Genomic DNA, 71,820 nt, shown 5'->3' with positions numbered 1-71,820 from the left:
AATAGGCTCCCTGCCTCAAAGAGAGCGGAGGTCACCGCCACGGTCAAGCGGCTGAAAGGGGAGATTTGGGCCCTGGAGGACCGGCGAAGTACCATCATGGCCAGCAGCGGCCCCTTCCAGGAAAAGCTTCAAAACGAGGACCGGTTCAGGGCCATGGCCGGTGGGTCTCCTGGGGGGTCAGGAGTCCCCATCCAGGTGGAGGAAAGCGAGGAGGAGGAAGAGCAAGATGGCGCCCACACCACATCCGGGCCACCTCCACCTGAAGACCTGGCGGACACCAGCGTGAGTCAGGTAACATGCAGCGGGATAGCCCCCGAGCAGGTGGCCCTCCCGCTGGACTCCAGTAACGCGGAGGAAAGCGGGAGCGAGGGGGAGGATGGAGGGAGCGGGAGTAGTTCTGAGGGGGGCTGCCTCATCCTTAAACAAGTACGGCAGACTGAATCCCCAGCACGGTTTGGCACGCTGTTGTTTGGGTATGAAGTCTGCCCGGAGGATGAGGCAACCGGGAAGAGGAGAAACAGGAGGCGCAGGCGTAAGGCCTCTGAAGGCGTGGAGGAACAACTGGTTTTTGCTCCTCTTCCCGGGGCCCCTCTGTCCCGCTGTGTGGAACCCGCTACCCACCCCGCTCGGGCCCTGTGGTGGGTCCGCAGCGAGAGAGCGGGGAGAGAGATGACTGTTGTGACCTGACTGTCGCATCTGGTGACAGTTCAGACCAGGGCAGCGACATGGAGGTCGGTGCTGGTTGTGGTGTTGGTGGTGGTGTCCAGGCTCAGCCCTCGGTGGCAGGGGAGGCTGGCCTGGCACCAGGTAAAGTTGGTACAGCCAGGGCCGCACCTCCGGCGGCGAGTGCTGGGGCTTCTGGACCCCCCACGTACGGATCCGCTAAGTCTGGATCGCTAGTGGGGGTCCAGAAGCCTAGGAAGGGCGAACAGAACATCAAGCAGCAGCTGAGGCGGTGCAAAGTGCTGGTCGCTCCCATGTCGGCGCCTGTGGTGAGAGCGGGGTCTCCGGCACGTCGACCCAAAAAGGGGTCCGTGCAGGGGGCTCCGCCGCCGCTGGGCGACGAGGGGGAGTGGCCGGCCTTGCCTGTCTCAAGTGGTGGGCATGGGGTGGCAGCGGTGGTCCGTGAGGGGGGCGTGGCCTCCCCGAGTGTTGCCCGGCCTGCAAAGGCTGTGGCGTGCGGGGGGGGCATGTCCTCCTCGGCCGTCGTCCCACCCGCTGCGTCTGCGTCGCCCGGGGGGGCATGGCCTCGCAAGGGGTCGCTGCTCTGCCCGTGGTGGCTGTGACTGGTGGGGGGGGCGTGGCCTCAGCGGTCGCGACTCCGCCCGCTGTGCTCGCGTCACCCGGGGGGGCCGTGGCCTCGCAGGGGGCCGCGGCTCTGCCTGGTGTGGCTGCGACCGGCGGGGGGGCGTGGCTGCTGCGGGCCCGCTGCCCTCTGTCCCACCCACCCTTCCAAGTAATGCTGTACTGCCCCCAAAAGCTGGCGGGGAGTTATCGGGGTCCCCGGCCCACCTACCTTCATCTGAGGGTGCGGGGACTCTGGCGCTCCCTGGCAAGCCGGCGGCGGGGGTGAAGAAAAGTGCAGAGCAGGGAGCGGTGCCAGTGGCCGTCCCTGCCCAGAGTAAACAAAACTCAGCAAAAGAAAAAAAAATGGAGCTGAAACCAGGAGCTGCTGTTGCTCCTAGGCCCAGCCAGGGCAGAGTGCATGATGTCATCAGCACTGAGGCATTTAAAGGGGCAGCGGCGCTCCTGGACAGGAGCTGGAGTAGCTCCCAGCAAGAGAGCTCAGGGCCCCCAGCAGGCAAAGAGAGGAACTACACTGGTTTGGGAAATGTTAAAAATGTAAAAAATGTAAATAATGTTGCTATGTTCACCAATTGTGCGAGTGAGAGTGAGTACGAAAGCGGAGTGGATATATTTGAGGAGATGTTTGCTGAAGTGAATGGTGATATGAGTGACATGGATGAGGGAGTGAGTGCTACTGTGAATGTGGGTGAGTGTGCTGGAGTGAATGCAAATAATAAAAGAGTGAATGGGAGAGTGAGTGGGAGGACGAATGAGGGTGCTGGCACAAGTGGTGGTAGTGGTGGGAGGGCTGGCCCGTCTGCCCCCCTGGCCGCAAGACCCCAACATAGTTATGCGGGGGCCGCGGCTGGGGGTCGGGGTGGTCCTGGGGGGGTCTCCTCGCCTCCGGGCTCCAGGGACGGTGCTTTGCACCACCGTTTCCTGGAGGCCCTCAAAAAAGGAGAAAGGTCGATAGTGGTAGAGGGGAGGACAGTGGACTTGTCTTTCTGGATAGAGAGACACGGCCTTGCTGCCTTCCAAAACCAAAGGGAGGGAGGGACTGTTTGGTCTCTCCCCACAGCCGGGCAGGGGCCGCAAAGGAGGAATGTGGTCCGTCTTAGGTGGGGGGGCAGTGAAGCTTGTCCACCTAGGAGCAAGGTGGTGGAGCTCCTCCTTAAGATGGGCTTCGGGGCGAATGACATCTTTGCCCTGATACATCCTTCGGCGTCCCGCTTCTTCGACGTCAGCTTTGTGCAGCCAGAGGGGCTTGAGCTCTTCTGGTCTAACTATGAGCTGGTGCGGGAAGAGCCCGGATGGCGAGACTTTGTTGCGCAAGCGGTGTCTCGCCAAAATTCCGTCAAGCGAGTGACCGTGGTCACTTGTAACGAGTCACTTGCCGGCGTGGACATTATGACGTGGCTTTCCCATTACGGGGAAGTCACCGAGGTCCCCAAAAAGAACAGGGACGAATTCGGCATCTGGTCGGGGGGCTGGACCTTCATGGTTAAACTGAAGGTTTCCGGCGGCACGGTCACCCACATCCCTTCCTCGGCGTTCCTGGGAAGGGACAGGAGCCTGGTCTTCTACCGGGGGCAACCGAAGGTCTGCCACAAGTGCGGTGACCCCACTCACTTCAGCGCTAGCTGCAAGGTACAGAAATGTGCCTTGTGTGGTGGGGTAGGTCATCTGGCCGCCTCGTGTAAAGACATTCGGTGTCACTTGTGTGGTGACCTAGGTCACCCTCTCAGCCGCTGCCCTCGCTCCTTTTCTAATGCCGCTGCAGGCCCAGCGGGAGGAGTCCGTGAGGGAGAAACCTCTGGCGGCGCTCCTGCAGCTGTGGCAGGTGGTGGCGGAGGGGAAGGGGCTGAGGGACCGGTGAGGAAGGGCAATGCCAAGGTGAGGGGCCCCGCGTATGTGCGGAGGCAAGAAAAACGCCATGGGGGTGGGGGGCAGGTGAAGTCTCGGGCAACCGGGTCGATGCCTGCTCCTCCCTCCAGGCCCGTGGCAAAAGCCTCTGAGGTCCTGAGGGAGAGTGTGGTGAGAGAGGAGATCAGGAGGATGGAGAGGGAGGATAAAGCGGCTGACTCGGACGGGTCCTCACAGTATGAAAGTGTTGATGAGGAGGTCCAGGAGCAGCCTACAGCAGCGGGTGGCAAAAGTAAACGTGCCAATCGTAACAAATCGGGGGGGAAGAAGGCTGGCAAGCCTTCAAAATCTCCCCCGACCACCAGGGTGCGCACGGAAGGGCCCGCTGACCCCCCTCTGATTGATCTCTCCAACCGGTTCAGCGTCCTCGGAGGCTCGGATGATGGGCCGCAAGACGAGGATGCTGGGCCGGGGGTACCACCGGAGGGTCCTTCGGGGGATGGTGGGGTCCGTCCCTCAGGGGGCAGTGTTCCTCCTGGGGGGGGGACAGACCTGGAACCCGGGGGCGAGGACACCGGGGGGGGGTGGGATGGACACAACGGGAGCTTCCCTGAAAAGGAAGGTGTCCGACCCCTCCCCAGGTGGAGGTGATAGCAGTGGTAAGAAGTTGGCCATCCAACTTGATCACCCATGATGGCGGAACTCGCCCCGTTGACGCTGGCATCTATTAATGTTGCCAGCATAAAGTCAGATGCGGCTCGCTTCACGGCCTTTGATTTTTTCTCCCGGATTGAGGCAGAAATTTTATTCTTGCAAGAGACCAGACTAACAGACATGGGGGCCATCTATAAAGCACGGAGGGAGTGGAGGTGCGGGCCCTCATACTGGTCTCTTGCGGCCGAGCCGTATAGCGGGGTGGCAGTCCTTTTTAAGACTGCAGCTGTTGAATGCCGACGGGTTACTGAGTTGGAAATGGGGAGGTGCCTGATCCTAGATGTCTTCATGAGGGGACAAGAGCTCCGGCTCATCAACATCTACGGCCCGCAGTCCTAGTGGGACCGCAAATGTCTCTTCCTGAGGATCAAGCCCTTTCTTTTTACGAGCCGGCAGGTGGTCTTCGGTGGGGACTTCAACACCATTACGAGGTCCCGTGACCGGGGGGGTCCCGGAGATCGCCTGGCTTATGATAGCGTCGCGTTGAATAGCATAGCCAGCGAAGCTCGCCTGGTGGATGTCCACATCCGGCACACCCCAGGTCACGGAGGTTTCACCTACCATAGGGGTAGCTGTAGGTCTAGAATAGACAGGTTTTTTTTGAAGGAGGACGCCATCTTTTCTGCTGTGTCCGCCGTTGAGGTGGAGTTCTCCGATCACTGTCTAATTTTCTTTTCTCTGAATGTTGCAGAGACTCATCGGATGGGAAGAGGGCTGTGGAAGCTCAATTCGTCCCTGCTGGAAGAAGCGGAGGTGAGACAATCCTTCGAGGACTTTCTTCAGAGCCAGGTACCGCTGTTGGATCTCTGTAGTAGTAAGTCAGAGTGGTGGGAGAGCTTCAAAAAGCGGGTGGCGGGGTTCTTCCGTCAGCTCTCGAGCCTCAGGAGTCTGAACAGGCACCGCTTGTACCAGGCCCTGGGGAGGAAACTCGAGCAGCTTGTCTCGACTGGAGGTGACCATGAGGAAATCTCCAGAGTGAAATCTTTGCTCAAGAGGTGTCAGTATGATAGACACACATCTTTAGTTTTTGAGAGGGACTTCGGGAAGTACCGCTCACCCGACCCTTACAGAAACTGTAAGATGTCAGTGAATTGTAAGATGGTGACAGGACTGATCGACAGTACGGGGTCCCTGAACAGATCCAAATCAGGGATCCTGGAGGTGGTCAGATCCTTCTACTCACACCTCTTGGAAAAGAAGGATCTGGATCGGGACAGGATGTCGGCTTTCATGGCTGAAACCGTCCCTGAGCCAGGGGGTGATCCCTCTCTTGGTGTTTTGGCAGAGGAAATCAGGGAAGAGGAAGTGAGACTGGCCATTGATGGGCTTCGGCCCAAGAAATCGCCAGGTCCGGATGGCTTAACATCCGAGTTCTATAAGACTTTTAGGGATTCCTTGGTCCCCCTCTTGACAGGGGTATTTAATGAGTGTCTCTCCTCGGGCACTCTTCCCGACTCAATGAGGAAGTCAGCCCTCATTATTCTGTCAAAGGGTAAGGATCCGTCCCGTATCGAGAATTGGCGTCCCATAGCGCTTCTCGATACGGACCGGAAGGTTCTGGCCAAGGTGCTGTTTAATCGGCTGGTGAAGTTTGCACCCCGGCTCCTTTCAAGGGCCCAGCATTGCTCTGTTCCGGGCCGCAGTACTTTTAGTGCTGTGCTCGGTGTCCGAGAGGCAGTGGAGCAGGGTAGGGCAGGTCACTGGAAGGGGTACTTGCTGTCATTAGATCAAGCGAAAGCCTTTGACCGGGTCAACCACGAGTACCTCTGGTCCGTCCTTTTGAGGTATGGTCTGCCTGGGAGGTTTGTAAAATGGTTAGAGATCTTGTACCAAGGGGCTGAGACTTTTCCGCTGGTGAACGGTTGGTCAGGTCGCCCTTTTGAGGTGGGTTCTGGGGTCCGTCAGGGCTGTCCGCTGAGCCCGCTTTTATACGTGTTCGCGATCGATCCCTTCCTAAGGAGGGTAGATCGTGGACCGTTGGCGGGAGTCGGGGTGGACCAGGCGGGCTCTGGGTCCTCTCTGAGGGTGGTGGCGTATGCCGATGATGTTTCCCTTTTCGTGTCCTCGAGAAGGGAGGCGGATTGGGTCATGTCGGAGGTAGTGCGCTACTCGGAGGCATCCGGGTCCATGATCAACCGGGATAAGTGTGAAAGTCTCTGGCTGGGAGGGGGAGATCCCAGGTTTGATCTCCTGGACACCCTTCCAGGGCCCCAGGCCACCGCCAAAATTCTAGGCATCGAATTTGGCCCCGGGGATTACCCCCAGCAAAATTGGGAGGGCAGACTTAAGATCGCCGCCCAAAAGGTGGACCAATGGAAGGGTTGGTCTTTAACCCTGAGGGAAAGGGTTGCCCTGGCTAAAGGCTTTCTGCTACCTTTATTAATATACCTGGGCAGTGTGTGCATCTTGCCGGAACCTCTCTGGACACGGGTCTATAGCCTGTTCTTCCAATTGTTATGGGGGAATAGGCTTAACCTAATCAAGAGGGAGGTTACATACCGTACGAGGAGACTAGGTGGGTTGGGTATGGTCAACCCGGTGGTGTTTCTAGTAAACACCTTTCTTAAGACTAACATCTCCAACCTCTGGCTAGAGAGGGCTCCTCCGTGGGTAGTCTCCTGCAAGGGTTGGCTTTGGCCTTTCTTCCAGGAATGGGAGACAGGAGGGCAGGTGAAGGACCTACGCACACCTCATGGGCATCTCCCGGCTTACGCTACCCCGGTTCTGAAGGTGATCCGCCGGTGGGGTCTGGGAATGTGGGAAATCAGGACCATGTCGAGGCAATGCCTTGACAGGAGGGTCCTGTTGACACATTTCCAGAAGCCCCTGGCCCTTAAGGATTGCCCAGGCCGGGATCTGGAGGTCGGGCTGGGGCTTTTAAATTCTAAGCGGATCCCCATGAAGTTTTGGGACTTGACCTGGCGCTGCTTCCACGGGAGGCTGTATGTAAAGGATAACTTGAAGTGCAGGAAATCCGATGATCGGGGTTGTCCCCGTGAGGAGTGTGGCGATGTGCTGGAAAGCATGGAGCACTTCCTGCTTCATTGTCCCTTTAATGCAGAGGTTTACAACAGGGTGGGTGCTTCCATACGTTGGCCGCGGCTGGCGTCCCTCTCCTACGCTGAGTGGGCCTATGGAGCGTTCAGATCCCTGGGTGGCCGGGACCCGTGCACTTTATTCCTAGTCAGTGTAGTGGTTAGGTTCTACACTTGGAATGCACGGTGCCTAGTTTCGACGCGGAAAAAAACCCTTCCGAGGGATGAGGTGGTAGGAAACATCTTGGGTGACCTGGTGAAGGTCCGTTCTTTGGAGTTCGAAAGGTTGGGTGTGAGGAAGGCCTCTTGGCTTTGGAGGGGCCTCTCCTTTTAGAAACGCACTCAAGGGAGAGCTAGCTCCGTGTGAATGAGGGTAGGGATAGCATAAGTTTCACTGGGTGTTAGGGACAGAATTAGGGGCAGATAGGGACAGGGAGGGACAGGCACTGAGGGACAGATAGAGAGTTAGTTATGATAAGTTAGGTAGAGTAGGGGCAGGTAGGGACAGATAGGGACAGTTTTTTTTAGGGACAGAAGTAGGGACAGTCTTAGTTGTTGAGGGACAGGGTGAATGTGTTAGTGAGGGATGGGGCCTCCAGAACTCCTTTCCTGGTGTTGGGCTGGTGCATGTCACTTTAGCTTTTTGTTTTGGAAGCATGAAATTTAATGGATATTGGGCTTGCAGGCACCAAACTTGGGCCTGTGGCAAGGTTTTTGGAAATGTGGTTAATACTTATTGTTTGGGTAATATTATCAATGGTTATAGCAGGTCGTATCTTAGGTGTATAACAAGTGTAGTATGTGCTTTTTGTGTATCTGTACATGTATGCAGTATTGTATGTATGTCGCTAGGATGGTGCTTTTAAAAAAAAAATGTATATATTATAGTTAGGAAAGGGGGAAGGGGTACAGTCAGGTTGGGTGGGGGTTTCTTGCGGGAGGGAGGGGGAAGTTTGGACCCTGGAATGGACCCTGAGAAATCAAGGGCCGAAGATCAGAAGGAGATGGCCTGGGAACTACACCAAGGACCATGGGAAATATATAAGGAAATGTAGATACGGGCCATAAACTTTCCTGGACCCTGAGGTGCTGTTTTTTTTTCTGAGGCCATAAACTTTCATGGACCTAGGTGTGGAAAAGGCTACGAACTTGTGGACCTGTGGTGTGGGTGGTGGGAAAAAAAAAAAAAAAAAATAAAATATATATATAAAAAAAAAAAAAAAAAAGGGAAAAAGGGGGGTGGTTTCTTGCTGTGTTGAGGGGAAGTAGTTGAGGGTCTGCCAAGATGGCTGTTTTTTCTGTTTAAGGCAGTGGGCCAGAAAAAGTGTTTACTTTCCTGTTTTAAATCCAGTATATAGGAATGAATGGGAGCATGAGTGAAGGTGTGAATGGGGTTGAATGTGAAGGAATGGATTTTTGTTTGTTTGTTTGTTTTCTTTGTTTTTTTTTTGGAGGTTCCTGCTGGGGGTCCCTCAGGCTGCAAAGCCTGGAGACACTGCACTATGTTCTTCAGAGATGGACTGTCGTAAACTAGCATATTTGCACAAGTTTTTTTTTTGTATGTCGGTGTGGTTTATTTTAGTTCATGTATCGTGGTTTTTGATTTCTGGAATGTTGTTTTTGTCTGTCTTATGTATTGTGTTTTTGATATTTTTATAATAAAAGAGATACAGGATGTAACTCAGGATCAGTAATGTAATGTATGTACACAGTGACTGCGCCAGCAGAATAGTGAGTGCAGCTCTGGAGTATGATACAGGATGTAACTCAGGATCAGTAATGTAATGTATGTACATAGTGACTGCACCCGCAGAATAGTGAGTGCAGCTCTGGACACACCCCAGAAGAGGAGGAGCGTCGCAGCTGAGCCTCTGCAGGCTGGGGTTTTGCTAAGCTCCTGGGAAGGGAGGTTTTTTTTTCCCTGCAAGGACTTTCCATCTGCCCCCTTCCCAGGAAAGAGGACTCTCCCTGGGACTGAGCGCCGGGGCTGTGCCCCTGGCTCCCACCCTCCGGCAAGCCAGCTGGGGGTGGGGGGCCTCATCCACCACCAGGAGGCCCAAGGCACAGCCAGCTAGTCCCAGGGATGGGGAAAAAGCGGACCCCAGGGGGCCGCAAGGCTCCAGGGTCCGGGACCCCCGAAGTGAAGGCTGTGGCGGGCCCTTCCCCCGGAGGTGCAGCAGCCGGCAGAGGTGAGGCAGGGCCCCCCCTTAACATCTGGGGCTCCAAGGTTGCGGGAGAGCCAGCTACCACCTACGCCTCCCGCATTCATGCCCACCTCTCCGAGTACGAGGAGGCCGGCAAGCAGCTCAGGAGACTCCGGGGGGAGTTGGAGGGAGCCCGGGTCATCAGTAAAAACAGGCTCCCTGCCTCAAAGAGAGCGGAGGTCACCGCCACGGTCAAGCGGCTGAAAGGGGAGATTCGGGCCCTGGAGGACCGGCGAAGTACCATCATGGCCGGCAGCGGCCCCTTCCAGGAAAAGCTTCAAAACGAGGACCGGTTCAGGGCCATGGCCGGTGGGTCTCCTGGGGGGTCAGGAGTCCCCATCCAGGTGGAGGAAAGCGAGGAGGAGGAAGAGCAAGATGGCGCCCACACCACATCCGGGCCACCTCCACCTGAAGACCTGGCGGACACCAGCGTGAGTCAGGTAACATGCAGCGGGATAGCCCCCGAGCAGGTGGCCCTCCCGCTGGACTCCAGTAACGCGGAGGAAAGCGGGAGCGAGGGGGAGGATGGAGGGAGCGGGAGTAGTTCTGAGGGGGGCTGCCTCATCCTTAAACAAGTACGGCAGACTGAATCCCCAGCACGGTTTGGCACGCTGTTGTTTGGGTATGAGGTCTGCCCGGAGGATGAGGCAACCGGGAAGAGGAGAAACAGGAGGCGCAGGCGTAAGGCCTCTGAAGGCGTGGAGGAACAACTGGTATTTGCTCCTCTTCCCGGGGCCCCTCTGTCCCGCTGTGTGGAACCCGCTACCCACCCCGGCTCGGGCCCTGTGGTGGGTCCGCAGCGAGGGAGCGGGGAGAGAGATGACTGTTGTGACCTGACTGTCGCATCTGGTGACAGTTCAGACCAGGGCAGCGACATGGAGGTCGGTGCTGGTTGTGGTGTTGGTGGTGGTGTGCAGGCTCAGCCGTCGGTGGCAGGGGAGGCTGGCCTGGCACCAGGTAAAGTTGGTACAGCCAGGGCCGCACCTCCGGCGGCGAGTGCTGGGGCTTCTGAACCCCCCACGTACGGATCCGCTAAGTCTGGATCGCTAGTGGGGGTCCAGAAGCCTAGGAAGGGCGAACAGAACATCAAGCAGCAGCTGAGGCAGTGCAAAGTGCTGGTCGCTCCCATGTCGGTGCCTGTGGTGAGAGCGGGGTCTCCGGCACGTCGACCCAAAAAGGGGTCCGTGCAGGGGGCTCCGCCGCCGCTGGGCGACGAGGGGGAGTGGCCGGCCTTGCCTGTCTCAAGTGGTGGGCATGGGGTGGCAGCGGGGGTCCGTGAGGGGGGCGTGGCCTCCCCGAGTGTTGCCCGGCCTGCAAAGGCTGTGGCGTGCGGGGGGGGCATGTCCTCCTCGGCCGTTGTCCCACCCGCTGCGTCTGCGTCCCCCAGGGGGGGCATGGCCTCGCAAGGGGTCGCTGCTCTGCCCGTGGTGGCTGTGACTGGTGGGGGGGCGTGGCCTCAGCGGTCGCGACTCCGCCCGCTGTGCTCGCGTCACCCGGGGGGGCCGTGGCCTCGCAGGGGGCCGCGGCTCTGCCTGGGGTGGCTGCGGCCGGCGGGGGGGCGTGGCCGCTGCGGGCCCGCTGCCCTCTGTCCCACCCACCCTTCCAAGTAATGCTGTGCTGCCCCCAAAAGCTGGCGGGGAGTTGTCGGGGTCCCCGGCCCACCTACCTTCATCTGAGGGTGCGGGGACTCTGGCGCTCCCTGGCAAGCCGGCGGCGGGGGTGAAGAAAAGTGCAGGGCAGGGAGCGGTGCCAGTGGCCGTCCCTGCCCAGAGTAAACAAAACTCAGCAAAAGAAAAAAAAATGGAGCTGAAACCAGGAGCTGCTGTTGCTCCTAGGCCCAGCCAGGGCAGAGTGCATGATGTCATCAGCACTGAGGCATTTAAAGGGGCAGCGGCGCTCCTGGACAGGAGCTGGAGTAGCTCCCAGCAAGAGAGCTCAGGGCCCCCAGCAGGCAGAGAGGAACTACACTGGTTTGGGAAATGTTAAAAATGTAAAAAATTTAAATAATGTTGCTATGTTCACCAATTGTGCGAGTGAGAGTGAGTACGAAAGCGGAGTGGATATATTTGAGGAGATGTTTGCTGAAGTGAATGGTGATATGAGTGACATGGATGAGGGAGTGAGTGCTACTGTGAATGTGGGTGAGTGTGCTGGAGTGAATGCAAATAATAAAAGAGTGAATGGGAGAGTGAGTGGGAGGACGAATGAGGGTGCTGGCACAAGTGGTGGTAGTGGTGGGAGGGCTGGCCCGTCTGCCCCCCTGGCCGCAAGACCCCAACATAGTTATGCGGGGGCCGCGGCTGGGGGTCGGGGTGGTCCTCGGGGTGGTCCTGGGGGGGTCTCCTCGCCTCCGGGCTCCAGGGACGGTGCTTTGCACCACCGTTTCCTGGAGGCCCTCAAAAAAGGAGAAAGGTCGATAGTGGTAGAGGGGAGGACAGTGGACTTGTCTTTCTGGATAGAGAGACACGGCCTTGCTGCCTTCCAAAACCAAAGGGAGGGAGGGACTGTTTGGTCTCTCCCCACAGCCGGGCAGGGGCCGCAAAGGAGGAATGTGGTCCGTCTTAGGTGGGGGGGCAGTGAAGCTTGTCCACCTAGGAGCAAGGTGGTGGAGCTCCTCCTTAAGATGGGCTTCGGGGCGAATGACATCTTTGCCCTGATACATCCTTCGGCGTCCCGCTTCTTCAACGTCAGCTTTGTGCGGCCAGAGGGGCTTGAGCTCTTCTGCTCTAACTATGAGCTGGTGCAGGAAGAGCCCGGATGGCGAGACTTCGTTGCGCAAGCGGTGTCTCGCCAAAATTCCGTCAAGCGAGTGACTGTGGTCACTTGTAACGAGTCACTTGCCGGCGTGGACATTATGATGTGGCTTTCCCGATACGGGGAAGTCACCGAGGTCCCCAAAAAGAACAGGGACGAATTCGGCATCTGGTCGGGGGGCTGGACCTTCATGGTTAAACTGAAGGTTTCCGGCGGCACGGTCACCCACATCCCTTCCTCGGCGTTCCTGGGAAGGGACAGGATCCTGGTCTACCAGGGGCAACCGAAGGTCTGCCACAAGTGCGGCGACCCCACTCACTTCAGCGCTAGCTGCAAGGTACAGAAATGTGCCTTGTGTGGTGGGGTAGGTCATCTGGCCGCCTCGTGTAAAGACATTCGGTGTCACTTGTGTGGTGACCTAGGTCACCCTCTCAGCCGCTGCCCTCGCTCCTTTTTTAATGCCGCTGCAGGCCCGGCGGGAGGAGTCCGTGAGGGAGAAACCTCTGGCGGCGCTCCTGCAGCTGTGGCAGGTGGTGGCGGAGGGGAAGGGGCTGAGGGACCGGTGAGGAAGGGCAATGCCAAGGTGAGGGGCCCCGCGTATGTGCGGAGGCAAGAAAAACGCCATGGGGGTGGGGGGCAGGTGAAGTCTCGGGCAACCGGGTCGATGCCTGCTCCTCCCTCCAGGCCCGTGGCAAAAGCCTCTGAGGTCCTGAGGGAGAGTGTGGTGAGAGAGGAGATCAGGAGGATGGAGAGGGAGGATAAAGCGGCTGACTCGGACGGGTCCTCACAGTATGAAAGTGTTGATGAGGAGGTCCAGGAGCAGCCTACAGCAGCGGGTGGCAAAAGTAAACGTGCCAATCGTAACAAATCGGGGGGGAAGAAGGCTGGCAAGCCTTCAAAATCTCCCCCGCCCCCGACCACCAGGGTGCGCACGGAAGGGCCCGCTGACCCCCCTCTGATTGATCTCTCCAACCGGTTCAGCGTCCTCGGAGGCTCGGATGATGGGCCGCAAGACGAGGATGCTGGGCCGGGGGTACCACCGGAGGGTCCTTCGGGGGATGGTGGGGTCCGTCCCTCAGGGGGCAGTGTTCCTCCTGGGGGGGGGACAGACCTGGAACCCGGGGGCGAGGACACCGGGGGGGGTGGGATGGACACAACGGGAGCTTCCCTGAAAAGGAAGGTGTCCGACCCCTCCCCAGGTGGAGGTGATAGCAGTGGTAAGAAGTTGGCCATCCAACTTGATCACCCATGATGGCGGAACTCGCCCCGTTGACGCTGGCATCTATTAATGTTGCCAGCATAAAGTCAGATGCGGCTCGCTTCAAGGCCTTTGATTTTTTCTCCCGGATTGAGGCAGAAATGTTATTCTTGCAAGAGACCAGACTAACAGACATGGGGGCCATCTATAAAGCATGGAGGGAGTGGAGGTGCGGGCCCTCATACTGGTCTCTTGCAGCCGAGCCGTATAGCGGGGTGGCAGTCCTTTTTAAGACTGCAGCTGTTGAATGCCGACGGGTTACTGAGTTGGAAATGGGGAGGTGCCTGATCCTAGATGTCTTCATGAGGGGACAAGAGCTCCGGCTCATCAACATCTACGGCCCGCAGTCCAAGTGGGACCGCAAATGTCTCTTCCTGAGGATCAAGCCCTTTCTTTTTACGAGCCGGCAGGTGGTCTTCGGTGGGGACTTCAACACCATTACGAGGTCCCGTGACCGGGGGGGTCCCGGAGATCGCCTGGCTTATGATAGCGTCACGTTGAATAGCATAGCCAGTGAAGCTCGCCTGGTGGATGTCCACATCCGGCACACCCCAGGTCACGGAGGTTTCACCTACCATAGGGGTAGCTGTAGGTCTAGAATAGACAGGTTTTTTTTGAAGGAGGACGCCATCTTTTCTGCTGTGTCCGCCGTTGAGGTGGAGTTCTCCGATCACTGTCTAATTTTCTTTTCTCTGAATGTTGCAGAGACTCATCGGATGGGAAGAGGGCTGTGGAAGCTCAATTCGTCCCTGCTGGAAGAAGCGGAGGTGAGACAATCCTTCGAGGATTTTCTTCAGAGCCAGGTACCGCTGTTGGATCTCTGTAGTAGTAAGTCAGAGTGGTGGGAGATCTTCAAAAAGCGGGTGGCGGGGTTCTTCCGTCAGCTCTCGAGCCTCAGGAGTCTGAACAGGCACCGCTTGTACCAGGCCCTGGGGAGGAAACTCGAGAAGCTTGTCTCGACTGGAGGTGACCGTGAGGAAATCTCCAGAGTGAAATCTTTGCTCAAGAGGTGTCAGTATGATAGACACACATCTTTAGTTTTTGAGAGGGACTTCGGGAAGTACCGCTCACCCGACCCTTACAGAAACTGTAAGATGTCAGTGAATTGTAAGATGGTGACAGGACTGATCGACAGTACGGGGTCCCTGAACAGATCCAAATCAGGGATCCTGGAGGTGGTCAGATCCTTCTACTCACACCTCTTGGAAAAGAAGGATCTGGATCGGGACAGGATGTCGGCTTTCCTGGCTGAAACCGTCCCTGAGCCAGGGGGTGATCCCTCTCTTGGTGTTTTGGCAGAGGAAATCAGGGAAGAGGAAGTGAGACTGGCCATTGATGGGCTTCGGCCCAAGAAATCGCCAGGTCCGGATGGCTTAACATCCGAGTTCTATAAGACTTTTAGGGACTCCTTGGTCCCCCTCTTGACAGGGGTATTTAATGAGTGTCTCTCCTCGGGCACTCTTCCCGACTCAATGAGGAAGTCAGCCCTCATTATTCTGTCAAAGGGTAAGGATCTGTCCCGTATCGAGAATTGGCGTCCCATAGCGCTTCTCGATACGGACCGGAAGGTTCTGGCCAAGGTGCTGTTTAATCGGCTGGTGAAGTTTGCACCCCGGCTCCTTTCAGGGGCCCAGCATTGCTCTGTTCCGGGCTGCAGTACTTTTAGTGCTGTGCTCGGTGTCCGAGAGGCAGTGGAGCAGGGTAGGGCAGGTCACTGGAGGGGGTACTTGCTGTCATTAGATCAAGCGAAAGCCTTTGACCGGGTCAACCACGAGTACCTCTGGTCCGTCCTTTTGAGGTATGGTCTGCCTGGGAGGTTTGTAAAATGGTTAGAGATCTTGTACCAAGGGGCTGAGACTTTTCCGCTGGTGAACGGTTGGTCAGGCCGCCCTTTTGAGGTGGGTTCTGGGGTCCGTCAGGGCTGTCCGCTGAGCCCGCTTTTATACGTGTTCGCGATCGATCCCTTCCTAAGGAGGGTAGATCGTGGACCGTTGGCGGGAGTCGGGATGGACCAGGCGGGCTCTGGGTCCTCTCTGAGGGTGGTGGCGTATGCCGATGATGTTTCCCTTTTCGTGTCCTCGAGAAGGGAGGCGGATTGGGTCATGTCGGAGGTAGTGCGCTACTCGGAGGCATCCGGGTCCATGATCAACCGGGATAAGTGTGAAAGTCTCTGGCTGGGAGGGGGAGATCCCAGGTTTGATCTCCCGGACACCCTTCCAGGGCCCCAGGCCACCGCCAAAATTCTAGGCATCGAATTTGGCCCCGGGGATTACCCCCAGCAAAATTGGGAGGGCAGACTTAAGATCGCCGCCCAAAAGGTGGACCAATGGAAGGGTTGGTCTTTAACCCTGAGGGAAAGGGTTGCCCTGGCTAAAGGCTTTCTGCTACCTTTATTAATATACCTGGGCAGTGTGTGCATCTTGCCGGAACCTCTCTGGACACGGGTCTATTGCCTGTTCTTCCAATTGTTATGGGGGAATAGGCTTAACCTCATCAAGAGGGAGGTTACATACCGTACGAGGAGACTAGGCGGGTTGGGTATGGTCAACCCGGTGGTGTTTCTAGTAAACACCTTTCTTAAGACTAACATCTCCAACCTCTGGCTAGAGAGGGCTCCTCCGTGGGTAGTCTCCTGCAAGGGTTGGCTTTGGCCTTTCTTCCAGGAATGGGAGACAGGAGGGCAGGTGAAGGACCTACGCACACCTCATGGGCATCTCCCGGCTTACGCTACCCCGGTTCTGAAGGTGATCCGCCGGTGGGGTCTGGGAATGTGGGAAATCAGGACCATGTCGAGGCAGTGCCTTGAGAGGAGGGTCCTGTTGACCCATTTCCAGAAGCCCCTGGCCCTTAAGGATTGCCCAGGCCGGGATCTGGAAGTCGGGCTGGGGCTTTTAAATTCTAAGCGGATCCCCATGAAGTTTTGGGACTTGACCTGGCGCTGCTTCCACGGGAGGCTGTATGTAAAGGATAACTTGAAGTGCAGGAAATCCGATGATCGGGGTTGTCCCCGTGAGGAGTGTGGCGACGTGCTGGAAAGCATGGAGCACTTCCTGCTTCATTGTCCCTTTAATGCAGAGGTTTACAACAGGGTGGGTGCTTCCATACGTTGGCCGCGGCTGGCGTCCCTCTCCTACGCTGAGTGGGCCTATGGAGCGTTCAGATCCCTGGGTGGCCGGGACCCGTGCACTTTATTCCTAGTCAGTGTAGTGGTTAGGTTCTACACTTGGAATGCACGGTGCCTAGTTTCGACGCGGAAAAAAACCCTCCCGAGGGATGAGGTGGTAGGAAACATCTTGGGTGACCTGGTGAAGGTCCGTTCTTTGGAGTTCGAAAGGTTGGGTGTGAGGAAGGCTTTGGAGGGGCCTCTCCTTTTAGAAACGCACTCAAGGGAGAGCTAGCTCCGTGTGAATGAGGGTAGGGATAGCATAAGTTTCACTGGGTGTTAGGGACAGAATTAGGGGCAGATAGGGACAGGGAGGGACAGGCACTGAGGGACAGATAGAGAGTTAGTTATGATAAGTTAGGTAGAGTAGGGGCAGGTAGGGACAGATAGGGACAGTTTCTTTAGGGACAGAAGTAGGGACAGTCTTAGTTGTTGAGGGACAGGGTGAATGTGTTAGTGAGGGATGGGGCCTCCAGAACTCCTTTCCTGGTGTTGGGCTGGTGCATGTCACTTTAGCTTTTTGTTTTGGAAGCATGAAATTTAATGGATATTGGGCTTGCAGGCACCAAACTTGGGCCTGTGGCAAGGTTTTTGGAAATGTGGTTAATACTTATTGTTTGGGTAATATCACTGGTTATAGCAGGTCGTATCTTAGGTGTATAACAAGTGTAGTATGTGCTTTTTGTGTATCTGTACATGTATGCAGTATTGTATGTATGTCGTTAGGATGGTGCTTTTAAAAAAATGTATATATTATAGTTAGGAAAGGGGGAAGGGGTACAGTCAGGTTGGGTGGGGGTTTCTTGCGGGAGGGAGGGGGAAGTTTGGACCCTGGAATGGACCCTGAGAAATCAAGGGCCGAAGATCAGAAGGAAGATGGCCTGGGAACTACACCAAGGACCATGTGAAATATATAAGGAAATGTAGAGGCGGGCCATAAACTTTCCTGGACCCTGAGGTGCTGTTTTTTTTTTTCTGAGGCCATAAACTTTCATGGACCTAGGTGTGGAAAAGGCTACGAACTTGTGGACCTGTGGTGTGGGTGGTGGGAAAAAATAAATAAATAAAAAAAAAAATTAAAAAAATAAAATTAAAAAAAAAAAAAGGGAAAAAGGGGGGTGGTTTCTTGCTGTGTTGAGGGGAAGTAGTTGAGGGTCTGCCAAGATGGCTGTTTTTTCTGTTTAAGGCAGTGGGCCAGAAAAAGTGTTTACTTTCCTGTTTTAAATCCAGTATATAGGAATGAATGGGAGCATGAATGAAGGTGTGAATGGGGTTGAATGTGAAGGAATGGATTTTTGTTTGTTTTCTTTGTGTTTTTTTTTGGAGGTTCCTGCTGGGGGTCCCTCAGGCTGCAAAGCCTGGAGACACTGCACTATGTCCTTCAGAGATGGACTGTCGTAAGCTAGCATATTTGCACAAGTTTTTTTTTTTGTATGTCGGTGTGGTTTATTTTAGTTCATGTATCGTGGTTTTTGAGTTCTGGAATGTTGTTTTTGTCTGTCTTATGTATTGTGTTTTTGATATTTTTATAATAAAAGAGATACAGGATGTAACTCAGGATCAGTAATGTAATGTATGTACACAGTGACTGCACCAGCAGAATAGTGAGTGCAGCTCTGGAGTATAATACAGGATGTAACTCAGGATCAGTAATGTAATGTATGTACACAGTGACTGCACCAGCAGAATAGTGAGTGCAGCTCTGGAGTATAATACAGGATGTAACTCAGGATCAGTAATGTATGTACACAGTGACTGCACCCGCAGAATAGTGAGTGCAGCTCTGGAGTATAATACACGATGTAGCTCAGGATCAGTAATGTAATGTATGTACACAGTGACTGCACCAGCAGAATAGTGAGTGCAACTCTGGAGGATAATACAGGATGTAGCTCAGGATCAGTAATGTAATGTATGTACACAGTGACTGCACCAGCAGAATAGTGAGTGCAGCTCTGGAGTATAATACGGGATGTAACTCAGGATCAGTAATGTAATGTATGTACACAGTGACTCCACCAGCAGAATAGTGAGTGCAGCTCTGGAGGATAATACAGGATGTAACTCAGGATCAGTAATGTAATGTATGTACACAGTGACTGCGCCAGCAGAATAGTGAGTGCAGCTCTGGAGTATGATACAGGATGTAACTCAGGATCAGTAATGTAATGTATGTACACAGTGACTGCACCCGCAGAATAGTGAGTGCAGCTCTGGAGTATAATACAGGATGTAACTCAGGATCAGTAATGTAATGTATGTACACAGTGACTGCACCCGCAGAATAGTGAGTGCAGCTCTGGAGTATAATACAGGATGTAACTCAGGATCAGTAATGTAATGTATGTACACAGTGACTGCACCAGCAGAATAGTGAGTGCAGCTCTGGAGTATAATACAGGATGTAACTCAGGATCAGTAATGTAATGTATGTACACATTGACTGCACCAACAGAATAGTGAGTGCAGCTCTGGAGTATAATACGGGATGTAACTCAGGATCAGTAATGTAATGTATGTACACAGTGACTCCACCAGTAGAATAGTGAGTGCAGCTCTGGAGGATAATACAGGATGTAACTCAGGATCAGTAATGTAATGTATGTACACAGTGACTGCGCCAGCAGAATAGTGAGTGCAGCTCTGGAGTATGATACAGGATGTAACTCAGGATCAGTAATGTAATGTATGTACATAGTGACTGCACCCGCAGAATAGTGAGTGTAGCTCTGGACACGCCCAGGAAGAGGAGGAGCGTCGCAGCTGAGCGTCTGCAGGCTGGGATTTTGCTAAGCTCCTGGGAAGGGAGGTTTTTTTTTTTTCCTGCAAGGACTTTCCATCTGCCCCCTTCCCAGGAAAGAGGACTCTACCTGGGACTGAGCACGGGGGCTGTGCCCCTGCCTCCCACCCCCCGGCAAGTCAGCTGGGGGTGGGGGGCCTCATCCACCACCAGGAGGCCCAAGGCACAGCCAGCCAGTCCCAGGGATGGGGAAAAAGCGGACATCAGGGGGCCGCAAGGCTCCAGGGTCCGGGACCCCTGAAGTGAAGGCTTTGGCGGGCCCTTCCCCCAGAGGTGCAGCAGCCGGCAGAGGTGAGGCGGTGTCCCCCCTTAACATCTGGGGCTCCAAGGCTGCGGGAGAGTTGGCTACCACCTACGCCTCCCGCATCCATGCCCACCTCTCCGAATATGAGGAGGCCGGGAAGCAGCTGAGGAGACTTCGGGGGGAGTTGGAGGGAGCCAGGATAATATCTAAAAACAGGCTCCGTACCTCAAAGAAAGCGGAGGTCGCCGCCACAGTCCAGCGGCTGGAAGAGGAGATTCAGGCCCTGGAGGGCCGGCGAAGTGTCATCATGGCTGGCAGCAGCCCCTTCCAGGAGAAGCTGCGGAACGAGGATCGGTTCAGGGCCATGGCCGGTGGGTCTCCTGGGGGGTCAGGAGGCCCCACCCAGGTGGAAGAAAGTGAGGAGAAGGAAGAGCAAGATGGCGCCCACGCTACACCCGGGCCGCCTCCACCTGAAGACCTGACGGACACCAGCAGGAGTCAGGTAACATGCAGCGGGATAGCCCCTGAGCAATTGGCCCTCCCGCTGGACTCCAGTAACGCGGAGGAAAGCAGGAGCGAGGGGGAGGATGGAGGGAGTGGGAGTAATACCGAGGGGGGCTGCCTCATCCTCAGGCAAGTGCAGCAGATGGAATCCCCATCACGGTTTGGCACGCTGTTGTTTGGGGATGAAGTCTGCCCGGAGGATGAGGCAACCGGGAGCAGGAGAAACAGGAGGCGCAGGCGTAAGGCCTCTGAAGGCGTGGAGGAACAACTGGTTTTTGCTCCTCTTCCCGGGGCCCCTCTGTCCCGCTGTGTGGAACCCGCTACCCACCCCGGCTCGGGCCCTGTGGTGGGTCCGCAGCGAGGGAGCAGGGAGAGAGATGACTGTTGTGACCTGACTGTCGCATCTGGTGACAGTTCAGACCAGGGCAGCGACATGGAGGTCGGTGCTGGTTGTGGTGTTGGTGGTGGTGTCCAGGCTCAGGCCTCGGTGGCAGGGGGGGCTGGCCTGGCACCAGGTAAAGTTGGTACAGCCAGGGCCGCACCTCCGGCGGCGAGTGCTGGGGCTTCTGGGCCCCCCACGTACGGATCCGCTAAGTCTGGATCACTAGTGGGGGTCCAGAAGTCTAGGAAGGGCGAGCAAAAAATCAAACAACAACTGAAGCGGCGCAGGGAGCTGGTCGCTCCCATGGCGGCGCCCGTGGTAAAAGCGGGGTCTCCGGCACGTCGACCCAATAGGGGGTCCGTGCGGGGGGCTCCGCCGCCACTGGGCGACGAGGGGGAGTGGCCGGCCCTGCCCGTGGCAAGTGGTGGGCACAGAGTGGCAGCGGTGGTCTGCGAGGGGGGCGGGGCCTCCCCGAGTGTTGCCCGGCCTGCAAAGGCTGTGGCATGCGGGGGGGCGTGTCCTCCTCGGCCGCTGTCCCGCTCGCTACGTCCGCGTCACCTGGGGGGGCGTGGCCTCGCAAGGAGTCACTTCTCTGCCCATGGTGGCCGTGATTGGCGGGGGGGCGTGGCCACGGCAGGCCCGCTGCCCTCTGTCCCACCCACCCTCCCAAGCAGTGCAAGCAAGCTGCCCCCAAAAGCTGGCGGGGGGTTGTCGGGGTCCCCAGCCCACCTACCTTCATCTGAGGGTGCGGGGACTCTGGCACCCCCTGGCAAGCCGGCAGAGGGAGTGAAGAAGGATGCAGGGCAGGGAGCTGTGCCAGAGGCCGTCCCTGCCCAGAGCAAGGAAAACAAAAGAAACTCTGAAAAAGAAAAAAAAATGGTGCTGGAAAAACCAAGAGCTGCTCCCAGGCACAGCCAGGGAAATGTGCAGTATGTTATCAGCGCTGAGGCATTTAAAGGGGCAGCAGCACTCTTGGCCAGTAAGGGCAATCATGGAGCACCTGGCCAGCTAGGGCCCCCAGCAGGTGGGAGGGAAAATTGCGGCAAAGGAACTGCTAATGCTGATGTAAATAAAAATGTAAATATAAATAAAATTGGTGCTGAGGAGTATGAGGAGTGCGTGAGTGAATGTGAGAGCGGGGTGACTGATATTTTTGAGGAGTTGTTTGTGGACGTGAATGGGGATGTGAGTGACATGGATGAGGGAGTGAATGTGGCTGAAAGTGCTGGAGTGAATGCTGGGAATAATAGAGTGAATGGGAGAGTGAGTGGGAGGACGAAGGAGGGTGCAGGCACAAGTGGTGGTAGGAGGGCTGGCCCATCTGCCCCCCCGGCCGTGAGACCCCAATGTAACTATGCGGGGGCCGCGGCTGGGGGGTCAGGGTGGTCCTGGGGGGTCTCCTCGCCTCCGGGCTCCAGGGACGGCGCTTTGCACCACCGTTTCCTGGAGGCCCTTAAAAGGGGAGAAAGGTCGGTAACAGTAGAGGGGAGGACAGTGGACCTGTCTTTCTGGATAGAGAGACACGGCCTTGCTGCCTTCCAAAATCAAAGGGAGGGAGGGACTGTTTGGTCTCTCCCCACAGCCGGGCAGGGGCCGCCAAGAAGGAATGTGGGGGGGGCAATGAAGCTTGTCCACCCAGGAGCAAGGTGGTGGAGCTCCTCCTAAAGATGGGCTTCGGGGCGAATGACATCTTTGCCCTGATACATCCTTCGGCGTCCCGCTTCTTTGATGTCAGTTTCGTGCGGCCAGAGGGGCTTGAGCTCTTCTGGTCGAACTACGAGCTGGTGCGAGAAGAGCCCGGATGGCGAGACTTCGTTGCGCAAGCGGTGTCTCGCCAAAATGCCGTCAAGCGAGTGACCGTGGTGACTTGTAACGAGTCGCTCGCAGGCGTGGACATAATGACGTGGCTTTCTCGTTACGGGGAAGTCACCGAGGTCCCAAAAAAGAACAGGGATGAATTTGGCATCTGGTCGGGGGGCTGGACCTTCATGGTAAAGCTGAAGGTTTCCGGCGGCACGGTCACCCACATCCCTTCCTCGGCGTTCTTGGGGAGGGACAGGATCCTGGTCTTCTACCAGGGGCAACCGAAGGTCTGCCACAAGTGCGGCGACCCCACCCACTTCAGCGCCAGCTGCAAGGTGCAGAAGTGTGCGTTGTGTGGTGGGGTAGGCCACCTGGCCGCCTTGTGCAAAGACATTCGGTGCCACCTGTGTGGTGACCTAGGTCACCCGCTCAGCCGCTGCCCTCGCTCTTTCTCCAATACCGCTGCAGGCCCGGTGGGGGGAAACCGTGAGGGGGTAACCTCTGGCGGTGCTTCTGCCATGGCAGGTGGTGGCGGAGGGGGAAGGGCTGAGGGGCCGGTGAGGAAGGGCAACGCTAAGGCAAGGGGCCCCGCGTATGAGCGGAGGCAAGAAAAACGCCATGGAGGCAAGGGGCAGGTGGAGCCTCGGGAAACTGGGGTGATGCCTGCCCCTCCCTCTAGGCCCGTGGCAAAAGCCTCTGAGGCCCTGGGAGAGAGTGCGGTGAGTGAGGAGATCAGGAGGATGGAGAGAGAGGAGAAAGCGGCTGACTCAGACGTCGTTATGAAAGTGTCGACGAGGATGTCAGGGGGCAGCCTACAGCATCAGGTGGCAAAAACAAGCGTGCCAACCGTAAATCGGGAGGGAAGAGGGCTGACAAGTCTTCAAAGTCCCCCCCGCCCCCGACCACAAGAGTGCATACGGAAGGGCCCGCTGACCCCCCTCTGATCAGACTCTCCAACCGGTTCAGCGCCCTCGGAGGTTCAGATGATGATCCGCAAGACGAGGGTGCTGGGCCGCGGGTAACACTAGAGGGTCCTTCGGGGAGTCCGTCCCTCAGGGGGCACTGTTCCTCCTGAGGGGGGGACAGGCCTGGAACCCGGGGGCGAGGACACTGGGGGGGGGAGGGATGGACACGTCGGGGGCTTCCCTAAAAAGGAAGGTGTCTGACCCTTCCCCAGGAGGAGGTGATAGCGGGGCAGGGAAGAAACTGGCCATCCAACTCGATCACCCATGATGGCTGAACTCGCCCCGTTGACGCTGGCATCCATTAATGTCGCCAGTATTAAGTCAGATGCGGCTCGCTTCACGGCCTTTGATTTTTTCTCCCGGATTGAGGCAGAAATTTTATTTTTGCAAGAGACCAGACTAACGGACATGGGGGCCATCTTTAAAGCACGGAGGGAGTGGAGGTGCGGGCCCTCATACTGGTCTCTTGCGGCTGAGCCATATAGCGGGGTGGCAGTCCTTTTTAAGACTGCAGATGTTGAATGCCGACGGGTTACTGAGTTGGAAATGGGGAGGTGCCTGATCCTAGATGTCTTCATGAGGGGACAAGAGCTCCGGCTCATTAATATCTACGGCCCACAGTCCAAGTGGGACCGTAAATGTCTCTTCCTGAGGATCAAGCCCTTTCTTTTTACGAGCCGACAGGTGGTCTTCGGTGGGGACTTCAACACCGTTACGAGGTCCTGTGACCGGGGGGGTCCCGGAGACCGCCTGGCTTATGACAGCGTCGCGCTTAATAGCATAGCTAGTGAAGCTCGCCTGGTGGATGTCCACATCCGGCACACCCCAGGCCACGGGGGTTTCACCTACCATAGGGGTAGCAGTAGGTCTAGAATAGACAGGTTTTTTTTGAAGGAGGACGCCATCTTTTCTGCTGTGTCCGCCGTTGAGGTGGAGTTCTCCGACCACTGTTTAATTTTCTTTTCTCTGAATGTTGCAGAGACTCCTCGGATGGGAAGAGGGCTGTGGAAGCTCAATTCGTCCCTGCTGGAAGAAGCGGAGGTGAGACAATCCTTCGAGGATTTTCTTCAGAGCCAGGTACCGCTGTTGGATCTCTGTAGTAGTAAGGCTGGTTTCACATTTGCGTTTTTTAGCGCTGGAAAAAAACGCACACCTGCGCATGCGTTTTTTCCCCTATATTTAACATGGGTGCGCATACCTGCGCACTGGTCAGCGCATGTATGCGATTTTCATGCGCTGCGTTTTTTTGGGGTGTGCGATTGGATTTTCCAGACGCAGCATGTTGCATTTTTTGGCCCTGCAAAAAAGCGCATGCGCACATATGCGCACGTTTTGCGCTAAAAATGGCCATTATAGCCTATGGATGCGCATATGTGCGCACTGGCATGCTCATGTATGCGTTTTTTTGCATATGCGTTTTTTTTTTTAAACCATGGAATTTAGGGGTTTGGGTTAGAGTTAGGGTTAGTTAAGGGGGTTTAGGGTTAGGGTTATGGTCAGGGTCAGGGTTAGGGTTAGGGTTAGGGTCAGGGTTAGGGTTAAGTATGGTTTTGTTAAGGATTAGGGTCATGGTTAGGGTCAGGATTAGGGTTAAGTATGGTTTTGTTAAGGGTTAGGGTCAGGGTTAGGGTTAGGGTTAGGGTCAGGGTTAGGGTCAGGATTAGGGTTAAGTATGGTTTTGTTAAGGATTAGGGTCAGGGTTAGGGTCAGGATTAGGGTTAAGTATGGTTTTGTTAAGGATTAGGGTCAGGGTTAGGGTTAGGGTTAGGGTTAGGGTCAGGGTTAGGGTTAGGGTTAGGGTCAGGGTTAGGGTCAGGATTAGGGTTAAGTATGGTTTTGTTAAGGATTAGGGTCAGGGTTAGGGTCAGGATTAGGGTTAAGTATGGTTTTGTTAAGGGTTAGGGTCAGGGTTAGGGTTAGGGTTAGGGTCAGGGTTAGGGTCAGGATTAGGGTTAGGGTTAGGGTTAGGGTCAGGGTTAGGGTTAAGTATGGTTTTGTTAAGGGTTAGGGTCAGGGTTAGGGTTAGGGTTAGGGTTAGGGTCAGGGTTAGGGTTAGGGTTAGGGTCAGGGTTAGGGTTAGGGTTAGTTAGGGTTTAGGGTTTGGGTTAGGGTTAAGTATGATTTGGTTAAGGGTTAGGGTCAGGGTTAGGGTTAGGGTTAGGGTCAGGGTTAGGGTTAGGGTTAGGGTTAGTTAGGGTTTAGGGTTTGGGTTAGGGTTAAGTATGATTTGGTTAAGGGTCAGGGTTAGGGTTAGGGTTAGGGTCAGGGTTAGGGTTAGGGTTAGGGTTAGGGTCAGGGTTAGGGTTAGTAAAGTCATGGTTTGGGTAGTGTGAGGGGCCACCTAAAAATGTTGGAAAAAAACGCAAACGCGGTAAAAACGCGCTAAAAACGCATACAAACGCATAAAAACGCTGCGTTTTTTTCATGCATGCTCATAAAAATGCTTGAAAAAAACGCAGCAGTTGTATGCTTACGTATGCGTTTTTTCAATGCGTTTTTTTGCGGGAAAAACGCGCTGCAAAAAAAAGCAAGTGTGAAACTAGCCTAAGTCAGAGTGGTGGGAGATCTTCAAAAAGCGGGTGGCGGGGTTCTTCCGTCAGCTCTCGAACCTCAGAAGTCTGAACAGGCACCGCTTGTATCAGGCTCTGGGGAGGAAACTCGAGCAGCTTGTCTCGACTGGAGGTGACCGTGAGGAAATCTCCAGAGTGAAATCTTTGCTCAAGAGGTGCCAGTATGACACACATCTTTAGTTTTTGAGAGGGACTTCGGGAAGTACCACTCGCCCGACCCTTACAGAAACTGTAAGATGTCAGTGAATTGTAAGATGGTGACAGGACTGATCGACAGTACGGGGTCCCTGAACAGATCCAAATCAGGGATCCTGGAGGTGGTCAGATCCTTCTACTCGCGCCTCTTGGAAAAGAAGGATCTGGATCGGGATAGGATGTCGGCTTTCCTGGCTGAAACCGTCCCTGAGCCAGGGGGTGATCCCTCTCTTGGTGTTTTGGCAGAAGAAATTAGGGAGGAGGAAGTGAGACTGGCCATTGATGGGCTTCGGCCCAAGAAATCGCCAGGTCCAGATGGCTTAACATCCGAGTTTTATAAGACTTTTAGGGACTCCTTGGTCCCCCTCTTGACAGGGGTCTTTAATGAGTGTCTATCCTCGGGCACTCTTCCCGACTCAATGAGGAAGTCAGCCCTAATTATTCTGTCAAAGGGTAAAGATCCGTCCCGTATCGAGAATTGGCGTCCCATAGCGCTTCTCGATACGGACCGGAAGGTTCTGGCCAAAGTGCTGTTTAATCGGCTGGTGAAGTTTGCACCCCGGCTCCTTTCAGGGGCCCAGCATTGCTCTGTTCCAGGCCGCAGTACTTTTAGTGCTGTGCTCGGTGTCCGGGAGGCAGTGGAGCAGGGTAGGGCAGGCCACTGGAAGGGGTACTTGCTGTCGTTAGACCAAGCGAAAGCCTTTGACCGGGTCAACCATGAGTACCTCTGGTCCGTCCTTTTGATGGTCTGCCTGGGAGGTTTGTAAAATGGTTAGAGATCTTGTACCAAGGGGCTGAGACTTTTCCGCTGGTGAACGGTTGGTCAGGTCGCCCTTTTGAGGTGGGTTCTGGGGTCCGTCAGGGCTGTCCGCTGAGCCCGCTTTTATACGTGTTCGCGATCGATCCCATCCTAAGGAGGGTAGATCGTGGACCGTTGGCGGGAGTCGGGATGGACCAGGCGGGCTCTGGGTCCTCTCTGAGGGTGGTGGCGTACGCCGATGATGTTTCCCTTTTCGTGTCCTCGAGGGGGGAGGCGGATTGGGTCATGTCAGAGGTAGTGCGCTACTCGGAGGCATCCGGGTCCATGATCAACCGGGATAAGTGTGAAAGTCTCTGGCTGGGAGGGGGAGATCCTAGTTTTGATCTTCCGGACACCCTTCCAGGGCCCCAGGCCACCGCCAAAATTCTAGGCATCGATTTTGGCCCCGGGGACTACCCCCAGCAAAATTGGGAGGGCAGACTTAAGATCGCTGCCCAAAAGGTGGACCAATGGAAGGGTTGGTCTTTGTCCCTAAGGGAAAGGGTTGCCCTGGCTAAAGGCTTTCTGCTTCCCTTGTTAATTTACCTAGGCAGCGTGTGCATCTTGCCAGAACCTCTCTGGACACGGGTCTATAGCCTGTTCTTCCAGCTGTTATGGGGGAATAGGCTCAACCTAATCAAGAGAGAGGTCACATACCGCACGAGGAGACTAGGTGGGTTGGGTATGGTCAACCCGGTAGTGTTCTTAGAGAACACCTTTCTTAAAGCCAACATTTCCAACCTCTGGCTAGAGAGGGCTCCTCCGTGGGTAGTCTCCTGCAAGGGTTGGCTTCGGCCCTTCTTCCAGAAATGGGAGACAGGAGGGCAAGTGAAGGACCTCCGCACACCTCATGGGCATCTCCTGGCTTACGCTACCCCGGTTCTGAAGGTGATCCGCCGGTGGGGTCTGGGAATGTGGGAAATCAGGACCATGTCGCGGCAATGCCTTGACAGGAGGGTTCTGTTGACCCATTTCCAGAAGCCCCTGGCCCTTAAGGATTGCCCAGGCTGGGATCTGGAGGTGGGGCTCGGGCTTTTAAATTCTAAGCGGATCCCCACGAAGTTTTGGGACTTGACCTGGCGCTGCTTCCACGGGAGGCTGTATGTAAAGGATAACCTGAAGTGCAGGAAATCCGATGATCGGGGTTGTCCCCGTGAGGAGTGTGGCGACGTGCTGGAAAGCATGGAGCACTTCCTGCTTCAGTGTCCCTTTAATACAGAGGTTTACAACAGGGTGGGTGCTTCCATACGTTGGCCGCGGCTGGCGTCCCTCTCCTATGCCGAGTGGGCCTATGGAGCGTTCAGAACTCTGGGTGGCCGAGACCGGGGCACTTTATTCCTAGTCAGTGTAGTGGTTAGGTTCTACATTTGGAATGCACGGTGCTTAGTTTCGACGCGGCAGAAAGCCCTCCCAAGGGAAGAGGTGGTTAGTAACATCCTGGGTGACCTGGTGAAGGTGCGTTCTTTGGAGTTCGAAAGGTTGGGTGTGAGGAGGGCCTCTTGGCTTTGGAGGGGCCTTTCCTTTTAAAAACGCACTCTAGGGAGAGCTAGATTTTGTGTGAATGTGGGTAGGGACAGCATAAGGTGGTGTGGGTGGTGAGGGACAGAAGTAGGGGCAGATAGGGACAGGAAGGGACAGGCACTGAGGGACAGATAGAGAGTTAGTTATGATAAGGTAGGTAGAGTAGGGGCAGGTAAGGACAGATAGGGACAGTTTCTTTAGGGACAGAAGTAGGGACAGTCTTAGTTGTTGAGGGACAGGGTGAATGTGTTAGTGAGGGATGGGGCCTCGAGAACTCCTTTTTTCTGGTGGTGGGCTACTGCATGGCACATCTAGATTTTTGTTTTGAGATAGAGAAATAATGGATATTGGGCTTGCAGGCACTGAACTTGGGCCTGTAAGTAAAGGTTTGTGGTGTGGTAATATTCGGTAAAGCAAATGATGTAATGACATTGCATTGTAATATTGTATTGTAAATATGTATTGTAGTATATGTAGTTATTCTTTTCCGTAGTCAGAGGTGCATGGGGGGCGTAGTGAGGTTGGGAGGGGGGTGAATGGGGGGGTGAGAGCGGAAAAAAAAAGTAAAAGGACCCTAAAACAAGGGGAAAGTGGCGAATGGATATAACATATACCATGGACCATGGAAATAATGGAAAATGGACCATTTTTGAGCACATCGGGGGCAAATGGGTGAGGGTTTTGCTTGTGGGCATAAACTTTCGTGCTCATCAGGCCTAGACGTGATAAGGCCATGGACATTTATGGACCTGTGGTGTGGGTGGTGGGAAAAATAATAAAAAAACGGAAAAAAAAAATATATGTTGAGGTGTTAAGCTGGTGTAGGTAATTTTGCCAAAAAAGAATTGGCTAGGTTTATTTAAGGCAGCATGGGCCAATAATATTATTTCTGTTTTCCTGTATATAGGTATGGGTGGAAGTGTGAATGGGGAGTGAAAAAGAGTGAATGGGGTGAAAGATTAAAAACTGTTTTTCATTATTTTATGGGAAAAGTTTTCTGTTGGAAAGTTCCTGCTGGGGGGGTCCCCTAAGCTGGAAAGCTTGGGGGCTATAACAAGTTGCGGTTTTGCACAAGCTTCTGTATGTCCTAAGTGTATGATTAATGTGTGTATTTTGGTTTATGTGTTTTCTTTTCTGGAATGTTGTGTTGTATTGTTTTTGATATTTTATAATAAAAGAGATACAGGATGTAACTCAGGATCAGTAATGTAATGTATGTACACAGTGACTGCACCAGCAGAATAGTGAGTGCGGCTCTGGAGTATAATACAGGATGTAACTCAGGATCAGTAATGTAATGTATGTACACAGTGACTGCACCAGCACAATAGTGAGTGCAGCTCTGGAGTATAATACAGGATGTAACTCAGGATCAGTAATGTAATGTATGTACACAGTGACTGCACCAGCAGAATAGTGAGTGCAGCTCTGGGGTATAATACACGATGTAACTCAGGATCAGTAATGTAATGTATGTACACAGTGACTGCACCAGCAGAATAGTGAGTGCAGCTCTGGAGTATAATACACGATGTAGCTCAGGATCAGTAATGTAATGTATGTACACAGTGACTGCACCAGCAGAATAGTGAGTGCAGCTCTGGAGTATAATACAGGATGTAACTCAGGATCAGTAATGTAATGTATGTACACAGTGACTGCACCAGCAGAATAGTGAGTGCAGCTCTGGAGTATAATACAGGATGTAACTCAGGATCAGTAATGTAATGTATGTACACAGTGACTGCACCAACAGAATAGTGAGTGCAGCTCTGGAGTATAACACAGGATGTGGGCCACGGCTTTGTGGTGTCTTTACAAGTATAATGATATATCACAGGGGGTTTATATGTAGCAGATTGTGCACCATTATAGCCTTGTAGAATATAAACATACAGATAATATATTACTCCTTGTACCCAGGGTGCGCTGTGTTATAAGGCGCCGTCCAGGTGTCACAGAGCTGCCACCATCAGTATTTGCCATGAGCAGTTGTACAATGGATTAACCTGACCCTAAACTACTACTAGTCTAATCTGACACCCTGGTGGTGCTGGATGCGGGTTTGTCCGGTGTTCACTGCACAGAGCTGTCAGTCCATTAATCTGCTGCCAGGCTGCGGCTCTTCTTCTCTTAAGACACTCCGTTACTCAGAACACAAAGCAACTTTTACCACTTTGAGCACTTTAGGAAGTTAATAGATTTTTCCCTGCGGCTCGAGCAGGAGATATTTCTTCAGGGTTGTCGGCAGAGGCAGCTGAGGGATGACGCGATGGCACTTCTTCCGTAAGACGGCACGGATGGCACACCTGGCCAGGTGCATGAGTGTCCTCGGAGAGTTACAGCAAACCTCAAAAAGGGATTCATAGAACGCGTGGTGTCTCTGGAAAACACAAGAGTCAGGATGGTACCGAGCAGAGAACATTGCAAAACATAACTGTAAGGATGCACAATGTACCTGGCACTGCGACACGACTGGTACCCAACACAGCCGGCAGCAAACTGTCATGTGCCTTGCCTGATCTGATTATTATTCTGCTCTGCGATCCATGGACCAAGCGTAAATTATGTGCAAAGTGCAAAAGCAACAGCAAGTGTAATATATAGTGGGCAATCGCTCAAGTAGCAATTCCACAATGTAATGATTTAATTACTGACAGCGGCAAAGTGCCATCCCATACACAGCTCTGAGCAGAGTGCCCTCTCATATACAGTACTGATCAGAGTGCCATCCCATATACAGCACTGAGCAGAGTGCCCTCACATATACAGCACTGAGCAGAGTGCCCTCTCATATACAGCACTGAGCAGAGTGCCCTCTCATATACAGCACTGAGCAGAGTGCCATCTCATATACAGCACTGAGCAGAGTGCCCTCTCATACACAGTACTGAGCAGAGTGCCATCCCATATACAGCACTGAGCAGAGTGCCATCTCATATACAGCACTGAGCAGAGTGCCCTCTCATATACAGCACTGAGCAGAGTGCCATCCCATATACAGCACTGAGCAGAGTACCCTCATATACAGCACTGAGCAGAGTGCCATCCCATATACAGCACTGAGCAGAGTGCCATCCCATATACAGCACTGAGCAGAGTGCCATCCCATATACAGCACTGAGCAGAGTGCCATCCCATATACAGCACTGAGCAGAGTGCCATCCCATATACAGCACTGAGCAGAGTGCCCTCATATACAGCACTGAGCAGAGTGCCCTCATATACAGCACTGAGCAGAGTGCCATCCCATATACAGCACAGAGCAGAGTGCCCTCATACACAGCACTGAGCAGAGTGCCATCCCATATACAGCACTAAGCAGAGTACCCTCTCATATACAGTACTGAGCAGAGTGCCCTCTTATATACAGCACTGAGCAGAGTGCCATCCCATATACACCACTGAGCAGAGTGCCATCCCATATACAGCACTGAGCAGAGTACCCTCTCATATACAGTACTGAGCAGAGTGCCATCTCATATACAGTACTGAGCAGAGTGCCATCCCATATACAGCACTGAGCAGAGTGCCCTCTCATATACAGCACTGAGCAGAGTGCCATTCCTTATACAGCACTGAGCAGAGTGCCCTCATACAGCACTGAGCAGTGTGCCCTCTCATATACAGTACTGAGCAGTGTGCCCTCTCATATACAGCACTGAGCAGAGTGCCCTCTCATATACAGCACTGAGCAGAGTGCCCTCTCATATACAGCACTGAACAGAGTGCCCTCTCATATACAGTGCTGAGCAGAGTGCCCTCTCATATACAGCACTGATCAGAGTACCCTCCATATACAGTGCTGAGCAGAGTGCCATCTCATATACAGTACTGAGCAGTGTGCCCTCTCATATACAGTGCTGAGCAGAGTGCCCTCTCATATACAGTGCTGAGCAGAGTGCCCTCTCATATACAGTGCTGAGCAGAGTGCCCTCTCATATACAGTGCTGAGCAGAGTGCCCTCTCATATACAGCACTGAGCAGAGTGCCCTCTCATATACAGCACTGAGCAGAGTGCCCTCTCATATACAGCACTGAGCAGAGTGCCATCTCATATACAGCACTGAGCAGAGTGCCCTCTCATACACAGTACTGAGCAGAGTGCCATCCCATATACAGCACTGAGCAGAGTGCCATCTCATATACAGCACTGAGCAGAGTGCCCTCTCATATACAGCACTGAGCAGAGTGCCATCCCATATACAGCACTGAGCAGAGTACCCTCATATACAGCACTGAGCAGAGTGCCATCCCATATACAGCACTGAGCAGAGTGCCATCCCATATACAGCACTGAGCAGAGTGCCATCCCATATACAGCACTGAGCAGAGTGCCATCCCATATACAGCACTGAGCAGAGTGCCATCCCATATACAGCACTGAGCAGAGTGCCCTCATATACAGCACTGAGCAGAGTGCCCTCATATACAGCACTGAGCAGAGTGCCATCCCATATACAGCACAGAGCAGAGTGCCCTCATACACAGCACTGAGCAGAGTGCCATCCCATATACAGCACTAAGCAGAGTACCCTCTCATATACAGTACTGAGCAGAGTGCCCTCTTATATACAGCACTGAGCAGAGTGCCATCCCATATACACCACTGAGCAGAGTGCCATCCCATATACAGCACTGAGCAGAGTACCCTCTCATATACAGTACTGAGCAGAGTGCCATCTCATATACAGTACTGAGCAGAGTGCCATCCCATATACAGCACTGAGCAGAGTGCCCTCTCATATACAGCACTGAGCAGAGTGCCATTCCTTATACAGCACTGAGCAGAGTGCCCTCATACAGCACTGAGCAGTGTGCCCTCTCATATACAGTACTGAGCAGTGTGCCCTCTCATATACAGCACTGAGCAGAGTGCCCTCTCATATACAGCACTGAGCAGAGTGCCCTCTCATATACAGCACTGAACAGAGTGCCCTCTCATATACAGTGCTGAGCAGAGTGCCCTCTCATATACAGCACTGATCAGAGTACCCTCCATATACAGTGCTGAGCAGAGTGCCATCTCATATACAGTACTGAGCAGTGTGCCCTCTCATATACAGTGCTGAGCAGAGTGCCCTCTCATATACAGTGCTGAGCAGAGTGCCCTCTCATATACAGTGCTGAGCAGAGTGCCCTCTCATATACAGTGCTGAGCAGAGTGCCCTCTCATATACAGCACTGAGCAGAGTGCCATCTCATATACAATACTGAGCAGTGTACCCTGTCATATACAGTACTGGGCAGAGTGCCCTCTCATATACAGTACTGAGCAGAGTGCCCTCTCATATACAGTACTGAGCAGTGTGCCCTCTCATATACAGCACTGAGCAGAGTGCCCTCTCATATACAGCACTGAGCAGAGTGCCCTCTCATATACAGCACTGAACAGAGTGCCCTCTCATATACAGTGCTGAGCAGAGTGCCCTCTCATATACAGCGCTGATCAGAGTACCCTCTCATATACAGTGCTGAGCAGAGTGCCATCTCATATACAGTACTGAGCAGTGTGCCCTCTCATATACAGTGCTGAGCAGAGTGCCCTCTCATATACAGTGCTGAGCAGAGTGCCCTCTCATATACAGTGCTGAGCAGAGTGCCCTCTCATATACAGTGCTGAGCAGAGTGCCCTCTCATATACAGCACTGAGCAGAGTGCCATCTCATATACAATACTGAGCAGTGTACCCTGTCATATACAGTACTGGGCAGAGTGCCCTCTCATATACAGTACTGAGCAGAGTGCCCTCTCATATACAGTGCTGAGCAGTGCCCTCTCATATACAGTACCGAGCAGAGTGCCCTGTCATATACAGCACTGAGCAGAGTGCCCTCATATACAGTACAGAGCAGAGTGCCCTCTCATATACAGTACTGAGCAGAGTGACCTCTCATATACAGCGCTGAGCAGAGTGCCCTCATATACAGCACTGAGCAGAGTGCCCTCATATACAGCACTGAGCAGAGTGCCCTCATATACAGCACTGAGCAGAGTGCCCTCCCATATACAGCACTGAGTAGAGTGCCCTCCCATATACAGCACTGAGCAGAGTGCCCTCTCATATACAGCACTGAGCAGAGCGCCCTCTCATATACAGCACTGAGCAGAGCGCCATCTCATATACAGCACTGAGCAGAGCGCCATCTCATATACAGCACTGAGCAGAGTGCCATCCCATATACAGCACTGAGCAGAGTGCCATCTCATATACAGCACTGAGCAGAGTGCCCTCATATACAGCACTGAGCAGAGTGCCCTCATATACAGCACTGAGCAGAGTGCCCTCATATACAGCACTGAGCAGAGTGCCCTCGCATATATAGTACTGAGCAGAGCGCCCTCTCATATACAGCACTGAGCAGAGTGCCATCTCATATACAGCACTGAGCAGAGTGCCCTCATATACAGCACTGAGCAGAGTGCCCTCATATACAGCACTGAGCAGAGTGCCCTCTCATATACAGCACTGAGCAGAGTGCCATCTCATATACAGCACTGAGCAGAGTGCCATCTCATATACAGCACTGAGCAGAGTGCCCTCATATACAGCACTGAGCAGAGTGCCCTCTCATATACAGCACTGAGCAGAGTGCCCTCTCATATACAGCACTGAGCAGAGTGCCATCTCATATACAGCACTGAGCAGAGTGCCCTCATATACAGCACTGAGCAGAGTGCCCTCTCATATACAGTACTGAGCAGAGTGACCTCTCATATACAGTGCTGAGCAGAGTGCCCTCCTATATACAGCACTGAGCAGAGTGCCCTCCTATAAACAGCACTGAGCAGAGTGCCCTCCCATATACAGCACTGAGCAGAGTGCCCTCTCATATACAGCACTGAGCAGAGTGCCATCTCATATACAGCACTGAGCAGAGCGCCCTCTCATATACAGCACTGAGCAGAGTGCCGTCTCATACACAGTACTGAGCAGAGTGCCATCTCATATACAGCACTGAGCAGAGTGCCATCCCATATACAGCACTGAGCAGAGTGCCCTCTCATATACAGCACTGAGCAGAGTGCCATCTCATATACAGCACTGAGCAGAGTGCCATCCCATATACAGCACTGAGCAGAGTGCCATCCCATATACAGCACTGAGCAGAGTGCCCTCCCATACACAGTACTGAGCAGAGTGCCCTCTCATATACAGCACTGAGCAGAGTGCCATCCCATACACAGTACTGAGCAGAGTGCCATCTCATATAGAGCACTGAGCAGAGTGCCCTCTCATATACAGCACTGAGCAGAGTGCCATTCCTTATACAGCACTGAGCAGAGTGCCCTCATATACAGCACTGAGCAGAGTGCCCTCATATACAGCACTGAGCAGAGTGCCCTCTCATATACAGCACTGAACAGAGTGCCCTCTCATATACAGTGCTGAGCAGAGTGCCCTCTAATAATAATAATAAATTTTATTTTTATAGCGCCGACATATTCCGCAGCACTTTACATTTCAGAGGGGATTTGTACAGACAATAGACATTACAGCATAACAATAATCACATACAGTAGATTATAACAAATACCAAGAGGAGTGAGGGCCCTGCTCGCAAGCTTACAGTCTATGAGGAAAGAGGTAGACACGAAAGGTGGGTGGTAACAGTTGCCCTGATTGTATGGACCAGCCATAGTGTTAAGTGTGTAACAGTACAGACACAGAGGGCTAATGGATGCATAAAGCATGTGGGAACATGATGCTGGGAACCTGGTTATGGTAAAACTTTTGGCTCTGCCACACAGGGATAGGTTAGGTTAATGTGTTGAGGCGATAGGCCAGTCTGAATAAATGCGTTTTCAGGACACGCTTAAAATTGTGGGGATTGGGGACTAATCGTATTGACCTGGGAAGTGCATTCCAAAGAATTGGCGCGGCACGTGTAAAGTCTTGGAGACGGGAGTGGGAGGTTCTGACTATTGAGGATACTAACCTCAGGTCATCAGCAGAACGGAGGGCGCGGGTAGGGTGGTATACTGAAACAAGGGAGGAGATGTAGGGTGGTGCTGAGCCATGGAGGGCTTTGTGGGTGAGGGTAATAAGTTTATACTGAATTCTGGAGTGGATGGGTAGCCAGTGTAATGACTGGCACAAGGTAGAGGCATCGGTGTAACGATTGGTGAGGAATATGATCCTGGCTGCAGCATTCAAGACAGATTGGAGAGGGGAGAGTTTGGTAAGAGGGAGACCGATTAGAAGAGAGTTACAATAGTCGAGACGAGAATGAATAAGAGAAACAGTAAGAGTTTTTGCAGAGTCAAAAGTAAGAAAAGGTCGAATTCTAGAAATGTTTTTGAGGTGCAGATGACAAGAGCGAGCCAGTGATCGAATGTGGGGGGCAAAGGAAAGCTCGGAGTCAAGTATGACCCCAAGACAGCGGGCATGTTGCTGGGGAGTAATAGTGGAACCACACACGGAAATGGCAATGTCGGGTATAGGTACATTAGTAGAGGGAGGAAACACCAGGAGTTCAGTCTTTGACAGGTTCAGTTTCAGATATAGTGAGGACATGATGTTAGACACAGCGTTTAGACAATCGCCAGTGTTTTCTAGAAAGGCTGGCGTGATGTCAGGAGAAGAAGCGTATAATTGGGTGTCATCAGCATAGAGATGGTACTGGAAACCAAATCTACTGATTGTTTGACCAATAGGGGCAGTGTACAAGGAGAAGAGGAGGGGGCCTAGAACCGATCCTTGAGGAACCCCAACAGTAAGGGGAAGGTGAGAGGAGGAGGAACCGGCAAAAGAAACAGTAAAGGAGCGGTCGGAGAGATAGGAGGAGAACCAGGAGAGAACGGTGTCCTTGAGGCCAATGGAGCGGAGCATAGTGAGGAGGAGCTGATGATCCACAGTGTCGAATGCTGCAGAGAGATCCAAGAGAATTAGCATGGAGTAGTGACCATTTGATTTAGCTGTTAGCAGATCATTAGAGACTTTAGTGAGGGCAGTTTCAGTGGAGTGTAAAGAGCGGAAACCGGATTGGAGAGGGTCAAGAACAGAGTTTTCTGAGAGATAGCGGATAAGACGGGAGTGGACCAGGCGTTCCAGGAGTTTAGAGATGAAGGGAAGATTAGAGACAGGTCTATAGTTAGCGGCACAGTTTTGGTCGAGGGATGGTTTTTTAAGTAGTGGATGTATGATGGCATGCTTAAATGAGGAGGGAAAAATACCAGAAGAGAGAGAGAGGTTAAATATTTTAGTTAGGTGAGGGGTGACAGCAGGGGAAAGGGACTGGAGGAGATGTGACGGAAATGGGTCACTGGTGCAAGTAGTTGGGCGAGAAGATGCAAGGAGCCTGCTTACTTCTTCTTCTGTGACTGGTTCAAAATCAGAGAGTGAGTTAGATGCAGTGGGGGAGGGAGGACAGTGCATGGTATGAGGGGATTTGGAGATAATTTCCTGTCGGATCTGGTCAATTTTTTCTTTGAAGTAATTGGCCAGATCGTCAGCTCGGAGCTCCGTGGTTGGGGCCCTCTCATATACAGCACTGATCAGAGTACCCTCTCATATACAGTGCTGAGCAGAGTGCCCTCTCATATACAGTGCTGAGCAGAGTGCCCTCTCATATACAGTGCTGAGCAGAGTGCCCTCTCATATACAGTGCTGAGCAGAGTGCCCTCTCATATACAGTGCTGAGCAGAGTGCCCTCTCATATACAGCACTGAGCAGAGTGCCATCTCATATACAGTACTGGGCAGAGTGCCCTCTCATATACAGTACTGAGCAGAGTGCCCTCTCATATACAGTACTGAGCAGAGTGCCCTCTCATATACAGTACCGAGCAGAGTGCCCTGTCATATACAGCACTGAGCAGAGTGCCCTGTCATATACAGTACAGAGCAGAGTGCCCTCTCATATACAGTACTGAGCAGAGTGACCTCTCATATACAGTGCTGAGCAGAGTGCCCTCATATACAGCACTGAGCAGAGTGCCCTCATATACAGCACTGAGCAGAGTGCCCTCATATACAGCACTGAGCAGAGTGCCCTCATATACAGCACTGAGCAGAGTGCCCTCATATACAGCACTGAGCAGAGTGCCCTCCCATATACAGCACTGAGCAGAGTGCCCTCCCATATACAGCACTGAGCAGAGTGCCCTCTCATATACAGCACTGAGCAGAGTGCCCTCTCATATACAGCACTGAGCAGAGTGCCCTCTCATATACAGCACTGAGCAGAGTGCCATCTCATATACAGTACTGAGCAGAGTGCCCTCCCATATACAGCACTGAGCAGAGTGCCCTCTCATATACAGCACTGAGCAGAGTGCCCTCTCATATACAGCACTGAGCAGAGTGCCCTCTCATATACAGCACTGAGCAGAGTGCGATCCCATATACAGCACTGAGCAGAGTGCCATCTCATATACAGCACTGAGCAGAGTGCCCTCATATACAGCACTGAGCAGAGTGCCCTCATATACAGCACTGAGCAGAGTGCCCTCATATACAGCACTGAGCAGAGTGCCCTCATATACAGCACTGAGCAGAGTGCCCTCTCATATATAGTACTGAGCAGAGCGCCCTCTCATATACAGCACTGAGCAGAGTGCCATCTCATATACAGTACTGAGCAGAGCGCCCTCTCATATACAGCACTGAGCAGAGTGCCATCTCATATACAGCACTGAGCAGAGTGCCATCTCATATACAGCACTGAGCAGAGTGCCATCTCATATACAGCACTGAGCAGAGTGCCATCTCATATACAGCACTGAGCAGAGTGCCCTCTCATATACAGCACTGAGCAGAGTGCCATCTCATATACAGTACTGAGCAGAGCGCCCTCTCATATACAGCACTGAGCAGAGTGCCATCTCATATACAGCACTGAGCAGAGTGCCCTCATATACAGCACTGAGCAGAGTGCCCTCTCATATACATTACTGAGCAGAGTGACCTCTCATATACAGTGCTGAGCAGAGTGCCCTCATATACAGCACTGAGCAGAGTGCCCTCCCATATACAGCACTGAGCAGAGTGCCCTCCCATATACAGCACTGAGCAGAGTGCCCTCCCATATACAGCACTGAGCAGAGTGCCCTCTCATATACAGCACTGAGCAGAGTGCCATCTCATATACAGCACTGAGCAGAGTGCCATCTCATATACAGCACTGAGCAGAGTGCCGTCTCATACACAGTACTGAGCAGAGTGCCATCTCATATACAGCACTGAGCAGAGTGCCCTCTCATATACAGCACTGAGCAGAGTGCCCTCTCATATACAGCACTGAGCAGAGTGCCATCCCATATACAGCACTGAGCAGTGTGCCCTCTCATATACAGCACTGAGCAGAGTGCCCTCTCATATACAGCACTGAGCAGAGTGCCATCCCATATACAGCACTGAGCAGTGTGCCCTCTCATATACAGCACTGAGCAGTGTGCCCTCTCATATACAGCACTGAGCAGAGCGCCCTCTCATATACAGCACTGAGCAGAGTGCCGTCTCATACACAGTACTGAGCAGAGTGCCCTCTCATATACAGCACTGAGCAGAGTGCCATCCCATATACAGCACTGAGCAGTGTGCCCTCTCATATACAGCACTGAGCAGAGTGCCATCTCATATACAGCACTGAGCAGAGTGCCCTCTCATATACAGCACTGAGCAGAGTGCCATCCCATATACAGCACTGAGCAGAGTGCCCTCTCATATACAGCACTGAGCAGAGTGCCATCCCATATACAGCACTGAGCAGTGTGCCCTCTCATATACAGCACTGAGCAGAGTGCCCTCTCATATACAGCACTGAGCAGAGTGCCATCCCATATACAGCACTGAGCAGTGTGCCCTCTCATATACAGCACTGAGCAGTGTGCCCTCTCATATACAGCACTGAGCAGAGTGCCGTCTCATACACAGTACTGAGCAGAGTGCCCTCATATACAGCACTGAGCAGAGTGCCCTCCCATATACAGCACTGAGCAGAGTGCCCTCCCATATACAGCACTGAGCAGAGTGCCCTCTCATATACAGCACTGAGCAGAGTGCCATCTCATATACAGCACTGAGCAGAGTGCCATCTCATATACAGCACTGAGCAGAGTGCCGTCTCATACACAGTACTGAGCAGAGTGCCATCTCATATACAGCACTGAGCAGAGTGCCCTCTCATATACAGCACTGAGCAGAGTGCCCTCTCATATACAGCACTGAGCAGAGTGCCATCCCATATACAGCACTGAGCAGTGTGCCCTCTCATATACAGCACTGAGCAGAGTGCCCTCTCATATACAGCACTGAGCAGAGTGCCATCCCATATACAGCACTGAGCAGTGTGCCCTCTCATATACAGCACTGAGCAGTGTGCCCTCTCATATACAGCACTGAGCAGAGCGCCCTCTCATATACAGCACTGAGCAGAGTGCCGTCTCATACACAGTACTGAGCAGAGTGCCCTCTCATATACAGCACTGAGCAGAGTGCCCTCTCATATACAGCACTGAGCAGAGTGCCCTCTCATATACAGCACTGAGCAGAGTGCCATCCCATATACAGCACTGAGCAGTGTGCCCTCTCATATACAGCACTGAGCAGAGTGCCCTCTCATATACAGCACTGAGCAGAGTGCCCTCTCATATACAGCACTGAGCAGAGTGCCATCCCATATACAGCACTGAGCAGAGTGCCCTCTCATATACAGCACTGAGCAGAGTGCCATCCCATATACAGCACTGAGCAGTGTGCCCTCTCATATACAGCACTGAGCAGAGTGCCCTCTCATATACAGCACTGAGCAGAGTGCCCTCTCATATACAGCACTGAGCAGAGTGCCATCCCATATACAGCACTGAGCAGTGTGCCCTCTCATATACAGCACTGAGCAGAGTGCCATCCCATATACAGCACTGAGCAGAGTGCCCTCTCATATACAGCACTGAGCAGAGTGCCATCCCATATACAGCACTGAGCAGTGTGCCCTCTCATATACAGCACTGAGCAGTGTGCCCTCTCATATACAGCACTGAGCAGAGCGCCCTCTCATATACAGCACTGAGCAGTGTGCCCTCTCATATACAGCACTGAGCAGTGTGCCCTCTCATATACAGCACTGAGCAGAGTGCCATCCCATATACAGCACTGAGCAGAGTGCCCTCTCATATACAGCACTGAGCAGTGTGCCCTCTCATATACAGCACTGAGCAGAGCGCCATCCCATATACAGCACTGAGCAGAGTGCCCTCTCATATACAGCACTGAGCAGAGTGCCATCCCATATACAGCACTGAGCAGTGTGCCCTCTCATATACAGCACTGAGCAGAGCGCCCTCTCATATACAGCACTGAGCAGTGTGCCCTCTCATATACAGCACTGAGCAGAGCGCCCTCTCATATACAGCACTGAGCAGTGTGCCCTCTCATATACAGCACTGAGCAGAGTGCCATCCCATATACAGCACTGAGCAGAGTGCCCTCTCATATACAGCACTGAGCAGAGTGCCATCCCATATACAGCACTGAGCAGTGTGCCCTCTCATATACAGCACTGAGCAGAGCGCCCTCTCATATACAGCACTGAGCCCTCTCATATACAGCACTGAGCAGAGTGCCATCTCATACAGCACTGAGCAGAGCGCCCTCTCATATACAGCACTGAGCAGTGTGCCCTCTCATATACAGCACTGAGCAGAGTGCCCTCTCATATACAGCACTGAGCAGAGCGCCCTCTCATATACAGCACTGAGCAGAGTGCCCTCTCATATACAGCACTGAGCAGTGTGCCCTCTCATATACAGCACTGAGCAGAGTGCCCTCTCATATACAGCACTGAGCAGAGTGCCCTCTCATATACAGCACTGAGCAGAGTGCCATCCCATATACAGCACTGAGCAGAGCGCCCTCTCATATACAGCACTGAGCAGAGCGCCCTCTCATATACAGCACTGAGCAGTGTGCCCTCTCATATACAGCACTGAGCAGAGTGCCCTCTCATATACAGCACTGAGCAGAGTGCCATCCCATATACAGCACTGAGCAGAGTGCCCTCTCATATACAGCACTGAGCAGAGTGCCATCCCATATACAGCACTGAGCAGTGTGCCCTCTCATATACAGCACTGAGCAGAGTGCCATCCCATATACAGCACTGAGCAGAGTGCCATCCCATATACAGCACTGAGCAGAGTGCCCTCTCATATACAGCACTGAGCAGAGTGCCATCCCATATACAGCACTGAGCAGTGTGCCCTCTCATATACAGCACTGAGCAGAGTGCCATCCCATATACAGCACTGAGCAGAGTGCCATCCCATATACAGCACTGAGCAGAGTGCCATCCCATATACAGCACTGAGCAGAGTGCCATCCCATATACAGCACTGAGCAGAGTGCCCTCTCATATACAGCACTGAGCAGAGTGCCATCCCATATACAGCACTGAGCAGAGTGCCATCCCATATACAGCACTGAGCAGAGTGCCCTCTCATATACAGCACTGAGCAGAGTGCCATCCCATATACAGCACTGAGCAGTGTGCCCTCTCATATACAGCACTGAGCAGAGTGCCATCCCATATACAGCACTGAGCAGTGTGCCCTCTCATATACAGCACTGAGCAGAGTGCCATCCCATATACAGCACTGAGCAGAGTGCCATCCCATATACAGCACTGAGCAGAGTGCCCTCTCATATACAGCACTGAGCAGAGTGCCATCTCATATACAGCACTGAGCAGAGTGCCATCCCATATACAGCACTGAGCAGAGTGCCCTCTCATATACAGCACTGAGCAGAGTGCCATCCCATATACAGCACTGAGCAGAGTGCCATCCCATATACAGCACTGAGCAGAGTGCCATCTCATACAGCACTGAGCAGAGTGCCATCCCATATACAGCACTGAGCAGAGTGCCATCCCATATACAGCACTGAGCAGAGTGCCCTCTCATATACAGCACTGAGCAGAGTGCCATCCCATATACAGCACTGAGCAGAGTGCCATCCCATATACAGCACTGAGCAGAGTGCCATCTCATACAGCACTGAGCAGAGTGCCATCCCATATACAGCACTGAGCAGAGTGCCATCCCATATACAGCACTGAGCAGAGTGCCCTCTCATATACAGCACTGAGCAGAGTGCCCTCTCATATACAGCACTGAGCAGATTGCCATCTCATATACAGCACTGAGCAGAGTGCCCTCTCATATACAGCACTGAGCAGAGTGCCCTCTCATACAGCACTGAGCAGAGTGCCCTCTCATATACAGCACTGAGCAGAGTGCCCTGTCATATACAGCACTGAGCAGAGTGCCCTCTCATATACATTATTAGAAGGGACCTCACATACTCAGTGCCATTGTAGCAGTCACCCTTAGAGGGAGTTCTCCGCATAGAAATAACAGCTGTTTCCATTTTTTTTGTTAAGTGCTCCCCCTTGTGGATTTTTATCATATAACCTCTATTTGGGCACCAACTTTAAAATGTTGAAAAAACAAAATAGTAGCTGCAATATAAAGGGGTATTCCTATTCTAAAGGGGCTTTCCTTGACATTATGAAATCTGCCTGACAGCAGGCACTGCTTTTACATACCATACATGCCAGCACCATATTTACAAGGGCTAAGTTCAGGTCGATAAACAAGCATGATCTTGTTTCCCGGCCTCTTTAGGGCATGTTCACACGTTCAGTAATCGGCAGCACTTTGGATGCAGCACCTGTCCCCTGCCTCCAAAGTGCTGGCTATTGAATGCAAGTGAATCCTCTGCGTTCACTGAACCGTGTGGAATCACCGCGTCAAATACATTGTACGCGAGTCTCTGCAAGAAAAATTGACATGCTGCAGTCTGGAAAGACGCACAGTATGTCTGTCTCAACGAGTGAGCCGAGGGTGCCAGTGCACAAATAGTCAGCATGGGATTTCTTAAAATCCCATCCACTATGCTGTAACATCTGGACGCTGTATACGTACACAGCGCTCAACCTGCCTTGTTTACTGACCGTGTGCACATACCCTTAGGCCGGGGTCACACTGGCGAGGAATACAGCCGAGTGAGAGGCGCTAAAACCACGCATTACACACGGACAAATGATTCTCTATGGGGTCCCTCGCACCAGCCGTATATTTCTCATCCGTATTCTACGGTCTGTGCCACTCGCAGCATGCAGCGATTGTCAGCGTAGTACGGCCGTAGTACGCCAATGCAAGTCTATGGGTGCGCAAAAAATACGGATTACACACGGACCACACATGTGACTTACGAGAAATACGCACCCGGTGTCTTTTAGCAAAGCCGGCAATTCAGTGCGCTATACAGTAAAATCACACTGACAGGTTTAATAAAGAAACGAAAGAATAGATATAGACACATAGAATACACATATATATATATATATATATGCATTCTATGTGTCTATATCTATTCTTTGGTTTCTTTTAGAAACCCTGTCATAGGGCTCCATTATATGTCGATTTTGCAAGGCTGCGAGAAAATCTTGCCATACGGATGCCATACGGATTACATACGGATGCTTACATGCGCAAAATACGCGACCACACCTTGATTACGGATGACATACGGATCACTGTTTAGGGGCCATTCATCCGTATTACGCATGTAGAATACTGACCGTATTTTGCGTCGGTTAGTGTGACCCCCGGCCTTACTCCGGCTGAGGAAGAATGATTGGTACAGCTAGTCCTCGATACAGTATAATGCAGATCCCATATAGTAAAATGCACTCCCCATGGTCCTTGATACAGTATAATGCAGCCCCCCGCATAGAGTATACTGCACGCCCCTTATACAGTATACTGCAGCCCCCTCAGAGTATAATGCAGCCCCCATCAGAGTCAGAGTATACTGCAGCCCCCCTCAGAGTATACTGCAGAGTGCAGCCCCACTCAGAGTATACTGCAGCCCCCTCATAGAGCATAATGCACCCTGCTCAGAATATAATGCAGCCCCCCACACAGTATAATCCAGCCCCCAGAGTATAAAGCAGCCCCTCACATACACAGTATAATTCAGCGCTCACACAGTCAAATGCAGCCCCCCCACACACATACGCAGACACAGTCACACACACTATAATGCATGCACATACACAGTGACACACACACACACACTATAATGCATACACACACAGTCACATGCCACTGACTGGGGTCCCCTGGTGAAGCGGGGGTCCTAGGCGGCTGCCTGGTCTGCCTGCCCCTAATGCCGGCCCTGAGGCCAGTGATTAGCTGCAGCGCTCCTATAAATGATGTATGGCATGCAACTGACTGCTGGACCAGTGGGATCTCCTGTAAGTTCAATGTACAAAATTGTCTAATTGATTATAATATGCAAAAAATTAGGGTATGTGTCAATAAACTGGGAACAGTCACTCATCATCTGCTCCTGTCCTCCGCATCTGTCACCTGCATTGCTCCTATTACCTCCAGGTCGTCTTCAGGAATGGCTTTAGTCCATCTGTCTGTCGCACTGATGTGTTCGTAGGCATTGACCATGACTTCCACGGCTCTCGGGTACGAGTGACATTCCTGTAAGACCTGAGGAATTGACATTATGTCAGTTAGATGGGAAAGTATATAACAATACACAATAAGTAGTCACCAGTCTGTGTGTGACCCCAAGACCCTCTGATCGGCCCCAGCACGGGGCTCCCTGGCATTTTATAACATGTCCACATATTGTGCCTGCCTAAACTTCAGGAAGATATGAAGCATAAAGTCCGTCCATTACTGGGCATCCATTATAGTGCCAGCAGAGTGCCCTCATAAATAGTGCTGTCAGGGTGAACCTCGATAAGCTGCTAGCAATGTACCCCTAATAAACAGTGCCAGAAATGTACCCCTAATAAAGAGTGCCAGAAACGTACCCCTAATAAAGAGTGCCAGAAACGTACCCCTAATAAACAGTGCCAGAAACGTACCCCTAATAAAGAGTGCCAGAAATGTACCCCTAATAAAGAGTGTCAGAAACGTACCCCTAATAAAGAGTGCCAGAAATGTACCCCTAATAAAGAGTGCCAGAAATGTACCCCTAATAAAGAGTGCCAGAAACGTACCCCTAATAAACAGTGCCAGAAACATACCCCTAATAAACAGTGCCAGAAACATACCCCTAATAAACAGTGCCAGAAACATACCCCTAATAAACAGTGCGAGAAAAGTACCCCTAATAAACAGTGCCAGAAACGTACCCCTAATAAACAGTGCCAGAAACATACCCCTAATAAACAGTGCCAGAAATGTACCCCTAATAAACAGTGCCAGAAACGTACCCCTAATAAAGAGTGCCAGAAATGTACCCCTAATAAACAGTGCCAGAAACGTACCCCTAATAAAGAGTGCCAGAAATGTACCCCTAATAAACAGTGCCAGAAACGTACCCCTAATAAAGAGTGCCAGAAACGTACCCCTAATAAAGAGTGCCAGAAATGTACCCCTAATAAAGAGTGCCAGAAACGTACCCCTAATAAAGAGTGCCAGAAATGTACCCCTAATAAAGAGTGCCAGAAACGTACCCCTAATAAAGAGTGCCAGAAATGTACCCCTAATAAAGAGTGCCAGAAACGTACCCCTAATAAACAGTGCCAGAAATGTACCCCTAATAAACAGTGCGAGAAAAGTACCCCTAATAAAGAGTGCCAGAAATGTACCCCTAATAAAGAGTGCCAGAAACGTACCCCTAATAAAGAGTGCCAGAAACGTACCCCTAATAAAGAGTGCCAGAAATGTACCCCTAATAAACAGTGCGAGAAAAGTACCCCTAATAAAGAGTGCCAGAAACGTACCCCTAATAAAGAGTGCCAGAAACGTACCCCTAATAAACAGTGCCAGAAACATACCCCTAATAAACAGTGCGAGAAAAGTACCCCTAATAGAGTGCCAGAAACGTACCCCTAATAAACAGTGCCAGAAACATACCCCTAATAAACAGTGTGAGAAAAGTACCCCTAATAAACAGTGCCAGAAACGTACCCCTAATAAAGAGTGCCAGAAATGAACCTCTAATAAAGAGTGCCAGAAACATACCCCTAATAAAGAGTGCCAGAAACGTACCCCTAATAAAGAGTGCCAGAAATGTACCCCTAATAAAGAGTGCCAGAAATGTACCCCTAATAAACAGTGCCAGAAACGTACCCCTAATAAAGAGTGCCAGAAACCTACCCCTAATAAAGAGTGCCAGAAATGTACCCCTAATAAACAGTGCCAGAAACGTACCCCTAATAAACAGTGCCAGAAATGTACCCCTAATAAAGAGTGCCAGAAACGTACCCCTAATAAAGAGTGCCAGAAACGTACCCCTAATAAACAGTGCAAGAAAAGTACCCCTAATAAACAGTGCCAGAAACATACCCCTAATAAAGAGTGCCAGAAACATACCCCTAATAAACAGTGCAAGAAACGTACCCCTAATAAAGAGTGCCAGAAATGTACCCCTAATAAAGAGTGCCAGAAACATACCCCTAATAAACAGTGCAAGAAAAGTACCCCTAATAAACAGTGCCAGAAACATACCCCTAATAAACAGTGCGAGAAAAGTACCCCTAATAAACAGTGCCAGAAACGTACCCCTAATAAAGAGTGCCAGAAACGTACCCCTAATAAAGAGTGCCAGAAACGTACCCCTAATAAACAGTGCAAGAAAAGTACCCCTAATAAACAGTGCCAGAAACGTACCCCTAATAAAGAGTGCCAGAAATGTACCCCTAATAAACAGTGCCAGAAACATACCCCTAATAAAACAGTGCCAGAAACGTACCCCTAATAAAGAGTGCCAGAAATGTACCCCTAATAAACAGTGCCAGAAACGTACCCCTAATAAACAGTGCCAGAAACGTACCCCTAATAACCAGTGTCAGAAATGTACCCCTAATAAACAGTGCGAGAAAAGTACCCCTAATAAAGAGTGCCAGAATCGTACCCCTAATAAACAGTGCCAGAAACGTACCCCTAATAAAGAGTGCCAGAAACGTACCCCTAATAAAGAGTGCCAGAAACGTACCCCTAATAAAGAGTGCCAGAAATGTACCCCTAATAAAGAGTGCCAGAAACGTACCCCTAATAAAGAGTGCCAGAAATGTACCCCTAATAAAGAGTGCCAGAAACGTACCCCTAATAAAGAGTGCCAGAAACATACCCCTAATAAACAGTGCGAGAAAAGTACCCCTAATAAAGAGTGCCAGAAACGTACCCCTAATAAAGAGTGCCAGAAACGTACCCCTAATAAACAGTGCCAGAAACATACCCCTAATAAACAGTGCGAGAAAAGTACCCCTAATAAAGAGTGCCAGAAACGTACCCCTAATAAACAGTGCCAGAAACATACCCCTAATAAACAGTGTGAGAAAAGTACCCCTAATAAACAGTGCCAGAAACGTACCCCTAATAAAGAGTGCCAGAAATGAACCCCTAATAAAGAGTGCCAGAAACATACCCCTAATAAAGAGTGCCAGAAACATACCCCTAATAAAGAGTGCCAGAAATGTACCCCTAATAAAGAGTGCCAGAAACGTACCCCTAATAAAGAGTGCCAGAAACGTACCCCTAATAAAGAGTGCCAGAAATGAACCCCTAATAAAGAGTGCCAGAAACGTACCCCTAATAAAGAGTGCCAGAAACGTACCCCTAATAAAGAGTGCCAGAAACGTACCCCTAATAAAGAGTGCCAGAAAAGTACCCCTAATAAACAGTGCCAGAAACATACCCCTAATAAACAGTGCGAGAAAAGTACCCCTAATAAACAGTGCCAGAAACGTACCCCTAATAAAGAGTGCCAGAAACGTACCCCTAATAAAGAGTGCCAGAAATGTACCCCTAATAAACAGTGCAAGAAAAGTACCCCTAATAAACAGTGCCAGAAACGTACCCCTAATAAAGAGTGCCAGAAACGTACCCCTAATAAAGAGTGCCAGAAACGTACCCCTAATAAACAGTGCAAGAAAAGTACCCCTAATAAACAGTGCCAGAAACATACCCCTAATAAAGAGTGCCAGAAACATACCCCTAATAAACAGTGCAAGAAACGTACCCCTAATAAAGAGTGCCAGAAATGTACCCCTAATAAAGAGTGCCAGAAACATACCCCTAATAAACAGTGCAAGAAAAGTACCCCTAATAAACAGTGCCAGAAACATACCCCTAATAAACAGTGCGAGAAAAGTACCCCTAATAAACAGTGCCAGAAACGTACCCCTAATAAAGAGTGCCAGAAACGTACCCCTAATAAAGAGTGCCAGAAACGTACCCCTAATAAACAGTGCAAGAAAAGTACCCCTAATAAACAGTGCCAGAAACGTACCCCTAATAAAGAGTGCCAGAAATGTACCCCTAATAAACAGTGCCAGAAACATACCCCTAATAAAACAGTGCCAGAAACGTACCCCTAATAAAGAGTGCCAGAAATGTACCCCTAATAAACAGTGCCAGAAACGTACCCCTAATAAACAGTGCCAGAAACGTACCCCTAATAACCAGTGTCAGAAATGTACCCCTAATAAACAGTGCGAGAAAAGTACCCCTAATAAAGAGTGCCAGAATCGTACCCCTAATAAACAGTGCCAGAAACGTACCCCTAATAAAGAGTGCCAGAAACGTACCCCTAATAAAGAGTGCCAGAAACGTACCCCTAATAAAGAGTGCCAGAAATGTACCCCTAATAAAGAGTTCCAGTGGAGTGCCCATTCATACAGTAAAGAGGGTCTCCTCATACAATGCCAGCAGAATACCCATTTATTACCCAGGTCAGCAGTGCTCCTCCTGTGGCCCCCGATAAACACTAATATGTCGTTCCAGCAGAATGCCCCTAATAAACATCACCAGTATTGACCCCTCGCTAAATGTGTCAGCAGTGTGACCCCTGGAAACCCGTGCCAGGTAGACCCCGCCATTACTATGTCCCTGGTCGTTCGCACAGATTTTCATCCATTGGAAGGAGTCAATGAATGTTTCCATTCACTAACAGCCAGCAGAGGTGTAGAGCAAATGAAGATAAAAAAATCTGTCAATATGGCCGATCACTCGCCTTATGGAACTGTGGTGGGTAGATCCGCGCCGCTCCATGGTTGAGTAGTAGCTGGTAGCAGATTTCAGGCTGAGCAGCGGCGCGGACAGATGTGACTTTCAGGACATACTGCTGGGGGCCACAACCATTAACGTCCATAAAGGTCGCGTGGGCGCCAGCCTCCAGGAACATGTGCATTAGGATGTGGTCGCAGTTCCATGCCGCCTTGTGGAGTGGCGCCTTGCGGTCAATATCTCTGGTGTTGACGTCGGCGTTGAAGTCCAGCAGCATCCTGCAGATCAGGTGGTGAATGCTGCTGTATTTCTGCTCCTTGATATTTAGCGCCCAGTAGGCGGCGGTAGAGAGCGGGGTCTCCAAGGTTGAGTTAAAGCTGTCCACGATCGCCCCGTGGTTCACGTAGAAAGCGATAAGTTCTGGTATCCCAATCCGGGCCGCTGTGTGTAGAGGCGTCTCCAGGGCGTTATCGTCACTCTGCAGGTTCACATCTGCCCCTAAAATACAATCACGAAAAAAAGACGAATTCATTGCGCCAAATTCATAATTTGGGGAGTTTTTTTAAGTTACTTTTCTTTTTTTTACCTTGTATTATTCGTTAACATATTTTGCGTCAAATTCTTCAAAACTTCACACGCGATTTTTGCTGAAATTTATTTTTTGCTTTAACCTTCTTGCAATTATTTTGTTACATGTTGCGCTAAAATGTCACAAAATTTGAGCCCAATTATTTTTACATACATAAACATTTTAAAAAAGGTCGAAAACATCTGGAAACCCCAAACCTCGTCCACAATGACGAGCAAAAGAAAAAAAACAAAAGGAGAACACGTATAAAACAAACGGGAAGGAAGTCACACAGTAAATGGGTTTACTGGTTTTGGAGAATTCCTTTCTCCTGAATGTAGTTTTTTTTAGCTTGACTTTACTCACCCACCCCTGGTCCAGTGCTGAGCCTCCGCCGCGACTCTGTTAATGTGTGCAGTGCTGACATCACATCGACAGCGCTGCAGACAATCGGTAAATTCAGCATCTCTTGCCATCAAGTCTTTCGGAGCCCAGTGATTAGCTGCAGCGCTGTTGACATTATGATGTTGGGTCGCCCTCCCAGCGCCGTGGGGTACTCGGTACCGGGCCGGTGTCAGGGGGATGTGTCACAGAAGCAGTAACCTGGTTCGTGGCCCTGGGCGCCCAAAAATCAATGGCAGTTTGTAATGTAGTTTAAGTGGAATAGTTCGTGACGCCACCTGTGGTGCTCTGCAAGGGAGGTGTTAGGCCGACGCTGCACGCAGATCCTCTGGGGCTGGTGGTGTGTTGCAGCATAGATGGTGCAGCTCCCCACAGGTGAAGCTGTAGCCCCAGGGCCGTGTAGTTGCAATGGATAAGGAGAAGTGCAGGCGGTGTAAATGATGGTACCCAGATGTAGCGGTGCTGAGCGGGCTGGCGCAAGAATGAATGGAGGACACCGGGGCTTGTAGTTCCAAAATTTACTCACAGTCTGCGGTACACAAGGGTGCCTGCCCCCGGGCCGTGTCCTCCGGGTCAGAGACTCAGTCAACCTCCAGGCAAGATGGAGCGCTCCCCTCCAACACTCCGCCAACATGTACCTTTCTGAACGACTCCTCTATAGCGCCTTAAAGTGTGAAGATCTCCTAGTACTGAGTTACACTGGAGTTCCTCCTGACTGATGTTCCCAAGAACTCTACTTGTACAGCAGACAGCTGTAGCCTGCTTCGGGGACTCCCTTCTCCGGAGTCCCGGCTCTCTATCCAGTTGCTGTTGTGCCCCAAGTCTTAGATAGGAGTAGTGCATTTACAGCCCACTACTCCACCGGTGTCTGCTGCAGAACCATAAGTGTCCATACAACCTCGGGGACCGGGCCCCGGCCTTGCGCTGAGAACCTATAGGCAGGATTCCTCTTCTAACCAACGTCCTCTCTGTTCTCCTTACTCCTTCGTTCCGTACTTGTCTTTCTCTCGCTTATGGAAGCTTAGGTTTCAGTTCTACGTCTTTCTCCTTCTGTTCCTTTCCCGTGCCAGGTGGCTCAGGTCACCGAGGCAGCTGCAGCACTCCTTCCTCCATCCCTTCTTCCAGGGATCCTCACTCCCGTCTGAGTGTCTTCCTACCCGACTGACCTGTCATCCTACACTTTCCCACTCTTTTATATATCTCAACTCCACCCACCTCCCAGCACATCCAGTGTTCCAAGCAGGGAACAACCAGAGGTGCTCTGCTACTCTCTAAGCACTGAGCCGCAATGTGGTTGTGCAGAACTACCCTGTTGTGCGTGGGGTGCGAGTGTTGGAGTGTGGAAAGGAGTTCCCCACCTTACCTGGACGGTGGGGCACTACACCTTAGGAGAAGGTGCAGTACCTCTGTGGCGACTGAGCCTCAGGGGCGCCACAATGTCAGCACGGTTTGTTTTTCTTAAACAAATTGCGACAGGGGTTTACAATTGTGAAAAGCCCATTTAAGATAAGTATAAAGTGCAACGGAAAAACATTTAAAAAAAAAACAAACTGAAACAGGAAAAAAGTGCAAATGTGTCACCTGCAGATTCAGATTTTCTTCCTTCCATACAGTCTGCTTCTGTGGCAATAAGCTGTAATCTGCAGCTGCATCCCCCTCCTCCCCTTCCTTCCTGGTCTTCAATTTACTATTTTACATCAGATACACATTTTAGTACCTGCAATACTTCTGCCAGGGAAAACAGAAGTGGGAACATGCTCCTACTTATGCTGATAGTGGGAATCCTGCTGCTGATACTAAGAGGGGAGAAGATCCTGCTGCTGCTTCTGCTGATACTAAGAGGGGAGAAGATCCTGCTGCTGCTGATACTAAGAGTGGAGAAGATCCTGCTGCTGCTGACACTAAGGGGAGAGGATCCTGCTGCTGATACTAAGAGGGGAGAGGATCCTGCTGCAGCTGATACTAAGAGGGTAGAAGGTCCTGCTGCTGCTGATACTAAGAGGGGAGAAGATTCTGCTGCTGCTGATACTAAGAGGGGAGAGGATCCTGCTGCTGCTGCTGAAACTAAGAGGGGAGAAGATCCTGCTGCTGCTGAAACTAAGAGAGAAGATCCTGCTGCTGCTGAAACTAAGAGGGGAGAGGATCCTGCTGCTGCTGAAACTAAGAGGGGAGAAGATCCTGCTGCTGCTTAAAAAAAAGAGAGGAGAAAACCCTCCAGCTGCTGCTGAAACTAAGAGGGGAGAAGATCCTGCTGCTGAAACTAAGAGGGGAGAAGATCCTGCTGCTGCTGAAACTAAGAGGGGAGAGGATCCTGCTGCTGCTGGTACTAAGAGGGGAGAGGATCCTGCTGCTGCTGATGCTAAGAGGGGAGAGGATCCTGCTGCTGCTGATGCTAAGAGGGGAGAGGATCCTGCTGCTGCTGATGCTAAGAGGGGAGAGGATCCTGCTGCTGCTGATGCTAAGAGGGGAGAGGATCCTGCTGCTGCTGATACTAAGAGGGGAGAGGATCCTGCTGCTGCTGATACTAAGAGGGGAGAGGATCCTGCTGCTGCTGATACTAAGAGGGGAGAGGATCCTGCTGCTGCTGATACTAAGAGGGAAGAGGATCCTCCTGCTGCTGATACTACTGGAGAAAAGGGGAATCCTACCACTTCTATCGATGCTGATACTACCACTACTGGGGGATAGTGACTGTCACTTCTAGGGGTCTGTGGCTGTTGGCGATTTGGGGGATGATGATTGTCATAGCTTTAGGAGGTACAGTATGTGACCCTCACTGTTATGAGAAGAGTCAAATTAATTTTTTCCCCTTAGGAGATAATTGCAATTTGCACACATTATAATAAAGTTTAGCCATCCTGGGTGTAGACTAGACAATCCTCTGTGAGCTAAACTCACCAGAAGCACAAAGCTGTCCCTCAGCTCTCCTGTTTGTTACAATGTATCAGTGCATGTAACAGGCTGTGCAGCTCACAGAGCATTGTCTACACTGGAAACAATTATAACAAACCTTCATCTGTGAGGGTTTTTTTTTTAACCCCTGGATACAAAGAAAAATACCTTTACTCACTGAACAGAAAGCAGACATCTTAAATATGGAGAACAATTAATGTGCAAAGTAATATGAAAAGCTGTAGATCTCCTAATAAGCAGCGATTATTCTTCTGTACCTGGAAACCAAAAACGTTTCCCTTACCGCTCCAGACGAGCTCCTTGGCGCACCTGAGGGACTCCCTGGTTCTGCAGTAATGTAGCGGCGTATGCCCACTGACCGAGAAGGGGTTGAGCTTGGCGCCATGGGCGATCAGGATCTTGACACAATCCAGGTTGGCCACGACGCAGGCAACATGTAACGGGGTCTTTCCGTTCGGTTTGCTGTTGATGGAAGCATTATGTCCCAGGAGAACCAGCAGGCTTTCCAGATGTCCCAGCATGACCGTAATGTGCAGTCCCGTCGCCCATGAAGAGGCCAACTTAAAACTTGGCAACCAGTGACCTAAGGGATAAAGAAGAGCATCAGTATCTGCTTTGGGGACAGAAAGGATGTAATTGTCCAAAAACATCTCCACCCTTGTCCATAGCCTGTAGCTATCTGTATTAGTGCAACTGATAGGAAACTGAGCTGCAATACCAGCTATGACCATCGACAATAATGGCGCTGTTTTTTATTTTTTATAAAATTGCAAATTTTTTCGGAGTTTACATTGTGGATCATCTTAGATGAGATGGAAGATAGATTTATTATGGTTGCAGTTTAGTGATTACATTATACTGCCATACATCCCTGATCTGCATAACTTCTGCTCATAAAGGGCAAAAATATACAGTATATCGAGAAATTACTACGGTATATATCAAACATTTCTAAAATACGGCACGTCTGCCTTTGAACAGAATTTCACACTGCAGAGCTGTATTCACAATTGTGCTGATTATTATTGGAAACAGTGTACACAACCCTGTTAAAATACCAGGTAAAAAAAAATCCTACCAAGAAGAATCATTTCAGAACTTTTAACACCCTTAGTGTCACCCACCATAATTGGTGAAATTCAATTGAAAAAAAAAAATAATAATTTTGAAGCGGAAAATAAAAATGATAAAACTAAAACAATGTGGTTGCATATGTGTGAACACCCTAATTGGTGATGTGGTTGGGTTCAGAATAAGGCCTGTTTCACCCTTCCGTTTGTCTCCATCAGTCAAGATCCGCTGTTTTGCAAAAAAAAACGGATCCCCAATTTTTCTTGGCGGATCCGTTTTTTTCCCCATAGACTTGCATTACCGGCGGATCTTGACAGATAGCCATCCGTTTTTTTGTGGATCCGCCAAGATTTTGGCGTCCGCTGACAAGACTGGATGGACAATGCAACGTTTTTCTGGCTGGCCGGATCGGCACTTTACACTGCGCATGCCCAGCAGAATCGCCTTTGCAGTAAATTTAACCCTAAATCCCGATCTGGCGGCTGAGAAAAAATTCTCTCTCGAGACAGCGGTTCCTTTAAATTTCTTCATTCACCGGATCCGTAAAAAAAATGGTCCGGTGGCACATGTTGATGTCCGTACACTGGCGAAACTGTTTTCCGCCATTTTGGCGGATTACAACTGACAGAAAAACCTGATGTCTGAAACAGACCTAAAACCATCTCATTTACACTCATGTTACATAGCGGTCAGCGCACGGCCGCCATCGTGTACAGCAATTTTCATTACTCCAATATAAAGTTTTTACTTTTCTAGGAGGATTTTCCTGACATTTTTTTGTTGGATTTTACAGTAAAAGCGATGGCCTGTAAACAGCTGACAACACAGCAAAGGAATCTCATTGTTGAAAGTTAAGTCAGGAGAAGGGTAGAAAAAAAATTCTTAACCCCTTCACTAAAAAACCTCAGACAAAAATATACAAGGGGCCCAAAAAATTCAACTGAAAACCAAGAGAGCACACAATTGGTGAACCCCTAAAATATAACCTTTAATTCAATATTTAAAAATATGTTTTTAAAACGACTGGGTGATACCGGGTATTCCAACAGTGCCAAAAAATTGACACACAAGAGAAATTAGTATCAAAGGAAGGGGGAAACCTCCCGCTAATAGACCCTAATATGTCCCTTCCTGGCCGCGGAGGTTGGCACCCTAATTGTTGACGATGTGGTGCCCCCGCTCAACGTCGGTAGCCCTAGATAGCCTTAATCACCCTAACAAAACAAAAAAAGGGATACAAAGAAAAACCACACACATACAAATACACCCGACAAAAAAACCCCTAAAGGGTAGACATAAATATGTCTTCATAGGAGAAAAAGTGCTGGAGTGCTGTAAACTTATCTCGTAGTAAAAAAGACTCAAAAATGAACAAAATGCAGCTCAAATCACTTATCTCGTAGTAAACAATGCATATGCTGCAAAAAAATATATATAGTCCGTGCAGCTCATCAATCTTATCTCATAGTAAAAAATACGTGCTGCAAAAGGACAGACCATATAACAATAGCAATACCTAAAAAACGTCTACAATGTAACGCAAACCAGCCTAAACAGGCTGAATAAACCCCAGCATTAACAGCAACATTTCCTCCAAGTAATTGCAGATCAACAATGCAAAAAAATCAATCTGTATAAATAGGACCTAATAGCCCATCAGAAATTCATTGCAATCAGCATAAATAGTATTCAATGGCAAAACAAACACCTAAAAAAACAGGGGCCATAGAGAACAAGGTAAAGCTCATTTGCAATGCAAAGTTGGTCCGTCAGTCAAAACATTACAAAAGTGAATACTTATCAGCCATTGATGTGCCCAGAGCGCCCGACGCGTTTCCCCCTTCTGGTCATTGAGGGTTCATCAGGGGAAGAGTCATTGTGGTCTCATCCCCCACCGGCCAAAAGAACAATGCAGAGTGCGGCGTGTCCTGTACCTGAGACGCCGTCATTTGAAGACTCCCGCGGCCCGTGTACAACGTCATATCCGGTCACGTGATGCAAGGTGAAAGGAGCGCAACCTGCGATCCACACGGCGGAAGTACGTCAGAAAGGAGGCGGTTCCTACGCCACAATGCTCCTAGTCACGTGTCAGACCTCAGGTGGAAAACAGATGCGCTCCACAGAGCGGAAATACCTCAAGAGAGGGGCGGTTACTACACCATACTGATCTCAGTAACATGTCAGCCCCAAGGTGGAGCACAAATGCGTTCCACAGGGCGGAAGCGCCTCAGACTAGAGTGACATACATATAAACGTCCTGTGAAGAGAACAATGGAATAAAAAATATAACCAACCAAAAAATAAATACCAGGTGGAACAATAAAATACATAGTCAATCCAATTGGAAGTTGATACATGAAGACCAAAGCAAAAAACATCGCATCACAGGGCAAAAAGACAAATTCTTATACGAATAAATACATACACCCCGCCCTCCACAGAACACAGCTATGCACCCAAAACCCTAACAAATAATGTCTACCAATGCTTGGCAAAATTGCCAGTACTCAAAAAATAGAGACATAACATACAGTATATAAAAGTAGACTAGAGTATATCAGGAACCCAAATTAAAGATAACTCACAAAATTCAATTGCTCATTTAGGCCACTAGGGCTCTGTGATTCTAATCAGAAGATCCAGCGTGTTTCACGCTGTAAAATCCTCCTGTCCCAGTCTCCCTGTCTAACTGTGGGTTGAACTATCTCAATAACACGAAAGGAAATTTTTGTCTCATCCCCCCCATGTATCAATTTAACATGGTGGGCTAAGGGAGTATCTCTATTATGCCTGATGTCCCCCAGGTGTTCACCAATACGAATATGTAGTTCCCTCTTAGTTTTACCTACATAGTCAAGAGGGCAGGTACAGGTAGACAAATAGACAACCCCTGTGGTCTTACAGTTTGCAAAGCAGTTCATACTGTATGTTCTTTTTGTATGTGCACTAGTGAAAACTCTTGATGGGCATATCAATTTACAAAAACTGTAATGGCCACATCTGAACGTACCAACGGACCTGTTTTGCAACCAAGTCCCTTCCTTCTTTACTTGGTCAAGATGACTTTTAACCACCTGATCCTTGATTGATCTCCCCCTCCTGTAGGTAACAGGGGTAATCACATCACAAATATCCCGATCAGTTCTTAAAATTGATCAATATTTTTTAAGGATCTCCATAACCTTCCCTGATTGATCATCAAAACGTACCAATAAGTCTGGTCAAGTCGTTAGGGTTCTCCCTTTCTCTAGGAACCAATAGAGATGACCTCCTTGCTTGTTTAGCCATATTGTAGGCAGGTTCAAGGACTTTTACAGGATAACCCCTGTTTCTAAACCTACCCCACAAATCCCTTGATTGTGCCTCAAAATCACCCCACTCAGAACAGTTCCTCCTAACACGCAGGAACTGTCCCCTGGGGATACCACGTTTTAGTGGAGGGGGATGGTGGCTCTCCCATCTTAAAAGGCTGTTTGTCGAAGTGGGTTTACAGTATAAACATGCTCTCAAGAAGCCATTCTTGGAAATAGAGATATTAATATCCAAAAACGTAATGCAGTCGCCCCCCCCACTTCATATGTAAAAAACAACCCCATTTGATTGTTATTGAGGGAGTCAACAAAGGAACCAAAGGATTTTCTACTACCTGCCCCAAGGACGAGGATGTCGTCGATATAACATCCCCAGAATAAAATCCTAGGGGACCAGACGACATCCTCGTCCTTAAAGACAGTCGTGTCCTCCCACCAGCCCAGGAGCAAATTAGCGTACGTGGGGGCACAGGGGCTCCCCATCGCAGTGCCCCTGAGCTGGTGGAAGTATTTGCCATTAAAGAGAAAGTAATTATGGCAGAGTACATATTCAAGCAATTCAAGCACAAACTCATTGTGTGCTCCCAAATGTACTCCCCTACCCTTCAGGAAATACTCCACAGCTTTCAATCCTTCCGTATGTTTAATGCTGCTGTATAAAGCTTCCACATCAATCGATGCTAGTATAGTACCTGGATCAACAGATACCCCTTCCAATTTGTTCAGGAGATCCATTGTATCCCTAAGGTAAGACGGAAGGGTCAACACAAACGGTCTTAATATTTTTTCTAGGTATACACGCGAATTTTGGCATAAAGCATCAATCCCGGAGACTATCGGTCTCCCCTTAAGGGGACTGATGCCCTTGTGTATTTTGGGCAAGGCGTAGAATGTCGCAACTGTAGGGCATTTAGGCAACAGAAAATTAAATTCATTCTTCGAAATAAGTCTAGAGCCAAGAGCATGCTTCAAAATTTTTGATAGTCCAAGACTGTACTCCTTGGTTGGATCAAGCTTAAGTACCTCATACGTTAGTTGGTCAGTCAAAAGAGATAGACACATTTCAATATATCTATCCCTATCTAGAATCACAGTGTTGCCCCCCCCTTGTCAGAGGGCTTCACTATAATCTGTTTGTTGTTACTAAGTCCCTCAAGCGCTTTTCTCTCACGATACGGGAGATTTGGTAGTGTATGTTCCACTCTCGGATCAATTCTCCGAATTTCATCTGAAACCAACTGTAAAAATATATCAATACTCCCCCCCTCACTAATGGGGGGCATTTTGGTACTTTTTGGCTTTAGATTCGAGAAGGGACCTTCCCCCATTTCTCGTTGTCCCTCCTCTGCTAGATCCGCCAATAGGAGCACGTCAGGAAGTTCATCAATTGAAATGCCAAGCTGCAAGCACTTGGCTTTGTCATTCAACCCCTCTGGGGTTTATTCAGCCTGTTTAGGCTGGTTTGCGTTACATTGTAGACTTTTTTTAGGTATCGCTATTGTTATATGGTCTGTCCTTTTGCAGCACGTATTTTTTACTATGAGATAAGATTGATGAGCTGCACGGACTATATATAGTTTTTCGCAGCATATGCATTGTTTACTACGAGATAAGTGATTTGAGCTGCATTTTGTTCATTTTTGAGTCTTTTTTACTACGAGATAAGTTTACAGCACTCCAGCACTTTTTCTCCAATGAAGACATATTTATGTCTACCCATTAGGGGTTTTTTTGTCGGGTGTATTTGTATGTGTGTGGTTTTTCTTTGTATCCCTTTTTTTGTTTTGTTAGGGAGAGTAAGGGTATCTAGGGCTACCGACATTGAGCGGGGGCGCCACATCGTCAACAATTAGGGTGCCAACCTCCGCGGCCAGGAAGGGACATATTAGGGTCTATTAGCGGGAGGTTCCCCCCTTCCTTTGATACTAATTTCTCTTGTGTGTCAATTTTTTGGCACTGTTGGAATACCCGGTATCACCCAGTCTTTTTGAGAACATATTTTTAAATACTGAATTAAAGGTTATATTTTAGGGGTTCAACAATTGTGTACTCTCTTGGTTTTCAGTTAAACCCTTCACTACCAAGGGTGGTTTGCACGTTAACTCCCGGGCCAATTTTTACAATTCTGACCACTGTCCCTTTATGAGGTCATAACTCTGAAACGCTTTCATGGATCCCGGTGATTCTGACATATTGTACTTCATGTTAGTGGTAAAATTTCATTCAAGTAACTTGTGTTTATTTGTGAAAAAAACAGAAATTTGGCAAAAATTTTGAAAATTTCGCAATTTTCCAACTTTGAATTTTTATGCCCTTAAATCACAGAGATACGGCACACAAAAAACTTAATAAGTAACATTTCCCACATGTTTACTTTACATCAGCACAATTTTGGAGCCAACATTTTTTTTTTGTTAGGAAGTTACAAGGGTATAAGGGTTAAAAGTTGACCAGCGATTTCTCATTTTTGCAACACCATTTTATTTTTACGGACCACATCACATTTGAAGCCACTTTGAGGGGTCTATAGGATAGAAAATACCCAAAAGTGACACCATTCTAAAAACTGCACCCCTTAAGGTGCTCAAAACCACATTCAAGAAGTTTATTAACCCTTCAGGTGCTTCACAGGAATTTTTTGAATATTTTAAAAAAAATGAACATTTAACTTTTTTTCACAAAAAAAATAATTCAGATTCTATTTTTTTTATTTTACCAAGGGTAACAGGAGAAATTGGACTGCAAAAGTTATTGTGCAGTTTGTCCTGAGTACGCTGATACCTGATATGTGGGGGGGAACCACTGTTTCGGTGCATGCCAGAGCTCAGAAGGGAAGGAGCGCCGTTTGACTTTTTCAATGCAAAATTGGCTGGAATTCAGATCGGATGCCATGTCACGTTTGGAGAGCCCCTGATGTACCTAAACAGTGGAAACCTCTCACAAGTGACCCCATTTTGGAAACTAGACCCCCCAAGGAACTTATCTAGATATGTGGTGAGAACTTTGAACAAACAAGGGCTTCACAGAAGATTATAACGTACAGCGGTACAATTAAAAAATCATATTTTTTCCACAAAAATGATCTTTTCACCCCCAATTTTTATTTTCCCAAAGGTAACAGGACCCTAAAAGTTATTGTGAAATTTGTCCTGAGTACGCTGATACCCCATATGTGGGTGTAAACGACTATTTGGGCGCATGGCAGAGCTCGGAAGGGAAGCAGCGCCATTTGACTTTTTTGGCTGGAATTGAGATCGGACACCATGTCGCGTTTGGAAAGCCCCTGATGTACCAAAACAGTGGAAACCCCCCACAAATGACACCATTTTGGAAACTAGACCCCCTGAGGAACTTATCTAGATGTGTGGTGAGCACTTTGAACCCCCAAGGGCTTCACAGAAGTTTATAATGCCCGGGTGTGAAAATAAAAAATCATATTTTTTTCCACAAAAATGATATTTTTGCCCCCAATTTTTTATTTTCCTAAGGGTAACAGGAGAAACTGGACCCCAAAAGTTGTTTTGCAATTTGTCCTGAGTAGGCTGATACCCTACATGTGGGGGTAAAACACTGTTTGGGCGCATGGCAGAGCTTGGAAGGGAAGGAGCACCATTTGACTTTTTCAACGCAGAATTGGCTGGAATTGAGATCAGACGCAATGTTGCATTTGGAGAGCACCTGATGTGCCCAAACAGTGGAAACCCCCTAATGCCAACACACCCCTAACCCTAATCTCAGCCCTAACCCTAGCCCTAACCCTAATCTCAGCCCTAACCCTAGCCCTAATGGGAAAATGGAAATAAATACATTTTTTTTATTATTTTTCCCTAACTAAGGGGGTGATAACGGGGGGTTTGATTTACTATTTATGGCGGTTTTTATGTTTGGCGGCTGTCACACGCTAAAAGACGCTTTTTATTGTAAAAATAGTTTTTGCATCACCACATATTGAGAGCTATAATTTTTCCATATTTTGACCCACCGACTCATGTGAGGTCTTATTTTTTGCGGGACGAGTTGACGTTTTTATTGGTACCATTTTCGGGCACGTAACATCTTTTGATCGCTTTTTATTCCGATTTTTGGGACGCAGAATGAACAAAAACCAGCATTTCATGAATTTCTTTTGGGGGGTGCGTTTACACCGTTCCGCGTGCGGTAAAATTGATAAAGCAGTTTTATTCTTCGGGTCGGTACGGTTACTGCAATACCTGATTTATGTCATTTTTTTATGTTTTGGCGCTTTAATGCAATGAAAACAATTTTATATAAAAAATAATTATTTTTGCATCGCTTTATTCTGCGAGCTCTAACTTTTTCATTTTTTCACTGATGATGTTGTGTGGCAGCTCATTTTTTGCGGGACAAGATGACGTTTTCAGCGGTACCATGGATATTTATATGCGTCTTTTTGATCGCGCGTTATTGCACTTTTTGTTCGGCAGTATGATAATAAATCATTATTTTTTGCTTCGTTTTTTATTTTTATTTTTTTAAGGGGTTCACTAATGGGACAGTTTTATAGGGCGGGTCGTTACGGACGCGATGATACCAAATATGTGTACTTTTATTGTTTGTTTTTTTTATTTCCAAAAAATGAATTTATTAGGGAATATTTTTTTTTTTTTAATTTATTTAGCGATTTTTTTAAAAATTATTTTTACACTTTTTTTTTAACTTTATTACATTGTCCCAGGTGGGACATCACTGTCCTGTGACAGATCGCTGATCTGCCACATCACAGACCACTGTGACAGATCAGCAATCTGTCACAGGCACTACACAGGCTTCCTCCTTGCCTGCGCTTTGCAGGCACGAGGAAGCCAGCTCCCTGCAGGCCCCTGAAGGTCCCCGCCGCCATATTGGATCCGGGGACCTGCAGGGAAAGAGACCCCCGCAGCAGCGCTGCACATTGCGCTGCTGTGGGGGGATCAGGGAAGCATGGAGGGAGCCCCCTCCCTGCAGATGCTTCCCTTTAACCCCCGGTACACCGCGATCGTGTCAGGGGTTAATGTGTCGGCGGCGGTCTGTGACCGCCCCTGACACACATTGTGCCGGGTGTCAGCTGTGATAATCAGCTGACACCCGGCCGCGATCAGGGGCGCTCACCACGTGGGCGCCGCTGATCGCTATGACGTAATATTCCGTCCATGGGAATTAGGTCCCATGTCACATGGATGGAATATTACGTCCATTGTAGGAAAGGGGTTAAGCCATTAGTTCTACCACGTAACACTGTAAAGATTTCATCAAGAAGTGGCTTATATTTAGCACAACACTGACATATATCCTAAGTCATATTACAAGACTCGTTAAAGGGTCGATTGTGACTTGTAGGATCGCTACTACCAATAGGTGGCGCTGTAGAGCAAAAGTCCTCTTTCTTTCTGAAGAGGCAATTTGCATGCCTAGAACTGGACATCCATCAGAAAATTGATGAAAAGACAAGAAGAAGCTTGGTGCAAGATGCTGCCGAGAGGCCTAAAGGAACATCAAAGGAGTGGCGAGGATTTCTGGCAAGTCTTGGTTATGTACTGCATGTGACAAAAATCTCCAGTATTCTTCATATATCTGGCCTGTGGGGTAGGGTGACAAGATGGAAGCCTTTTCTTACAGCAAAAACCATCCATGCACGGCAATGTTTTGCCAAAACCCTCCTTCAAGTCTTCCAAAATCAAGTGGGAAAACGTGTTATGTCTGATCAGACCAAAGTTGAGGGTTTTTTTTACCATAAAGTCCTAAAGGTGCAAACCCAACACTGTGCATCACCAAAAGAACACCATACATACAGTGAGGCATGGTGGAGGCAGCATTGTGATTTGAGGCTGTTTTTCCAGCAGCTGGAACTGGGGCTTTAATCAAAGTGGAGGGAATTATGAACATTTCTAAATATCTGTCAATTTTGCAACAAAACCTTCAGGCCTCAGCTAAATAGCTGAAGATGAAGATGATTTTCACATTTCAGCACAACACCAACTCTAAGTGACCTTCAAATCACCAAAAGAATGACTTCCCCAGAAGAAGAGAAAAGTTTTGGAATGGTCCAGCCAGAGCCCAGACCTGAATCCAAGTGTCAATCTGTAGGAAGAAGAAGGACGATGTAGGTAGAATTAGGAAGACAAAGGAGATGCCCCCGTAATTTGACAGATGTGGCGCTACTGCAAGGAGGAGCGGGCAAAGAAGGCCAATTCTAGATGCGATGTGCTGATAGACTCTGAGCCAAAAAGACTGAATGCTGTCATAAATTCAAAGGGGACTTCAATAAAGTATTAGTATAAGGGTGTGCAGATTTATGGAACCAAATTGTTTTAGTTCTTTATTTTTACTTTTCCACCTGGAAAGAAGATTTAAGTTTTTTTCAATTGAAATGTACAGATGAAGGGTGACATTAAAAGTGGAAAAAAGTTTTGAAATGTTTCTTCTTGGTAGGATTTATTTTTTTTACATGGTAAAAGCTTGGCATTTCTAAAGTAGTGCGTAGACTTTTTATTTCTACTTTAAATGCACAGTGACTCCTCCAGCAGAATAGCGAGTGCAGCTCTGGAGTATAAAACATACATTGGTTTTCTTTAAAAACAAAGCTTATGTTTTATTTTTGCCTGCTTTGATCATGTTTCTCTTGTCTTTACTAGAAGTATCAGGTGATGAAACTTTAGGCAGTGATCCATTTGAAATTGGACTGGGAACGTCCTGGGTGATGTAATACATCATACATCTGCTCATACATCTGCTGAGTCATCCATAGTACAAGTACCCCAGGGGTATAGCTTTAGTCGGACCCCTCTACCACTTAAGAAGACCCCCCCAGTATTTTACATGGTAGTTGGGAGTCTCTGATGCAGATTTTGCATTGGAGCCCAGGAGCAATCCATTACACCTCCAGTATACCCCTTACCTATAAAGCCATTAGACCCATCTGTCATTATTTTGACTTTTCCATCTACTTCACACATGATGCACTTTTTGCTGATTTTCTACCTGATTTGTAGGAAGCCAGGACCAAGCCTAAATCATCCACCTCGAACACGGTGTCCACATCTATCTTCCCCTCGTTCAGTATATTCTCCACTGTCACGTAGTCATTGACCTGGAGAGCGTGGAGAAAGGTCTCCTTCAGCAGCTGGTTTTCCAGGGTGCGGGTACATCTCCGTCCGGGCTCTGTGTCCATGTCGGCTGTCCTCTGTGTGAGTGTCAGTAAACATGTCCTCTACCTAGGAGAAGCTAAAGTCACAGACATGGCCCGGCTTCAGTAACTCTATCACCCGGCCATTGCCGCCCGGACTATTTATACACTGCGACTTGTAAACTTTGAAGGAACTAATTTTAGATGACACTGAACGTCTTCCGATCATTCTTCAGGACCCATGATGGTTTTCTCAGGTGACCCTCTGAGACACAGGCCAGCATATAGCCTGTAGGCCATATTGTGCGGAGCGTGACGTAAAGATCCTGAGCCACAATGCAAAATCTGTAATAGGCCCGCAGCTGCTATGTGTCAGTTACCATATATAAAACCCATGGCTTCTTATGGGGCTGAGGAGACTTTTGGCTACAATGGGCTTCAAGTCCTACACCACAAATAACCAAGCCTCTGGTACTTCGTATATAAGCAGGATACACTGTGTCCAGATAAACACTGAAGTGCCCATGGTTATGATAGGTGATTTGCTGTGTCATTTTCATTTTTCTTTTAGGGTGTATTTTGTATTCTTTTTCAGCTTGTAATATAGAGACATTACTTTACATTAAATTGAAAAAATAATAACCAAAATTTGCAAAATTAATAAATAAAATTATGCTATTGTTTACCATAAATATGTTCTCCAAGAATGTAATAAAATAGCCCTCGTCATATAATTCAAACGGTAAATTGTCATAGTCATGTGTCAGGGTGGGCCCCAGCCTGAACTACACAGCTCCTCAAACCTGTGTCTCAACTGACAGAGCATCTGTATTGTAAGCACATGCACCTCCATGAGGAAATAAATCTTATCTTCGGCTGACTCCACACGGAGGACTGAGGCCGGAGAAAAAAATCCTTTGTGCCCTGTCAGCCAAGCAGATTTATTTATTCTTATGGCACAGCTCATCTACAATAGAGTCGTGTCAGTCCACTCAGTTCAAGTGCATTGACATGTCGCTAATGCACTTCTAGACTGATTTGCATATGGCTTCTAAATTAGATTTCTCGTGACTTGTACATCAGACCTCTACAACAAAAAGGAATAATTTGTATTGGGGGGGGGGGGGACAAGTGCTTCCACAGCCATTCCACTACCTCCATATGTAAACATGTGCAGACAGGCTATTACTTTGCTAAGCTTATTGAACAGGTTGTACCAATTCCGGAGATGCATCACATGAGGTTTTTTTTTAATGCTTTCTGACATTTTTTATAAGGGCCAAGATTAACTCATAAAGACTGAGGCTACAATCACTATTGAAAGGGGCATTAGAACAGCTGACAACTGTGAAACTCGATCCTATGAAATGTGCGTCGGGGCCACTGACACACACAGGCGCAAAGCACTTTATGGGTAAACACTTGACACTTTATACATGATGTTGCTGCTATGTTATTCACGGATTATCCATGCTATCTGACTTCATCTCCTCTGAGTCACTGGACCCTACACATCTCATGCATTTGGTTCTCATTTGCAGTAAGGTGCCATCTAGTGGTCATTTTAGATTACTATTTTGACATCATATAAATGGATTCTTTTTTTTTTCTGTGGTTTGTTACTTGTTATCAGCCATCTATGATACTAAGGTGTAAATACTTTTTGTTTGCTACCCATGTACTTAAAACATTTATGCATCTACCGTGTTGTCACATATTTTTATGCCCTCATCATTTGGCCTGCTATTTATTTTTATGATTACTCAATGTATTGTTGCCTATTTACAATTACTTTTGATTTTCACAATAACATCGGATTTTTGCACTTATCTTGAGGTTCATACACTCCATTTTTTGCATTCGTGTTCTTTGCGCTGTAAGGCAGCCGATAAATCACGTCCGGCACAGGTTTCTCAACATAAACTCAGTCCATTCAGTTTATTATGCAGCATAAACCAAACAGCAATAGAAAGTTCATATCAAATCAGCATAGCGTCCATGACATTGCTCCCCTCTGTTAACCCTGTGGTCACACAGGCTTTGTTATCTCCGGTACACAGGCTCTCTAGCCTCACAGTTACATCCCCTGTTCTGGTTACCTCATGGCTGCTTCTCAGTGCAGATGTTCATTCCTCCTCCTGGGAACTCTCAGACATGTGCAGCCATGATACACAGTGTCTCCACATGCACTCAGGAAGGCAGACACATCTTCCTGCACGAGACCTTCCATACGGACCAACCGGGTCCAAGCATTCACTCATGTGACCTACCCTGGCCACCTTATATGGTCCGTAGCCATACCCACCGGATCACATGGCTATGACCTCATCACAGGTCCTTCAACCACTCATATACTTTATTACACATTATTTACACATACTTTATTATGGCGTTTCAGACACCCGCCCCTAGGTGGGTTTGTAGGTGATTGATCCCACCCGATACCACCCATCTCATCAATCACCTGAAGGCTTCTCCCTAACACATTGAAACAAAAGTTCAGCTCTGCTGATCAGCACATAATCAAGCCTTCATCCCAAGGCCACTCACCTTGGGATACATAGCGGTCATTTAGTACCCTGCTCCTGTTACTACTCTGGACATGGCTATCCGTCCATCCTGGGACAACCACACAGCGCCCCCTAGCTCTGTTCAAGCTTGTGGGGTTGAACACACGACATCACCCAGGGATCTCGAGACCGGGCACCCATGTCACCTTTCCCAACAGGTCGAGAGAACCATCTCCGTCTGTTTTGTCTGTCATATGGCCTCATCTCTATGTTAGGCCTCCTACGCCCCCAGCGGTCAGAATATCGGTCTTGGGTTTTGGCCTTTTAGTCACAGTCTGTCTGCATCATCAGACATTGTTTAATCACCACACTTTCTCTGTCTGTTCCGGTCTTCGACTTTTCCTTCCCCGACCGGCTCTCCCGGTTGGTGCGGTCATACGTCTCCCTTACAGCTACGCCAACTGTCCGGTCTAAGTCTGACCCATTGAATATCTGCTCAGAGCTATGCTTTCTCAGATTCGTCCTGCCAGTCGAACTGCCACTTGCCATGTCACTTCTTGGTCGGCCCCTTCGGGTCTTCACCTCTTGGGTTGAAGGCGGCCGCCACCTGATGTTCCTCACCTCTTTTATCTGCAGTCGTTCCAGCCTCAACTGCTCAATCTCTCGCAGGTACAACACTCGATACTCCAAGAGCATCCGAACGTTTCTCAGGCTTTCCATGGAGCCAACCACAATGATGGGAACCATGGCCTCCTCACCCGACACTTGGACTTCATCATCCGGAGGGATCCTCACCCTCGCTACACTGGAGATATTTACAAGGTCTTGCATTACCTTCCCGAATTTTCCAAGGACTCTCCCAATCAGACCTTTGGGTACGGGAATTATATCTTCTCCCAAGCCCAGCCGTTTCTTCGCTTCCCTTGCTATCTAGGCGTCGAGCAGCTTTCATATTACTCCGCCTGAACAACTGTTTGGCGAGAAGACATTGCAGATGCATGTTTTTCAGTACAGCTACCCGCTTTGCTTTGTCTTCCCTGGCTGATATTATCACCAACTGCTGAGTCTCAGATGCCCAGTGCACCTTACACGCTTTGACCGCCTCTTTGAAAGCCTCATGCACACCTTCCTCAGCACATGCTTTTAGCATGTCTTCGGGTGCGTCAATCACAGACTTGAAGGTCGTGGTCTTGCTTTCTTCCTGGACAGAAGGCTCTGGGTTTACCACGGACACTTCCCTCACTACAGTTGTCCTGACCGGGTGAATATCTTCTTCAGCCCTTGGCTCCAACTCTTCATGACATTCAGCCTCTTCACGACCTGTTGACAAGATGGGTACTGCCAGTTCCGCCTTGTTATCACTCGCGCTCGGCCGCTGTACGTCTTCGTCCAACTTCTTCTCCCGCAGAAAACCTCTTACAGTTTCTTTGAGCTCCAAAACTTCTTTCTTGAGCTCCTCGACCCTGTGCTTGGCCATTTGTCTCAGGATTCTTTCTCGTTTGACATGTTCTTCCACTGTCTCTTTTATCAGCTGTATCTCATGATCCTGTTCCCTTTTGGCCATCACGTGTCACACCACTACTTCTTTAATTATATTTTCAACAGGTACCACTGGGTCTGCCCCATCAGTCGAGTGAACCCTCCAGTTACCGTCCACCCGTGTGTCTAGTCCAGTCATCTCATCTCCCAGCCCACCATCCAGCATGTCACGAGATGTCAGGTCCATAAGTTGGGTAGACGTACTCCTTCTTCCGCTCACTTCTACATCTGACCTGTCCCCTTCAGCAGGTGTCAGCGTCTCACTGTCTGCTAGCCCACCAGTAGAAAGGTCTCCATCCCCCTGCCACACATCACCGAACAAGACAAAGTCCCGGCCCCTCTCAAAGGCATACACTAAGTTTGGTGGTATACCGCCACCTTGGCACTCAACGCCTCCGGACCCCTCAAACATTACTCTGTGTGCCTCATAGTTAACAGTGACCCCATGTTTGCAGCGAACCTGGACCATTTTCTCGGTCAGACAGAAAATGAGAGAAGTTCCTGTCAGAGTCACCTGACTCTTTGAGTCCAACCATCCAGAGACTCCTTCCCGGTGCAGAATCACGGTACACACCTGCGGCCCGTCGTTATCCGGAAAGAATGTCCCACATTCTGAAAAAGTCATACATGAACACTGCGGTTCACCAGACATGTCCACTGAGGTAACCAGTGCTGCCCTTTTCTGGACCACCCCGATTTGAGTTGCCACCCCCTCAGTGACTCCACCCCTTTTGGGGTTACCACCCCCAATTTGGGTCACCGCCCCCCTCTGGGACTCCACCCCTTCTGGGTTACCACCCCGATTTGGGTCATCGCCCCCTTTCGGGATTTCCCCATGTCCTTTCTACAGGTCTCCTTAGACCACAGTTCACACCAAAAACAGTTTATGTCTTTTACGATACCACACAAGTTCTTGCTGGCACCACCACAGCTCCTGCTGTCACCGATCTCCGACACCTCCGGTTGCCGCTCAAACACAGCTGCTGGTGTCACCTTCGTAACCCCGCCGAGTTACAGCAAGCCGCTTGTCACCTTCTTGATCCCCACTGAGCCACCGCACGCTGACTTGAGGGAAAAGAAAAAAACAAAAACACACGACACACAAACACACATGTCCTGTCTGTGTGCTATTCAGGACATCCGTCTCCTCCTGAGACCGTCCAACACACAGGGCGCACCGGGTGCTATTCAGGGAGCCGACCCTTCTCCAAGGGTTCCCCAACACACCGGCCTCACCAGGTCCAGGGGTTCGGCGGGTGCTCTTCAGGACATCCGTCTCCGCCTGAGAGTGTCCAACACTCTCGCCTCACCAGGTCCAAGGTCACAGCATGTGCTCCATGGATCCGATTCTTCTCCCAGAACCACCCAACACTGACCCTCCAGGACCTTGTACACTGAACCCTCCAGGTACACAGTCTCTCACTGAACCCGGTCAGTACAACACGGACACCTGTCCGTTACCTGTGTTGGCCACATAGTTTCTCAGGTACCTCTTATCCACAGAGGCACCCTATAGCAATCAACAGTCTCTTTCTCTGACCCCGGTCAGCACATCACATGGTTTTCACGACCGTCACCTGCCGGCCATGCAGGTTCTCAGACCACTCTATGGCAGAGGTGTCCTATAAGTCTCTTCCACTGACCCCAGTCAGCATATCACACGGTTTTCAAGACCGTCCGCCCTCCTGGCCCAGCGTTGCCAGCACTGCAACATGTGCTGTTGGAACCGTTGCCCTTAGCAGCCAAGTTTTGCAGTCCTCATCCGTTGCCCCTAGCAACAAGGCTACAACACTGCCCGTATTCTCCACCAATTGTAAGGTAGCGCTTGCTATTCAGATACTCGCTAGGCAGCCGATAAATCACATCCGGCACAGGTTTCTCAACATAAACTCAATCCATTCGGTTTATTATGCAGCATAAACCATCAAACAGCAACAGAAAGTTCATATCAAATCAGCATAGCGTCCATGACAGAGCTCCCCTCTGTTAACCCTGTGGTCACACAGGCTTTGTTATCTCCGGTACACAGGCTCTCTAGCCTCACAGTTACATCCCCTGTTCTGGTTACCTCATGGCTCTTCTCAGTGCAGACGTTCATGCCCCCTCCTGGAAACTCTCAGACACGTGCAGCCATGATACACAGCGTCTCCACGTGCACTCAGGAAAGCAGACACATCTTCCTGCACGAGACCTTCCATAAAGACCAACCGGGTCCAAGCATTCACTCATGTGACCTACCCTGGCCACCTTATATGGTCCGTAGCCATGCCCACTGGATCACATGGCTATGAACTCATCACAGGTCCTTCAACCACTCATACACATACTTTACTATTGCG

The 71,820-nt window shown here is 50.0% G+C and overlaps 1 protein-coding gene across 1 annotated transcript; it reads right to left on the bottom strand.

Annotated features, from left to right (window-relative positions):
* Positions 1-29,440: 29,440 nt before the first annotated feature.
* On the bottom strand, positions 29,441-65,477 carry ASB4 (ankyrin repeat and SOCS box containing 4). Its single transcript, XM_073582264.1, has 5 exons — positions 65,288-65,477; positions 54,211-54,510; positions 50,052-50,542; positions 45,458-45,571; positions 29,441-30,444 (listed from the first exon to the last, which is right to left on the bottom strand). The coding sequence occupies exons 1-5, from the start codon at positions 65,475-65,477 to the stop codon at positions 30,256-30,258; spliced, it is 1,284 nt and encodes a 427-aa protein (XP_073438365.1). The 3' UTR covers positions 29,441-30,255.
* Positions 65,478-71,820: the final 6,343 nt, after the last annotated feature.

The sequence above is a fragment of the Dendrobates tinctorius genome, unplaced genomic scaffold, assembly GCF_039654945.1.
Source record: "Dendrobates tinctorius isolate UK_male_01 unplaced genomic scaffold, ASM3965494v1 ptg000070l, whole genome shotgun sequence".
NCBI lineage: Eukaryota > Metazoa > Chordata > Amphibia > Anura > Dendrobatidae > Dendrobates > Dendrobates tinctorius.
This window is presented reverse-complemented; position numbering and strand designations above follow the sequence as displayed.

What these genes read in the sequence shown, in the direction of transcription:
- ASB4 (XM_073582264.1), bottom strand. Translation starts at nt 65,477, where the DNA reads ATGGACACAGAGCCCGGACGGAGATGTACCCGCACCCTGGAAAACCAG. An exon ending in CAAGGAGCTCGTCTGGAGCG is followed by an intron (nt 50,543 to 54,210) that starts GTAAGGGAAACG and finishes ATTGTATTTTAG; the next exon opens with GGGCAGATGTGAACCTGCAG. An exon ending in ACCCACCACAGTTCCATAAG is followed by an intron (nt 45,572 to 50,051) that starts GCGAGTGATCGG and finishes TCAATTCCTCAG; the next exon opens with GTCTTACAGGAATGTCACTC.